Here is a 70793-nt window from a genome sequence, read left to right on the forward strand (position 1 = left end):
TTCAACTTCAACTTACTTTAATGCTTGTCAATGAACTGTCACAACAATTTTCAAGTATACTACTTTAAGCATTAAAGTGTTTTTTGGTACGGAAGTGGTTCGTTTTGGGTTGTGAATCTAAACCTTTTGCCTTGCTGTTAAAGATGTGCCTACAAACCTACAGCCGTTGTCATCCAACTAGTGCCAGGAAAGCAGATCAACAAAAAAAAAAAGACTGTGAAACTATTTGAACAGAATCTCTCACACCGTGGGGTTTCTAAAGCTTGTGCCAAGTATAAACTGAGGGTCATACTGTCTAAATTGGAGGATTATTTTCTCAGTGTGACGGAAATGATGCATAATTCATTTACTTCTCTTTGTTGCAGCTGAACAACAGGAAGGTCACCGGTTCCTTTGGTTGTACTGAAGGCCTCATTGACTGGAAACCCTCTGTGAGCTCAAGAATAAGACGCTTGTGTGTGTGTGTGCACGTACGTGTGTGTGTTTGCGTGTGTGTGTGTATGTATGTGCATCCAAACCCAAACACTGTGGTTTGCTCCACTTTAGATCTCAACAGAGGCAGGCAGGGAAGGTCCCCTGAGGTACTCCTGCCTGCTGGCCAAAAATCATGTCGCTGGAACAAAAGTCCTGTCAAACTCATCCAAACACGAGGAGCTCACCACATCTGAGAGAGACTAGTGCCCCAAACAAACACCAGAGTCCAGAGTCAGGCAGAGTCTGGATTTGCCCACCTTCACTGTTCATGTGACACACAGGCCTCATGTCAGCACATCCTGCACAGCCTGAAAAGGAAGATAAAACAAACCGTGTTTATGAGATTTTATCTCTGAGTGTCTCAATAACAAGGAGAAGCTGGGAAAAGATCAGAAAAACACGTCCAGAAGCTGTTTTCATGCCTATCCTGTGTTCAGACTGTTAAAAGAACATGTTCTCAATGCTGGGCACATTTATTCAGATATGCGTGGATAAACGTCCTCAGAACAGCCATAATGACTACAATAAAAGCTGTAGGAGTCAGCAACCACATCCACATAGTGCCTCTCAATCCTATTAACACTGACTGGACCAAAAATAGAAAGTATGTCTGAGAACATTTCGTCTATAACTATGAAACCACCAGAGCCCACAAGCTACCACTGCATGTAGTTGTTTCACTGTCAGTCAAAGGAGCTCATAAATAAACTGTGGTATCTATGGGAACACATCAATCAACAAATTTCCATATAAACCCATAGTACATTCCAGGGCTGAGGTCAACAATGAGGTTTTTACGACTCCATTTAATCTTCATCTCTCCCATCCTCATAGCGCTTAAACTGGCAACACTGATGGCATTTTCTTCTGTCAATACTTTTCTCTCTCTCTGTCTTTCCCGTTTCTTTTGAAGTATGTTATTCATTCTTATTTGTTCTTTTCCTTTCTTTTTGTTCAAATGTAAATGCTAAGCAGATAATTGCAAGGCGAGTGTTGGCAAAGCAAAAAATAGAGCCACCACTGAATGCGAAAGGCCTCCGGGGGCTTGGGACTCCTGCAGAGCCAGAGAGCAACCTTACCTTTCATTCCCCTCCATCTTTGTCATGGCCATCTGATTGGTGTTTACAGTGCAGGTTACCCCCACCCTCCCCCCTCCCACACACACACACACACACACACACCCTTCAGCTGTGCTGTGTCACAGGACACGGCTGTTTGTAGTGACAGTGCCAGGACAAGACAAATGGACAAGGTCTTCTTATTTACTGAGGCTTCAAAGTCAACTGTCAGATCCTATCTCTACCTGAAACAGCAGCCATCTGGTTTGACCCAGCCCCTAAAATAATCTCTCTCTCTCTTTTAAACATGTCTATTTTTTCTGTTATGACTCTGCAATACCATATATAGAATTAAACATGTAATGTATGTTTTTTTTTTTTTTTTACCAAATGAGCACCAAACTGCTCATCAAGCCTAATTTTTCCCACAATATTTTATTCACTTAATTTTCACAAATGTGAAGGTACTAACTGTGTATTGAGGCCTTTTTCCTAACACAATCCCACTTAAGCGCTGAAAGCATTTAGAACCCTATTTTCATAACTACGGAGAAACCTCTCAATCTAGTTCTGCCCCTGTTTACTTTGTTTTCATAAGAAGAAGAGAACACCAGTGCACCAGAATGGGCGAGGAGGTGCTGGCTCACACATCAGGAGGAGCAGAGGGAGGGCACACACTCATAAACTCCAGTGCAATGTTATTTATGAAGAAGACATTACGTGCAGAAACGCTGACATGTGATAAACTAAATAATATTGCACTGAAGTTATGAGTGTGCATCTTCCCTCTCCTCCTACTTTGTTCTCATAATCCCGGCCAGTTGAGATGGTGTGTGCAGCACTTCAGCTGTGACAGGGACACAGTAGCACAGTTTCAGTGGATTTAGATAAGGAGAGGATGTTTCTACACATTTCAAGACATTTGAAGACATAAACTCCACAGGTGTGTTGTTGTTACACTGGACAAAGGAACACTGTGTTGCCGTCAGCGGTTCATTCAGAGCACAAGAGGCACTTTCTCTCTTGTTGACCATAATCACAGCAACTGAGGATTCCTGTTTTTGAAGTCGCTATTATATCTGCATCCTGTTGAGGCCACGCTGTCCTGTTCAAGTATCAAACTTCTGGGGGAAAAAAAGACAAAACACTTTGACCGACAAGTGTTGAGGAACTGAACAGGCAACTCGGAATGTTTCTGACCATCCTCTTTTACAGGAAGCTGAACTTCTCACCTTGATTTGAAGGTACAGGACCCTCAGAGTGAGATGCAAAAGGTACAACATTTCCTTCATTCCATGTGCAGTACATAAGCTTATTGCACCTTCTACACCATTGCACTTCCATCAGTTTTCATACTTTGCTCATACTTTACTATTAACCACCTGTACAGTCTTCATATGGATTTTTTTTTTTTTTTTTTTTTTTTTTTTTTTTTTTTTTTTTGCTTCAGTGTGTTTTTATTGTTTAATTGACTTTACCTTAATGTTGTTAATTTTAGTTGTATTTATTTATTTTATTTTTGTCTGTTTTACTGTTTTTGGTCTTGCTGTGTTTTTTAAAAGTTGTCATACAGTTGGGTAGCAACATTTTTTTTATTATTATTATTTATATTTACAAATGGGTACTAAGTAATACCAGTTTTGCTCAAGGTTAGCTGATCCAGAGAAGGACACAAAAAATTCAACTCTCATTGTGCATCTTTTCGACGGTGAAAAGCACAAAACAATATCCCTTTAAATCCGTTCTGGTGTTAAACTACAACTCCCTAAAACCATTCCTTCATGTAGTCGCTGCTGATTGGCTGCCTCTCAGCTAAGCTTCGCCGTCCACGTCTATGTATGGCCTTTCCTCTCCGTCAATCAAACGGAGAAACTCTGAACCAATCAGAGCTGCCGTTTCGCTCCGGTGGGCGGGACGCTACGTTTCCTCACGTAGCAGGTTTGTTTTGTAATCATTGCTAACAACCTGCTGTAACTTCGTGTGTCCACCATCCACTCATGCATCTAGTGCTTTCAGCGGTGTAATATTCGCGATGTGTGCAAGAATGAAGTGATCCGGGCGCCGAGTGCAGTTTGCTGTGAACCCGTGCTGGCTGCATGGTGCTCGGTCTCTCCTGTCGAGACGCTGCCTTGCTTTTTGACGCCTGGGGTTGCAGTCTGGCCTCTAGCCGCGGCTGCGAATTAACTTCACCTCTCAGCATTGCCTTGCTCTGAAATCATGTTTGTTTTATAAAGATGCCGGTGAGGGGGACACTGTAAACTAAATGACTGTCAGAAATATCGCCTCCATTTGTAATATGGTAAGTAGCCTGCCTGGTTAGCCGTTTCACTGTCGCTTGGTGCTGGAGCGTGTCTGTGGTGATGTGCACGGCTGTGTGGGAGCAGCTCTGTGCAGAGGATGCAGGGCTCCGTATCCTCGCTGTGGTCTGTCTGGGAGCTCTCGGTGCCCCGGCAGGCCACTGACACTGAGGCCTGCATCTGAAACCGAGAGATGTGCCAGCGCTTGACGCGCTGCCGCTTGCAAACAGCGCTGCTATCTCCTGTTTGTGGCGACGACACTGCGTGCGGTCTGTGTAGCTGTCACCGGTGATAGACAGGTGAACCGAGCGCTGCCTTTCACAGACGGCTTGTTTTGGTTGCATAACCTGGTCCTCAAGTGGGACGGCTGCATCCTCACTGCGCTGCGCAGGAGCTGAACTAATCTGTGTTTGCATTGTCTGAGCGGTGGTGAGGAGGGGTCAAGAGCAGACTTAAATGTCTGAGGTTGATTCTGCAGGCCAGTCTTTTGTTTGACATGTCAAAAGGTGGCCGCCAGCCTCCTTTTTCCTGCCCCTGGCCTGCACAACTAAGCAGTGACTGTTGAATTGCATAACATATAAATGTAGGCATGATGACCAGGCTATGATGGTGACATTTAAGTTGATATTGTGTCCAATCTTAAAAAGCAGGGAAGGGGATTTTCAGCCCTTGATATGTTTTTTTTTTCCCCCTAAACCATGGCACCTACACTGCTTCTCAAAAGTATTTCCATGGATTCTATGTCATTTTTATTAATTTTTGGGATAAATATTGGTTGAGTGGTATATCAATCATGCAGACTGGTCCTAAGTCGGGTCTTGTGGATAGGACCGTGTCTCTGTGTAGGTCAGTGTCTGCTACCTGAGTTGATTTATCTATGTGGAGTTGAGAATGATGTATGCCACTGGAATAAATTAAATGTAAAAATGTAGCCTAAGTGTTATCTTCAGTGGTCTTTCTTGCTGTGAGTGTGAGTCGTCTGTGATTTGCTTTTCAAATTTATCTGTGGGAGTGTTAACACACCTAGAAACAATTTAAACCACAGCACTGTTAAAGCCACGTGGAGGTAAAGACAGAGACAGGTTAGACTAGACTAGCCCTCGATGAAGCTCTTTTGACAGTCATAGTATAGAGGAGCATTCATTTGTCATTTGGTGGCCAGGTGGCTTGTCAGTCAGAGAGGGTCCATTACCTGTTGTTCAGTCTCCTGCGATGGCTGATGTTCATCTCTGCTGAAGTGCTCTTGAGCTAGACAGTCGGCCTCCTCTATGAGCACTACATATTGCAAAACATATAAGACCCCCTCTGTGACACACAGCCTCATAAGATGATGTTCATTTCTTTTCAGGGGGTTGAAGAATCTAAAGGGAGACATGTCTTATTTCATTGCTTGTCATTAATAATAGATTCTTAACCAGCCAAATCAAGTCAAATTTAGATTTATGATATGACTTCGTGTTGTGTGTTAAAGTGGATTATATAGTGGATATAGTAGATATAGTGGATTGTTTGAGATGTATCAATCTAGAACTAGGTTAATTTTTTATTATAATAAACAGTGAATTCAAGAGCCTTTTTTGTATTATATTCTTTGACATGATCGTATAGTGAAATCACAATAATATATTTTTTTTAAATAACTGTATTTATAATAAGGTAATGGGATGTTTTCAATGTCACATTGCAACCCTATGGTTGCATTTTAGGCCTAAGTCTATAATGGATGTTTCTATGTTGTGGCACTATTGTTTACTACCGCTTTCAAATCCACTGTAATAGCACAGTTTCACTGAGGACTTGATGAGCTATGATTTGTTGCATTAAAAAGACATTCGGCAATCTAGCTCCTATGATGGAAAAATTGCTGTGTGTGTATTTATGTGTGTATATGCGCGTACATGGACGTGTGTCTGCATATGTGTAGCAGCTTCTCAGACTCAAAGCGGAAATTGGACAAAGAGGTATTCACAATTTGCTTTGACTGAGAGAAATGACAGTCATTGAAAGTCAAAGCCATCCCCTGCTGAACCGTCTCCTGTGTTCTCTCCACAAAGCCATGATTCATTTGGGAAAGCTTTGAGCTCTGAAAAATAAAAAAGGGCTCTGTCAAGAGATAAGTGGTATACCTCAGCAATCACCATTGTAAAATACTCCTGACTTTATACATTGTTGTGCGCTATTTATGGTGTAGGCTATCTCCTTTTTCTGAGTTGACACTGACGGGGCGGATTTATTTTTACTGCTATGGAGCCTGAGAAATCAAGCCACAGCATTCTGTGGAAAAATAAGACCTTCAGGAAATGTGACAGACTAGGATGTCTTTTCAGTAATTCACTGAAATAGGACTTACCAATTGTAGCGTGTGAGAAAGGCTTACAGCAAGGTTCCTCTCCTAGATAGGCTTTTAAATCTTCAGTGGCCTGTGGGTAGTTGTTGATAGTGCAGAATTTCCATATTAATTTGGCTATGTGTACACAGAATAGGCACAACAAATTGGGGTTTCATTTTAGCATTGTAACTAATTCTCCATAGGCATGAATGAGCACTGCCAGTGGTGGTGGGTTACTCTGGATGGTGATGATGATGATAACAGCCAAATGTTTCTGTTGAATGTTCATAATGTCTTGACAAGCATAGAATTTCATGTTTTTGTCTCTGGTCTTTTCAGGGCACCAATGCCTCTGCTCTGGAGAAAGACATCGGTCCGGAGCAATTCCCAATCAATGAACACTACTTTGGATTGGTCAATGTGAGTATCGCTTAATCCTCTCATACATTAACAAAGGTCACGGCCATAAACACCGGTGTCTTTTTTCATAACAAACTGTTAGAATCGGGCCCACATGAGCCGTAGTGAGTCACGTCCACTTCTGGACAGCTGGTATTATTGAAGCTGACAGGTTATGTTGTTTGTGGACTGGACTGCCAATTCACTTGTTTTTTGAATATGGAAATTATGTCTCATCACCAGTTGCAGTGTTTGCCAAATACATGAAAATGTGCGGTGTGCACATCAGTGTGTAAAGTTTTGCTGTAGCCAGCTAATTTACCAGATGGAGATGGAGTGTCGATAAGAAACTATGTGAGAGTTCATTTTCATCCATCTACCTGATAGATGCAGACTGGCACGGCTACAGTACCTCTCTCTGTTTAGGTGTGAAGAGCCTGAGCATTTCGCCTTATTTAGAAAGTCCTCACACTCTTTGTTTAAGAGAACGCCACGAGGCCTTGTTACATGTTTACAGAATTAAAGTCTGTTTCCCCACTGAGACGATAACCCACTTTTGTTCTCTTCTTTGTTTTTGTGTCCCTATTCCTTCCTGCCCCTCAGTTTGGAAACACGTGTTACTGTAACTCAGTGCTCCAGGCCTTATACTTCTGCCGGCCCTTCCGGGAGAATGTGCTGGCCTACAAGGCCCAGCAAAAGAAGAAGGAGAACCTGCTCACATGTCTGGCTGACCTCTTCCACAGCATCGCCACGCAGAAGAAGAAGGTGGGCGTCATCCCGCCCAAGAAGTTCATCTCCCGTCTACGGAAGGAGAATGGTGAGGGCCCTAGCTCCTTCTGCCAGCTTAGTTTAAGTCTGCTTAAACTGGGTCAGCACCCTGAGAGCTGCATTGAATACTGTGATTTTATTATGAACATATGAGCTATGCAGATTAACTGCATATGTTTTCCACCGGAAAGTCAAGATTTGTGGAATTTGCATTGTTCAGTGATTTTAAAAAAGCTGGCCTTAATGTAGTCTGGTGAATGTTTGAGGTGAAGGGCAGGTGCATGTTGGTGGTAAGGTCAGTGAGAGCGTGGAACAGAGAGAGAGGCAGATTGTTCTCTGTTGTCCAACTTGAGGAAGCTCTTTATGTGAATGAACAATGCAATCTCTGTTTAGACCAAGCTCTGCTTAGCAGCCTCCTCTCTTACTCTCTTCCCCATTTTCTCTCCCTGCCTGCCTTTCTTTTTCTCAGGTTTCACTTTTCACATGCAGAATTGACAAAATAGGAGTGTGATGGACATTCGTATTATAAGTGTAGGCCGCTGATTTTAGTATTACATTTACCTGTCAAGCAATCCCCCAGTATTATCCCTCCGTTTACTGAAGGGCCATTGTGATCTCTGAATCCCCCCTCCAGACCTGTTTGACAACTACATGCAGCAGGACGCCCATGAATTCCTCAACTACCTGCTGAACACGGTGGCTGACATCCTGCAGGAGGAGAAGAAGCAGGAAAAACAGAACGGACGCCTCAAGAACAACGGCACCGCTGTAACCACAGAGAACGAGACAGAGAACAAAACTGAGCCCACCTGGGTTCACGATATCTTCCAGGGTACACTGACCAACGAGACCCGCTGCCTCAACTGTGAGACGGTGTGTGGCTTTTCTATATTGTGTACTCTTCAGTGTGTAGTGGATGTTATGCTCTGTGCTCTCTCTCCTTTCATTATTTCTAATGAGGTTTACTTGCAGTGTAAAAAATACTTTTGTGAGTACAGTTCCAAAGATGATCCCTCGGCTCCCTCCCTTCTCCGAGCGTCTCTTTAAGGCCTCTGCCAGTCCCTGTGTGGCCCTGAATGACAGATCCCTCCTGAATAAGTCTGAAAAAGAGATTAGCCCTTTGCAGAGAGGAAATGCTGAGAGATGCCATGATGGGCTGTGGCCACCCACTTTACCTCAGTGATGCCAGAGGCTTTGTCCTCAAAATGGCGAGGCTGAGGAAAGAGAGAGCAAAGAGGAGTGTAGCCCTGAACAACCCCTGTGAAAATGCCAAGGTCCTGCGCTGTGCAGAGACAAAGGCCACACAGCAACATCAGCACTTTAGAGACTCTCCTTGTCTTATTTGTGTGAATAGGAGAGGGTGGGTGGGTGTTCAGTCGCACCATAGCAGGTTTATCCTCAGTGACTCAGTCAAAGAAAGTGGAAACTTACTTACCTTGGTTGTCGCGCCTTCTCTTTGGCAGGTTAGCAGCAAAGATGAGGATTTTCTGGATCTTTCTGTGGATGTGGAGCAGAATACATCAATAACGCACTGTCTCAGGTAGTATTGACCCATTATACAACCAGCCGCCCCTAGCAATCTGACAAAAGCTTCTCTTCCCTGAGTGAGATAAACTAACCAAGACTCTCGTCGGCTTGCTCTCCCCTCCAGGGACTTCAGCAACACAGAGACCTTGTGCAGTGAATACAAATACTACTGCGAGACATGCTGCAGCAAGCAGGAAGCACAGAAACGGTCAGTCATGCATTGAGCTACGTAATAATAGGGACATGATCGCATAAGCGGTCACCACCAACCTAAGATTTACACAGTGGTCTAATATTTAATTGTCAATTAAACCTTTATTTAAGGAGGTTACCCAGGTTACAGCTTACCCACAAACCATACAAGTAAAAACATGAGGGGCAAGATTAAAACAGATTTATAGTTTGAGAGTCAGCCATGTCACTAACTTACAAAAAACATGAACACCTGCCAACAGAGTCAGCCTCTAATTGCTTTAGAAGAGTTTTAAATTCACCTAGAGTAATAAGGTCCTTAAGTTTCAGTTTATTTTGGAGCATCTTCCAGTTAAAAGGGGCACAGAACCTAAAAGCTCTCTTACCCACCTCGATTTGTACCTTAAATAAGTTGAGTAAAAGTAAGCTTTTCAAATGTAGCCTGTAGTTGAGGCGCTTATCTCTGAAATGCAAGAGATCAAATAGAGTGTAAGCAGAACATAAGAGAGTCTTCTTATAGACAATGCAGGCCAACCAGCACAGGCATGAAGGGAGCTATAATCGGTATTGGTTTTATAAATTAAAATAAACCTCAGGCCCCTGTGATTGATTGTGTCTGAAGACTGTCAGCTTTGTGCTGACGCATGCATCCACAAAACGTCACCATTATCAAGGACATGCAAAGACGTTGCTGCAGCCCAATCACATCTAGCCTTAAAAGAGAAACAAGTTAAAAACCAGCTTGAGCTTGAATTTGGACACCAGCTGCTGAACAGGTGGTTTAAAAGAGAGACTCTCATCATGTAAAATACCTAAACATTTGTGAGATGACACTACTTCAGTGTCTTTGTCATGGACAGACAATTGGTCTGAGACTGTGTGGCCTGTTTTTGGTTTAGATGAACAACATAACCTTAGTTTTTTTTTTTTTTTTTTTTTTTTTTTAAATCAGTCTTCAGTACTAGTTTCAGGTGACAAATTTGACTGTCCAATATTAAAAAACAGTATTTTTTTTCTGTTAGTGCAGTAAAGTGACATCAATGCAAGTTTAAAACAATACCAGGTAACAGAGTCACAAACTAATTAGACATCATCTTGACAGAACAAGACAGGACAAAAAAAAAAAAAAGAAAAATAGCAAGAAAGACAAACAAAACAAACAGGAGTGGCAAGTATAGCTGGTGTGTCTTTAAGGGGAAGAAAGTTCATATGAGGGGTGTTAATGAATCTAAATACATATCTAAATATCTAAATATATAGGCGTGATGTGGGAAAATGTGTGTATTGGAAGGGGCAGCCAGAGGAAGAGGGGTTGGGCTGAGGTTGGGGATGGGAGTGGGATGGATGGGGTGAGCAGAGATCGTCCGAGGGTTGGAGTGGGAGGAGGAGTGGGATGGGTGGGATGAGTGGGGTGATGGGATAGGGGAGATTGTAGTTTATCAAAAGCAAATGACAGCATCATCAGCATAAATAGCAGTGTGATGTGTTACTGTGCAAATTGTGCGTATAGTGCCCTGCAGTGTCCTGACTGTGTGTGTCTGTGCAGGATGCGTGTCAAGAAGCTGCCTATGATCCTGGCTCTGCACCTGAAGAGGTTTAAATACATGGAGCAGCTGCACCGCTACACCAAGCTGTCCTATCGCGTGGTCTTCCCCTTAGAGCTGCGTCTCTTCAACACGTCCGGGGACGCAGTCAACCTGGATCGCATGTATGATCTAGTGGCCGTCGTCGTTCACTGTGGCAGGTATAGTAGTACCTATAGTTTTGATTACCGCTTCAAAATAAAAGACTGCTAAATTGGCGGGAGAATATTTGTGGATCATGAGTTCTTTGTAAACAGCTGCTGCTTATAGTGTGTGTCTGTCTATCTATCAATCACAGAATTATGACACATTCTGCATGAAGTGATGACTCATCGTTTTTATTTACTTTTTATTCTTTGCGGTTACTAAACTTCACAGCGTATAACAAATAGATGTAGCACAGAAAAAAAAGTAATCAAGTGAAAATGATCTAAAATATGTGTAAAAAGTATCATACAAATCCAAAATAATATGCAGGAACAGTACATGTGCAGGCTGAAGCAGTAAAACGTTTTTGTGCCGACTGTTTTCGCCATAAAAGAAAATGTTTCAGTGCACTATTCAGTCTCTCAGGAGTAATAACTATTACTCATTTTTATACATGTGAGCCTTATACTTGAATTTTCTACTTGGAATAACATTTCAGAAAAAAGATGTCACCAAATATTCACAACATTGTTTTGCACATGAGCCCACCTGCATAAAGATACACAGACACACATCAACACACCCTTCATCTGTGCTGCATGATGAACTGCAGCAGCCCCAGTCATCCACGTGCCAATTTTGTTTGGCCATTAGACTTTTTTTTTTTTTTTTTTGTACTGTATGATTGCTGAAAATATTTTTTAAAAATGGGTTCAAATTTTTCTCTCATAAGTTGTGCAACAGAGCAGTAGCAGCTTGTAGGGGATTGTAATGTCTGTGTATTAGAGATTCACTGCTCGTCTGTGTGTGCTCAGTGGTCCAAACAGAGGTCATTACATCACCATAGTGAAGAGTCACGGCTTCTGGTTGCTGTTTGATGATGACATTGTGGAGGTACGTCACTCTCAGTCTCAGTCTCTGTCTGAAATGGCCTGGTTGTCGTTCCATGACTCACCTGTTTGTACATCTGTTGTTGTTGTTGTGTCTTTTCATTAAGTAGTGTCTCACCGTTCTCCTTTGTGCAGAAAATTGATGCCCAGGCCATTGAGGAGTTTTACGGGCTTACCTCAGACATCTCAAAGAACTCCGAGTCTGGATACATCCTCTTCTACCAGTCCAGGGAGTGACTGGACCGGGATCTGTGACGCGGGAGAGGACAGGACAGGATGAGACCTTTTTAACTTTTAGCCTAACTGACCTGGACTCTTGCCACCTCCATTGCCCCTTCCCCCGTCCCCTTCCCATCCTGTCGCCCTCCTCCACATCAAAAAAACCTCTCTGAGACATGTGCCAAGACCATCCTCTGTCCCACGGCTAGTCGCTGGGTTTACCTGCACTTCATCTCCCTGTTGTCCTTTTCCTCGCGGCCCCTCCCTCGGCCTGCTGGGAAGTCTGTAATTTGCTTCTTGCCCTTCAGTCACCTGCATCTGGACTGCACTTTAGAACAAAAGCAACAAATGCTCACACGACGATGAGGAAGAAACACAAAGGAGTCCGCATCCACAATGAGTGCCCTTGATGTGGGCCCTCTGGCTAGCCAATGCTCCTCTCCGGGTTTCCAGGAACACACTGTGGCAAAGGGACTGGTGCACAGACTGTTGTCACTAATGGTATTGTATCATTCATGTGTATATAAGGTCTGCTTCCACAATGTGTCACACACTCATAATTCCTCTCATTAGGGCTGTCCCATGACTTTTTGCTAACACTGTCTAGTTTTTTGTCTTAAACCCTGGTGGATGCATGAGCTTGAAGCAAATGAAGTTGGAGACAAACACTGTATAATACGCATAGAGAGGTTTCATACATTTCCAGTAGCTTTGAAGTATCTGAGCATTTATTTGGGATGTCTCGACAAAATCTGTCAATTATTGGACAATTGGGTAAAGTTGCTTGATGACAGTATGGAGGTTGTCTAAGTCCCATGGAGTATCACACGCAGCAGCTGCTCTGTTTGTCTAAGCAAATGGTGATCCAGCACTTCTTAACACTTTATCCAAGTGAACCACATGCTCTAACACTAGACAAGTAAGGAGGTTCTTCTGTGTGTAATAGAAGCTGACCTTTCTCTGTCACATCCAATATAGATCGCCAGTCAGACCAGTTGAATCCTTAGACCTTTTATCTTGATATAAATTCCCTATTTATTGAACTTATTTATTACTGTTTGGTATTTGTAATGTTGACTGCTGGTTAATGGAGGTATGTGTGTAGTACGGCTCCATCGAGAGCTTTGTATGTTAGACTCCCGTCTTTTGTCGAGGCTCTCTCAGTGTGAAGGACGAGTTTTGCGTGGTACACAATTTGTGTAGGCCTGATTTGTCTCGGTTTGGGTCGGGCTGAAACACGACTTTATATTTTGTGTGTACGTTTTGCGTGCGTGTGCTGAAGACGGATTCAGATGGAATACGAGAAACAAAACTCATCTGCCTAAGCATTCGATTGATGTGAAAAAGTGAAGATAGTGCAATAGGACTTGAAGTTATCCAATGTCGAATTTCCCAGTGAGGCTAGTATATATGTGTCGGTGTACGGTGTGTTACATGTGTTTTATTACCAGCTGGTCTCTTCTCTGTGCTGTGTGTTTGTGTGCTCATGATATCAAACAGCCCCTCCTTCACCACATGCAATGTAGAGAGCTGGTGTCAGCTTGTAACATTAGCTGGGATGTTGTTTACGACGTTCCTTCGCCCATCTTTTTCTTAAACCTACAGTGATGACCCTTTTTGATAAGTGATATTTTTCATTCCTATGTTGAACTACAGTATGTGTAAATTTCTTTACCTCTTGGTTTGTTTCCATTAGACATTTGACTTGGATGATGTAAATTGTGTGTCCACTATGTAGCACATTGGAACATCTAATTTCCATTGTAAAAGTCCAGTTTACATGCTCTGTATCGCTTCATCCAGTGCTGATGTTGTTGAACTCCCTGCTAGATTTTTTTCCCTCCAGTCCCCAGGGTTTGTTGCCATGCACTGTAGAAGAGAGCGACATCAAAAAGCTGGTTTTTCATGTGAATGACATTCCAGTTTGCTGCACATCAGAGGAAATTACCATTTCAAATGCATCTCATTATAAATAAGGGGTAGTCATAGGATTGATTTGCTTGCTTAGTGTCTGTGTATATGAAAGAGACAGACTTTAAGAAGAAGGAAGCTGGAGTAGTCCCCTCTTGGATATTGAATGAACTTGTCTCTGCCGTCTCTTCTGTCTGGTCTATGTAAATGGGTCAAGTCACATGGAATACGTGCCAAACTGGAGATGCTAATGATTTTGCAAAACTGGAACAGTCTTTAACAGAACATTATTTTCTTTGTAAAGATACAACTGTACATATATATTATGTAGAAAAAAAAAACACTCCTGAAAATAGGAACATATTTTTTTAAATTCAAGAAGCTTAAAATGTAAAGATGAATACTCTCATGGCAAAGATTTTAGCTTAATCTTGACCATCGACGAAATCCTGTAAGAAGTACTGTGCTGTTTTACAATCAGTTAATTACATAATCAGTCACCGAATTAAAGTCACAATCTGTCGTATTGGGATGCTCTTTGTGTCAGGTTGAACTGAGCCATGGTAGGAAAAAGAAAAACAGTAGCCAGAAATAGTCTGAGACGTTTTAGACCTGGGTGGGAAGAGAGACTCTCTCGATGTGCTGATCTTCCATTAACACTTATGCACATGCCCTCACTGAGATGCTCAGTCATTGCACTTCTGACGTGGTCTTATTCTATATCTATTACTGTGATAGTGTTCTACCTAGGAGACCTCAGGTGCAGTGTCTTGTGTGGAGAAGGACTGTACCGGGTACAATCTGATGATGGAGGTCGTGGGAGAGAAAAGGGAGATCAGAAGAACTCTCCCTCTCTCTCTGCTTTGTGTAAACTGAAAGTGCACTTTATTAGTGATGAGCTTAAATGCTTTAACATGAAGAACCACAGTCTAACACGGTAATTTTGAGTTTTTCTTCTGTTCAATAAAATGATTTTATCAACTAACTTTTGTTGCGGGGTTGTCAGTCATTGCTGAATTTTTCAGTGTTTATTTCCACTTTGCAAGAATGGGACGATAAACCTCTTGCACCTTTGTTGCTTTTCTCACCTAACTGCTGCTTCCAGAGTTATTCGCTGTGCTGCACACAATCATCTCATAATCTCTCACTGCTTTTTTAGGTATCCTGTCTGTATGTACGCATGCCAGCTAAGAGAACATGCTGTGATAACAACCTTTGTGGAAAAACAAGGCTGTTCTCAGGGCAAGCTACGAAGAAAAAAATATTGAGAAAGGTAAACATAAATGATGGGAAGCCCCTTCGCTGCCAGACAGCTTATTTTGCCTCCCATCCCGTGCCTCTCCTCTTCCTGTCTACATTTCAGAAAAACGTCCAAGTCGGTGCAGATGATGTCTTAATCTACTAGATATTGGCTGTTTGGTTAGTTTTTCATTGTAAATTACATTGTGTCCTCACAGCGATTAATTTCTCGTTCTCTAAGTCACCCTTAAACCTCGGCTAATCCTGCGGGAGAAAAATACTGAAACTCCCAAGAGTCTGACACAGCCTTTTTTTTTCTGTGTTGATACCTCCGCTTCTTCCCTCTCCTCCTTAAGCCCTCGACCTGCTCTCACTCTCTCACCAATGCCACCGCTAATACCCCTCAACAGGCAGTGATGCATGTCGCCTGGTAGCAGACTGCATGCAGCACTGAGGCACAAGGGACATTTCAATATCCCCAAACCAACTAAACAGTCTAACACCTTTGAGCAATAGTTCAAATTCATAACTTTCTCGCTGAAAAAGATCCCAAACTCATATTAATACATTGTCTAAGGCAGGGGTGTCAAACTCGTGCCATGGAGGGCCAAGAGGCTGCAGGTTTTCATTCCAACCAACAACTCCACCAGGTGATTTCACTGATTAGTCCCGCCTCTCTGTTTCGAGGTAGGGTGATCAGTGAAATCACCTGGTGGAGTTGTTGGTTGGAATGAAAACCTGCAGCCTCTTGGCCCTCCATGGCACGAGTTTGACACCCCTGGTCTAAGGGTTTCATTGCATCCATAGTGGGCATATGAATTGGTTTCATATTTTCTATGTCATCTAAACACAGCCCTAAAAGTTCACTACATAAAATTGTACTTAAAAGGATGGTAGACCTAAATCCAGTTAAAAATGGGAAATTTCTTCAGTATTATTCTTAGTACTATTCTTCTTAGTGCTGTCTTCATCATTCACTGAGATTTGAGCATTCCTAAAAGTCAGTAAGTGTATGAAATTGAGTTTTAGGGGCTGCATTTTCAACAGGAACACATTTCAGCAGGGCTGTTGGGCTTTCGTTCCCCTTGTAGGGTAATGATGCTGTCCGAACACTGGTAAGACCAACCAACTGTCCAGCAAAGTGAAAATATCCTGTTTGTTGAACTGAGAGAGCTATGGGTCTTGGAAGTGCTGCAACAATATGTTAGATAATGTGTTCATAGTTAACATTGCTAATATCTTGTGGAAGCCAATAGAGCTGATGTGAGAAAGTTGACACCTGACACCATCAGTAACTAAATCTCCATATTAGAAGCACGTTGTTAGACCTGGCCACTTCACTGCAGATTGTAAAAACAATCCTGCAGAGATGACAAAATACGTCTTGCAAGTAGGCATCTCTGAAGTCGTACACAACTCGCAAGATGCCTGGTTACTGCACATTCCTTAGCCCAAGGGGGTGAAGTTTTACCCTCCTTAAAAGCAAAGTACTGTGTGATGTAGGTTGCAAAAAATTGCATGGGATTAGCATAAGGTGGGCATGTCTGTAAAGGAGATACCCATGGGTACCCATAGAACCCAGTTTCATTCAGATATCATGAGGTCAGAGGTCAAGGGCCCCTTTGAAAATAGCCATCCCACTTTATTCCTCAGCAAAATTTAGCCTAAATTTTGAACGATCGACAACCTAGCCTGACATGCTTGGTGGCAATGAATTCCTCAGGTTGTCAAGTTTAGCATCCATTTTTAAAACTCACTACAGCCTCTAAAAGACAACATAACGGCCAAGGTTACTGGCAGTGTTGGCAGAGTTTAAGAGATTAATTCATTGGGGGTCACCAGAAACATTTACGAGAATGCCTCCTGTAGGCTCAAGCGACAAAAATAATAATAATGAAATAAAGTTGAAAATGCATCAGCATTTATAGTTGAGAGTACATAGTGCCCATTATCAGCCTTATTCCACACTTTTTGTCAGTTGAATCTAAATGGTCCTCTCTTCAGTCAACCCTCAGTTTTGCAGCTTTGCCTTTAAGTCACTGGCTGAGTAACATTTGCTGATCTGATGGATGAGATGGCTTCATCTTATCAAGCCAGGTCTGCGTCCAAGATGAGTTACAGAGCTCTATAGTAACTCTATAGTTCTCCTCCATCAAAGGACAACCTGGAATTATTTTGATTACACAAAATTATAGCAATCATCTGCATAATTACCTCACCAACATTAACAGCGAGCATTTTACATAGACTGGGAAATACTGAATTAAATGTAAAATTGCATGGACTCTCATGTGGGTCAGGTTTCTGTGGGCCATTAATGTGCACAGCCACATCTCTATTGCTCTCGTTATTCAATCAGTTCAGGGGGACAGATCTCTGCGATGTGGATCATGCCTCGCCCTGTATGCTGTAACAGATCTTTACTTTGACCTGAGACCGGACAAGACAATGGGTGACTGAGGCTAGGGTGTTTATTTTTTCTGATAATTCGCTGTTACAATTAGGACATGAAGTCACACTGAAAACAGCAGGTGGTCTTAGTCATGATGCCGACTCTTCATTCTGTTTCTATGAAAAGGCCCTGGACTCTTCTCAGAAACACTTCACCTCCTGCAGAGAGTTGTTCAAAAGGATAAACACACATGCAACACACACACACAGTTTGGACCAGAAAGTTACAGTTCCGTGCTTATCAGCCCACTCGGAGACCTTCAGCTTCCTCCCACAAACAAAAGATAAGATAAATGTCACTAAAGTGAAAGCACAGTAATGCAGAGAAGACTTATGTTTGTGAACATTGAAACAAAGCATCATTATTTGAAATGTTAGTCCTATTTCTGAACAAGAATGATGTTGAGAAACAAAGTAACTGTCAAGCACCTTTATTATTACTTTCTCCGTGGCTGAGAAGTGTTCCTGTTTCTGTAAAGAAGGATGTGTTCCAGGCCAAAGGTGTTCCAGGAAATATCACTCAGATATTTCAGGTTTTTGAAGCTTATTTAATTTATCATGGTCTGGAAGTTCAGTTCAGTTAATCCAAACATTTTTCCCTCAGTGTATTTTTGACCAACTAAAGACAAATGTTGTAGCCTTCATCAGCAATAGCAGTGGAAGTAAACTGAGACAAAAAAAAAAAAAAAAAAAAAAAAACATTACGCTGATAAATGACTTTTCCAAATAATTCACAATATAGTTACTATGATTAAGAGCCTCCAGTACAGGATAAAAACAATTTTCACGTCATTCCAGTGAAACATATTAGCAAGAAGCAGTAATAACATGAGAAAATCACAGTAAGCATGCTTATTGCCTTTCAGTGCCAACCAAATATAGACCATATGCAAAACATTTTTGCCATGTTACACTTTACGCAATTCTAGGACATTAGTCAGAGTTATTTTTGGGATGGTCACATCAGAACAGGCCAAATAAATCCATTGTTTCTCACTAATTCTTGGAACGAAGCTCTAAAAATAGCGTTTTGATGTAAATTCCTTTGCAAAGCCCACAGAAAGAGGAGGGGTTGGTAACTTCCAGTTAGTCCTCCCTGGATTCCTCTCTGCCAAGTAGACTGCCAACTTTGCTGTTATCAATATGAGGCCATCTCCTAGTCACAGGCCCTGGTCACCCTTCAGCTCAGAAGACACTAAACCTATTATAATACTTCTCAATGGCTCTCAATATTGCATTATGCACACAGCTTATGCTTTTACCAAATACCAGAATATCTAATCAATGATGCCAATATGATGATGCCAAGATAAAGTAAGTGAATAGCAATGACACTCCAAAAGATCCTGAAACTTGTTTCACATTATAATGACTATAAAATTACAATGTGCAGTATACGTGTGATTCTAAAAACACTTGTCTAATACTGAAATAGTAAAATAAAGATCTCTGACTGCTGTACACTTTTAACCAGGGCTATAATCTAATCTCTCTATTAATGACAAAGTGCCCTGCTCACCTACACACACCTGCTTAGTCATTCTCCATTGTCTCTTTTCAAACACTTGTCTCTTTTGTCCCCTGATCTAGTTTTCCGACTGCTTCTTTTTTGACTCGGTGTTGCTCTAAGTGTGTCAGCCGCAGACTAAAAAGCTCTCCGTCTCTCTCTGTGAGCCCAGCAACATGACAGCAGTGCTCGCTATAGAGGAAAAAAAAAAAAAGTATATAAGAAGATGTTACACAAAAGGTTTCACAGCACATTTATCATCAAGGACATGTGTCTGATGCATTCATATGTCCAATTTCACCATAACTACCAAACCGATCTTGCTCACTCTCACAGTTTACTGATAAAATCAAATTCAGAGCCCTTTCACCTTTGTTCAGCTCAGCTCAATTCAAAACTAGTTTTAATGCCACTAGTCAAATAGTGTTACTAAAGCAAATTGTGATATAAATCAATCAATAGATAGATACAATGTTTAAAAAAACATTTGCAGTATTATACTTTGCAGTGCTGTAATGACAGCAGATGATACAAAAAAATTCTCTTTGCATTATGCTCATTAAATACAGGACATGAATTCATCATCTGTGTGAGGAACATTATGTGTTTTGGGCGGCATATGTAGGTAATAATTATGTCGGATTTAAAATACCAGATTTGCAATGTGTGGAAGCCTTGCCTACGCCTGTTTTCTAGGATTGACTGCCCCCAGATGGACAGTCTCATTTACAGCTAGAGCTCTGTTCCAGCAACACCACCCATCACTAAACAGAGTCAGGGTTCATACCAAAGCCCACCGTAGACACTGCACAGAGAGCAGGATAACACTACATGGAGAGGTAATTCCAAATGTAATGCAAGTGTCTGTGTAAATTGCAAGCAACAGCATAAGCATTATTTAAGAGGCACGTTTATGAAAGGCGCTGTGTAGCATTTTACATCAATAAATCATTGCCACACATTTTGAAATGTTAAGAGTAAATATCACAACGAAACAACACTGTCAGTGAGAACACACAATCTGCTGAATTGCTCTGTGGCTGAAACAGAAAGAGAGCTTATAGGGCCAGTAAAGCTGCAACTGCTTCCATATAGTATGACTCTTATTTTCAGGGCAGATTAACAATCCAGTGCATAATTTCTGCTGCCTCCTTGCTCCCTCTTCATCATCACACTCCCTCAGTTACAGAAATTTTCCAGAACTGACAAGGCAGTTAGCGCTCATCCAACCACGATTCTTCATTGAAACGGAAATCTCCAAGGTTGTGTAACTTGATTAAAAGAGTGGAATCCTCAGTCGTCATACTGAAGCTATTGTAACTGGTGTTCATAATAAAGCTTTGAGCGAAACCCACAAGCCTTTAAGTATTATACTAGAGGTTAATGTTGAAATTATTCATCTTGTAGGATAGAAATCACTGGCTAGATGCTATTTATTGTTTAGTGGCTTTTGAGACATTGGGAAATTTTCCAGATTGGCATCACATGTTACTTTGCTCCAGGTGAAATCAACAGGAAGCCAAAGACAGCTCCCAAGTGTTTTTTTGTTTGTTTGTTTGTTTGTTTGTTTGTTTGTTTGTTTTGACTTATCTGGAAATTTCAGTGTTATATACGCTTCAGCATTTGATGATTTTATCTTCCTAATTTTTTATTAAAATAATTCAAGAACCGTATTGGCAATTTGCAGCCACAACGATATTGCAGTTGTCAACCTCAAACGGTGTGTTTACCTTCAAAACTTCCCACATATTTACAGGAAAAAAAGATGAGCATGCAGGTACATATGTTATCTCTTTATGGAGTGTTGTTGATAGTCATAGCCATTTGTTGGATGTGCACTTTGAGAAGTGAGTTTGTACAATGAAATTGTTTCTATGAATTTTTATTTTTGTTATTTATTTTCATTTTATATTCCTTACGTGCCTGTGAGTCAGCTCCTAAAACATTGTACTGCCAGACTGGAATCTGCATCAAACAGTGATGCAGTAGTCCAGATTTAGCCCGTGTTACGTCAGTTCTATATACAAGCTCCATAAATGATTGATGCATTTGTTAGTAAACAAAGAGAAACAATATCACAGGGTTCAGAACGGCAAAGAGACTGCTCACCTTCAAAGCTGCAGTGGGCTAATTTGCACATTGGAAGCTCCTAATGGCAGTGAGCGGAAACTGTTTGTTCACATGAAAAACCGAAACTTCAATACCCAGAAATCATGTGGCATGTTGTCAGCAAAATTCACACAGCACCGACTCAGCCAGCCTGTTATCACTTTACACCAAAGCAAACCACAGGGATGCAAGGAGTGAAAGATCTAATGTTGGTGAATTCAGCCTTTTCTGAGCGAAGAGCTAACTCACCGCTGTTTAGGAGACAGTTTGTATTTCACTCTAAAGTTTCTTAAAGTTCATCTGTGGGCAGAGAAGAGCACATACCTGACAGCAAAGTTTCAGCTGGGCAAATAAATTTAATAAATGAGATCTCAATTAGGTGGGATGGGACACTTTGCTATTGCAGCTGTTCTTTGATGGCTGAATTTTTACATCAGATCTTGCCTAGTGCAACTTTAATGCTGTTCTCTTTTATTCTCTTTTATGTGAGTTGTCCAAGTTCCTTTCCCAGGCTTGTTGTCGAGACAGTCTTGCATCTCCAATGTGCCTTTTAGGAGCAAAGACAAATAGCTGGTTTGACAAAAGTGCCTTTTTTACATTATCCAAGTGTTTTTTTTTTTTTTTAAGTGTTCCACAAACTTGACATGTTTGAGAATTTTCTCAACGAGTAGAAGAGCATGTAATGCTTCAGTTGTGGTGAAAACATGAAAGGTTTTCACACAACAGCAATATGTATTTTAGCAATAGGGTTTTGTATTTGCAGATCAATATACAGAGTCCTCTATCATATTACAAACTATTTAGTTGCACTAACTGATGTTCAGAGAGAACCACAGCTGTACGTGTTTATGTGTTCTGTCTCAGTTTACCAGAAGGTGAATGCATCACTTTTAATTCCTTTGATTTTTTTCGTAAGAGTTTTTCAGCAGTGTTTTAATCTTTTTTAACCTCAAATCCTTAGGTTTTTTTTTTATTCTTTCCCATGATAAAAAAAAAAATTGTTTGTACTTTCGTCTTGTTACATGAATAGATAAATAAAAGAATTAGATCTCCTTACAAAGAATCTTAACAGAAACAATATATATATATATATATATATATATATATATATATATATATATATATATGTGAGCATTAATGTTGAGATGCACATAAGCAAATTTGAGACATGAGTGGATGGACGAATGCAGCGCACATGCACACACATACACACGTGTGCACACAAAAACACAGTTAAGCACACAAACACACACACACATGCACACAAATAGACAGTTAAAGCAAACACACAGTTTGAAAAATTTCAAGTTCAGACACTTGAGCAAACAAATAGCAACACTTCACACACGCACAAAACAGCCACATATTGTCACATGTCTGGAAACACGTTTCACAGCTGAGATCACTAAGACCACCTAGTCTTGCAGAGGTATTTGTCTTACACACTCACTGGTACACAGACAGTAGATTAGAGCTCCAGCTAAGCAAATAGCTGGAGCTATTTGCACACAATGTAATATCATCTTACATCTAAAGCTCTGATTTCAGTAACATGACAATAATATACAGAAATCAAATAGTCTCTTGCAGGCATCTTCCTTACAGGAATACCCTCTTTGTTCCCGTAACTTCTTGCCATATGTTCTTCTTTAGATTGCCCTCCTGGAAATTTCCACCAAAGAGAAACCAGGGTTCTCCTGTGCCCCACACCCTATGACTTTTTCCACACCAACCAAGTCACCAACCCCTTGGTCAGAACAGTTATTGACGGCTGAAGTCATGACCAGTGACCATGACATTTGCCTGGGTCAGTGGAAGCCACTGCAGCCTCCTGCTATTCTTACTCCCCCCACCTCCCCCTGTGTTTCATCTCTCCTTCCTAGAAGAAATATTTATCTTCCTGTGCCTTCTGGGGATGGACTGTAGGGCAAAGGAGAGGGGCAGCTGGTAGGACAAGAGTCCTGAATGTCCCCACACTGCATACCCTGTGCTGGCTCGCGGGAGTCCAGGCAGACAGACGTGCATCCATCATAGGAGATCAGCTGGAACGCGCTCGTCCCAGTGCTGCCATTAGCAAGTTCAAGTTCAACAGAGAGGTTCGCCATAACTGAGAGGATGTGGCCATTTATCAGGCGGTGCTCACTCGAATCACTGCATGCCATTGTTTGCAAAATACCCTCACAATCAGCCGAATTATTAGGTTAACCTGCCATCTAGTGGTGACATTTAGTAAGCGTGGTCTGAAGCTCAAATCTCAACAGTACAAACTTCAAGCTCCTTGATTAATCCATTTTCATGAATCATCATCCAGTAGCACAAATTTGTCCTTAAGGCAAGATATTTATTTTTTATTTTGCCATATCTGATAACCTTAATATCAGATAAAATACAGAGAAAAATGTCCTCATTTTTTCAAGTTTAATTGCATAGTAAATGTTCTTTTGCTTTTATAAAGCCTTCTCATGTCTTTTTTACTTTGAAAAATTGTGTGAGGGGGGGAAAAAAATGATCTTTCATTACTTTTAACTTCCCACAAATGGAGATTAGAAAATCTTATGTTAGAGACAGAAATAGACAAAAGAGAGAGAGAGACAGACAGGAAAAACTGTATGTTTGAGTAAGTATAAGATATTTAACAGCTGCTCAATAGAGCTTTGAAGACTGGCTTGACCTCTGAGGGTCAAGCCACAGCCATGAAAAAGTTTCTATATATTTAACATTTAACATATGACGAGGCCTGTTATACTTACCCCCCCATGAGGCCACTGTTACTCCCAGCTCTCAGATCCACTTGTGACAAACATTTGGTTCCCCTCTCTCTCTCTCTCTCTCTCTCTCTCTCTCTCCCTCTGTCTGTCTGTCTGTCTACAGGGTAAGGGTGTTCAGCACTGGGGCCAGTCGGACACGAGATTGGCGCCGGGTTTGATCGCCTGTTTCCGTGAGAGTATCAAATCATGCTTAGTGCAACAAGTCCCTGTGGAGCAGTAACCTTGTGAAACTCACACCTGCATCAACGGCAGTCTGCCCTGCCAGAGTTGCTCTGCAGTGTAATGGATGGCTGCAATTCTCATTAAACAAATCGCCCAGATGTGTTTTTATATAGAACATTCCAGCATCCAGGCAGGGTTCCCCACTTTAAATTATTGCCCCGGTGATGGACACCAGTTACACAACCAGTAACAGGAGCGCTTCCCTGCAGCATACCTGCAAACTAAGCAGATTCAATCATGTGACAGGAAGTTGGACTGTTGAGTGAGATGAAAGTAAGCCATGCCTGTGTCTTCATTTATTAGACTGACATCTCCATTTAGCAGTGCTGAGGTATGTTTTCATCATTGATGAATATGGATTTTTCTTGCCAAGCAGAGCAAACTGTTCAAAATCCATTGACATTCAGCTGATCCCTCCCGCCCTAAACAAAGAGGAAAGGTCATGACAGCCTCTGAGGCTTTAATGATGTGTTAAAAACTATTCTGTGGAAAAACACAAACCGAATCACCTCACTTAGGGCGCCCATTGTGTGCTGTTGCTCTTTGAAGATGATGAGAGGCAGGGTGAATGATTACCAGGACCACATCCAGACAGCTTGCTGGAGACTGGCTTTACTGACTTCATTAAGAAAAAAAATACTGTTTGAACAAACAAGTAGGCCCACGGTGCTCTCTGTTTTCTGCACTTTTTAATTAATCTTTTTCAAATTCTTAAGAACTGAAACCACTAACCAGTGATACGCTTTTTGAAGACAGCTCAGAAAATCGTTTGACTTCCAAAAACCTTCAATCTGTCATTGCCTGTGACAGCCCAGATGCACAATTGATGAGGGAACAGGAAGGGGAAGCAGCTTAGACAAATGTCCGTATTGGGAAATAGGGTGTCCAAAGATGAAGTACTATTTTTTAGATGTGATAGTCATTGGAGAGAGAGGAAGGAAGTGTTTAGCTGCGGTATCTCTGGCAGAATATGACCATTTGACATCTGACATCACTTGAACTAAAATGTTGTGCTGTCACGCCTGTTTGTACTTTGGTCCCCAGGATCCATCAGGGCCTTAACCAGGGCCAGTATGGAGCTGATGCCTTTCTCCCAGCCCCGCCATGACCTCACAAACTAGGCAGTGCCAAGGGAGGGCCCTTGGGCTTTCTGTCAATTAAAAGACTGAAGAGGGTGGGGTTGACTTGTCAATGTGTTAAACTTATAATATCCACACGCTACAATGCACTGATGCATGAAGCTACAGTCACATGGGTTCTGTCTTTCTCCCTCCTTCTGGCTTCTCTGTCCTGTCATAAATTGTGCATCCTCCTGTATAGGAGTTAGTCCTGCTCTATTCCAGATGTGTTGAACAGTCTGGCAGGGCCACGACAGCCTACCTCTCTCAGAGATACAGGGGTCTGACAAGCAGCAGTGGTTCAGTGACTCCTCCACTGAAGGCTGATGCTGTCAGAGAAAAGAGCACAGCACTCTCACCCAGTGGTTTTCAAAGAGGGGCTCAGCGACACCCCAAGGGTTCCTTGAGGGGCCCTCAGAGGGCCTGCAAAATGCTGAATTATTTAATGTCGCTATAATTTAAATAACAAGAAATTGTTATAATACCATGTATCATTTTAATATTCTATTTTAATATCAGTACTTTGAATGTATTTGTCAGTGTTCAAGTATGACATCTGAACAGTTTAATTCTCTTTATTTTTATAACATTTTTTCTCAGCATTTCTGTAAAAATATCAGGGCCCCTAGGGAAGAATCATCTCTAAGTGAAAGCTTTGCAAAAAAAAAAAAAAATTAAAAATTTAAAAAAAGTCAATACAAATTTACTACTTTTCTAATTAAATAGTTTGAGTTCCTGATTTATTATATAATTTGTTTTATATAGGTTATAATTTAAGTTCTATGTGTACATGTTCGGTCAGTGCTGAAGAATATTGCAAAGTATCATGATACAAATTGTATCATGACCCATGTATTGTGGTATATTTTGTATTGTGAAGACCTTGCCAATACCCAACCCTACTTCAAACTGGGATCCATGGCTTAATGAAAGTCCACTTGGGGGTCTGGAACATGAAAATGTCTGAAAAGCCCTCTTTACCAGTCACCAACACCTCAGCCCTAAACCTTTGCTGCTGTTTCTGTGGAATGAGATGCCAGACAAAATACAATAAAACATCCACAACACAAATGTTTATGTTTACTGGTTGCCAGCAAAAGAATGATTTGTTAGGTCTCTGACTACTGCTCCTCTCTTGTTCCCTCTGTGTTTTCGTATTCCCCATCCTTTACATTATACTTTCTGTCTATCCTTCGTTCTTTTTAATATGGTCTTTGATTTATGCACTGTAGTCTGGTCACCCATAACCATGTCATCATGTGTGGTGATATACAGCCCCGTTAATGTTGCTGCCTGTGGGATCAGGGTGGCTGCTCATGCTCAAGCTCCAGAAACTCAAGGCTGGCCAGAGCTGAGCGCATTAGGGAAGGCCCTGAGCATTTCAAAGGAAAACATCGCACGGTCTAGCGGTGCTGAATCAGGGTTCTGAGACCAAATTGGAAACTTTGGTTGGACTTGTAGCTCTGAGTCTGTATGGAGCGAGTTTCCTCTACAACTGCCTCTCCAGTTTGGACCATGGATTAATTTTTCACCTCTAGCATCTGCAGAGTTGTTGTCACCCAGGTCACAGGGGAAACATTAATTTCACTGTTTTTGCTACCAGAATGTGGCTAAATCCAGATTTGGAGGCTTCATTCCCTCTCTCCCTCTCTGTCCTTTCATATTTGTATGTGTGAAAGAACAAATAAGGGGGGAAAAAATCAAATGTGTATCTGGCATAAAAGTACTTGAACACAATTTCCCACAATTTGAGAATTTGTCCTTGCACAAAAATTGAAGCCTTTTAAGACAGAACTGTTAAAAAAAAAACCACCAGTATGTATTCACTGTAAAAATAGTAGATCTTAAGGACATTTCATTGGATGTTATTTAGTCAGAGATGGTATGTTTGAGGGGCTTTTTCACATGTGCAGCCACCTGACACAGTGAAGGAACCCACAACCTGCCTGTAGGTTCCTTCCTACCTGGTAGAGGATTACATCTCTTGATTTGTCCTCCGTGCATCATGTTTTCGTATCTTGAACGCTTTTTGTAGATCAAGCTCCAGTAGAGACCAAGCAGAACCAGTTAAGAGCTTCTCTCCCATCTCCATCCATCCATCCATCCATCCAGTATTTCCAGGGTCTGCGGTTACACCCTCCATGACCGCAGCTGGCCACAACACACCTGAGTAAACATTCTGCTGGCTCACAGAGGGACAACTGGGCCAGGACAGGCTCTACGGGCTCACTCCCATATACAGTATATCATGATAGTAGGGCTGGACCTGGTCCCAGGAGCCAGGACCTCTCTGAGCCACTGTGGATCAGACGAGACACTCTTCATGTGGGAATGTGTTGAGGAGCAATGGCGAAAGTTTCCATGACATGGGTTTCTGCATATTCTACACATTTTTTTTGTCCTTTACATATTCCCCAAGTCTCTAAACACCCATTAGCTCATAAATGCAAGGGTTAAATAAGGACACTTTGCATTTTAGTGAGGATATGCTTGAGTGTGGTTGATTGTCTCCAGAGAGCTGACATATAAGTCAGTGTAGAATTTATGTTTACAGTGGAATGACACTGAAACCGCAACATATATTTTGCTCTCTTTCTGTGAGGCTTCAGCCATAAGCTTATATCATGGGGAATACTAAGCTCTCTTCTACATGATTTTTTTTTCAAGCAGCTACATAAGTATTTTATTCCAGACACAGACACAAGCAACACACATCCTCTGATGTGGGTTGCTAATCACTGTGGTTACAAGGCCTCCATGTAATCTGTAATCAGTATCTAAACTGCACAAAGATAAACGCTGCTCATTGAATTGCAATCAGCATTACATTAACAAGCTTTCGATCTGATCAACAAAACAAAGGAACTCTTTTTTGCTCTAATCAACGTTACAGAATAGCAGCCAATTAACAAATGAGCACTAGGCTTCTGTATCTCATCAACAAACTAGAGCAGTGGTCACTGAATGAACCCAGTGGTTTTAATCATTCGCATCCCTGGAGGTGGTGCGGCATGTTACAGCTCAGTTTCTGCTCTGTGAAGCAAACGCCTCGATTTGGATGTTGAATATGGTTGAGGAGCCAACAGTGTCATGGGTTTGTGTGGTGAGAAGGGTTGGTGCAGGACAGGGCATGGCCTGGAGAGAGCAAGGGCTAATTAGACCGTGTCAAGAACTTGGCTGAGAATGCTAGATCACAATATGAATCACCACTGGGCTGCTAGGTTCATTCAGATTACACACATGCACACACACACACACACACACACACACACACACACACACACACACACACACACACACACACATTTACTGTTGTGCTAAAGTTTTGCCCACTGTTTCTCTTTTCTGAGAGTTGATGAGGTCGATGCCGAGGCCCTAATTAAACACTTGTACATGGATTAGCTAAAATATGCAGATCAGCAGAAACTCGGAGAGTCCAAGGACAGCTTCAAACTTTGCTTTTTAAGAAACCTTGTTGCAGAGAAACTTTGCTGCAACCACTGCAACAACTTCACAGCTTGAGTTGACCTTAAGGATGGAGCAACAGCGACATCTATTGTTCAAATGAAGCATATTGCTGAGAGAAGTGACAGGGCCCGCCACTGGGACTGACACATTATATGCACAAACGTATTGGGCCACCTTCACATCACGTCTACAGGAGCTTTTATGACCTCCCATTCTAAATCCATAGGCATTAATATGGAATTGGTCCCCCCTTTGAAACTATAACAGCTTCCACTCTTCTGGGAAGGCTTTCTAAAAGATTTTGGAGAATGGTTGGGGTTGAGGTCAGGGCTCTGTATGGGCCAGTCAAATTCTTCCACACCAAATTCACCTAACCATGCTTTTATGGAGCTGGGGCACAGTCATGCTGAAACAGAAAAGAGCCTTCCCCAAACTGGTCCCACAAAGTTGGAAGTAGAAAATTGTCCAAAATGTCTTGGTAAGATGAAGGATTAAGATTTCCCTTCACTGGAACTAAGGAGCCAAGGCCGACCCCAGAAAAACAAGCCCATAGCATTATCCCTTCTCCACCAAACTTTACAGTTGGCACAATGCAGTCAGGCTGGTAACGCTCTCCTGGCATTCACCAAACCCAGACTCATCTATCAGACCGCCAGATAGAGAGGCGTGAATCCTCACTCCACAGGGGCCCAATACTTTTGTCCATATACTGTATCAGTCCTGTGGCAGATAACTCTCACTCTGCTTGTATAAACATGGGGAACAGATTTTCACTTCCTCTTTGGTAGTCATATCATATCAAGTGATTCCAAAATGAAAATGTCACAGCATCAGCATCATATGAATTTAAAATCTGCAATCAGTTAAACAAAAACAAAAACAAACAAACAAAAAAAACAATAAAAGACAATGGAATATCTTCAGTAAAGTCCCAGGCATTTCAAGGTGGTAGGTAATGAAATGTTTTCTGTTTTTATTCCTCTTTAAAAAAAAAAAAAAAAAAAAAAAGTCATAATTAAAGGCACATTCAAAAATATTTTCAGCACTCAGACACCCAACAAATTAAATCAATATGAATTTATCTTCCTCACTCATATTTGGTGAGTTCAAGCCAGTCAAGGCTAAATTATGTATAGTACTATAGCATATTATGATTTCTGTGGCGATTTACAGTACATGTAACTCAAAACAAAACTGTAAATTAGAAAAACAACAACAGCTTTTTCAAGATATTGAATTTGTTGCTGCAAAATAAGTAGTTACTCACCCAACTTGTGTATACTATCTACACTATTATTTGGAAAATTAAAATATAAAAATGTATCTTCTCCAGCTACTCATTTCATTACTATCCATTACCTACTATTCTACCATGTTAACATAAAACGTATGAAAACACACAAGGTACCACTTGCATCTCAGAACAATTATCAAAATATGAAACCAAAGCACCAAAAAGAAAAAAAAAATCACATCAAAAACCACAGCAACCAGTAACACTTGGACTTGCTGTAGCCAATATCAGTCACTCAAGTATTTTTGGAGTTGGAGTTGTTGCTGACCTTTAGCACCATATGTTCTACAGAAAGTTGACATAGGAGAAGTGAACATTACTTTTGGTGATATATAAAGAGAGGAAAAAAGTCAATAAGGGACAAAGATCCAATATGGTTCCTATAGTGATACCTACCAGACTAAGAAAGTGCTACCGTGCAGGTCTAGTTTTCCTCTGACAAATCACTTGACATTTCTGTTGATCATGTAAATACTTATACTAAAACTAACCCAAATCAAGTTTCACACTAAATACGGTAAACTAAGAGACCAGTACAGTTAGCTGCCAGATTACTACACTTTATCAGAGATGGACTAACCTCTAGCTAATCAGGATCATATAAAACTGAGCTCCCACGATGTAAACTCTGAACAGCCTGTAGTGCTGTTGGGGTCTTGGGTTTTAAATGCTTTATTTAGTGGAAACAAACAAGGAAAGCTGTAATCCAGTAGATAAACAAGACTTGAACCAGATGTTGTTTCCCTAACATGAAACAGGAGTGTAGATTTTTGTCCTGCTGTGCCTTGGCTTACAGTCGGCTGGCTGTGAGGCGTCCAGGAGACAGGCTTCTGCTGTTGTTAAATGCCTGAAAACACAAGACAGAAAAAAGAAAAGAAAACAGAAAAAAAGAGAAGATGTAGGAAAATTTCCAGAAATTTAGGAGTAAATTAAAATGCACTTTCAGTCAAAAAAGCTGATGTGTTAATGTACTTACCCTTGAAGCCATGGGTGTGAATGCATGTTATTTGGTAGAAAGAGTGATACGATTTTTAATTTTATATTTTATGAGTAGTGCATCAACATTAAACCAAACAAAAACATGCAATCAGTTTTGCTACCAAATACTACAACGCACCTCTACCTACTGTCGCTGTCTGGGTGGTTTGAGTGTCAAATATCACAGATACTTACCAGGCTGCGAGTTGGGCTGACAGAGCGAGAGCGCATAGGGCTGGCACTCCTGCTTCGGCTTCTACTCCTCCACTAGAAAACACAGATATCCATGTATACATAACTCTCCCCATCTGACAGTCGTACATTATTTCATGGATGAATTGTATTTTGGAAAAGGCAGCGTTGTCTGTACCAGAGCGCCTCTTCTGGTCACTGCCTCTCCCTTCACCATCACAGTGTCTCCCTCCATCAGAGCTGGCCACACATGGTATGCCACCAGAGGGGCAGTAAACTCAGAGTCATAGCTACGACGATACCTGTCAGAGAGAGAGGGAGGCAGGAGGTGATGACAATGAGGGAGAAAAGTCATGCTAGCAATGTGACCAAGTGCCATCTATATGTTAAGCATGACATCAAGTCATCAGGATAGCAAATGATCAGTTAAAGCAGGAGCACTAATTTGGGAAATTTGACCTGAGTGACAGGCTACAGTGCTGCAGTACACTGATTGTTGTACACTCTCTGGAGCCTTATGGGAGGGACAAAACCACTTGTGAAGGGCTAAATTCAGCCTGACGCACGGTTGGCACATGGGTGCACAGACACACAGGACTGACTTGTTATCATTGTGGAGTTCTCCATTGTTGGCAAAGGCCAGGTCAAGAGGGGGGTCCAGAGTCTGCATGGCGAAGGCCACCCTGCATGTCTCCCTGATCAAATTACTGATGAGGACAAAGTCCACCTCTGGTGGGAAGGAGATCCGCGGGTTAACATTCATGGCATTGATAACTTCCTAGGGAGATAAAATAATACACAGTCAGATGCACTCCCTTGTTGAACTAACAACCAAATTACATCATTTCGGACATAATTTTTTATAATAGTCAAAAGTCCTCATATTTGTTATATACATCAGAGCAGATATGAGACCTACATTGACGCTGGCCTGAACATCATAAAGGTCCAGGTTTCTGACGATGTAGTCCACAGCTGCATCCTCCAGACTCTCTGGTCCATGATGGGATGGGGACAACGTCTTCCTCACACGCAGCTTGAACTGACGGTAAGCTAGCTTCGCTGCCTGAAAGGATTCCTGAGAAATGCAAATATACTTAACAGTGGTGGAGCCACATTCAGACAAGCCTGCAGTAGGTACTGCAAGACTGCAGTCATCCTACAACATGTACATCCCACCAGTTTAACTACAGTCATACCATGACAGCAATGAAGATGATTTTCTGAACCATCTCTAAGTCATCAATGTAGCGTCGCAGCAAGCTCTGGGCCTCCAGACGTTCAACAGCGTACAGGTCACTGAAGCGAGACACAAGGCGTGCGTGGCGGGAGGAGTTAGTGAGCTGGGCTCTGGTGGGGGACTCACTCCTGAGGGGGCTGTAGGAGCGGCTGCGCCTGGGCAAGGGGCTCGGAGAACGACTTCTCACCAACCTGGTAGAGGCGGAAATAAATCCCAAAAAAGCACATCCATTGATCGAAAAATCATTCTATATTGTGGTGTGTCTGTGTGAGTGTGCATGAGTGTGTGTGTGTATGTGTGTGTGTGTGTGTGCGTGCATACATGCACTCACCTCTCCTGCAGCATAGCCTTCTCTGTGGTCAAGAAGGATACTTCCTCTCTCAGCAAACGAATCTGCCGCTCATAGTCATCAAGAGTGTCCAGCTTCCTCCTATAACTCTCCGCTTTCTCATGTGCGGCACGCAAACTGAAATATATATTAACATACACACACACACACAAGTAACAGAGAAGGATATACAATGTATAAAGCATCTTGCAAAAATGCATTATGGCAGCCTTTCACTGTATCACTCACTCTGCTTTTAGCTGTAATATTTCATCTTCCGTGGCCAGCAGAGTGGTTGCTGACTTGTTCTTTGTCTCATCCAGTTCCATGTGAGCATCAGCCAATCTGTTATAAAAGTATTAAGATTTAAAGAATCATGTTACAGGTGGCAAGTACTGTATTTCAAATCACATAAATGGATCCTCCTGTGCATCACGTTCCATCCATACCGAGCATTATTCCATCATCTGAACTTAATCTGAACAAATGAGCCATGCAGGTTCGGTCCGTTTGTCTGCTTCTGCCTGTTACAATCTCACACAATCTCAAACAACTGGGCAGTCTATTTAAAAACTGTGCTGGTACTCACACCGTCTAATTGGCAGCGGTGGTTTGCTGTGTGCCAAGAAAATTCTCCTGCATTTGTCCACACATTACCTCCCCCAGCTGTCAGCTGCTTAAATTTGATTTTTTTTTTTTTTTTTAAGAGAATGCTATGAAATCCTTGAATGAGAACTATATTCTAGTTCAATAAACTGTTAAAACCAAATTCAGGGGTTGTTCTGACTGAGCAGTTTTACATTTTTTAATCTAAACATTAGACATGTAGACTTATCTATAGCAGACTCACTCTGCTTTGACGGAGTCCAACTGGAGGCGAGTGGAGCACAGCTGAGTCTCCATCTTCTGCATGTCGCTGTCATGGCAGACCGAGAGCTCCCTGATCTTCCTGTCCTTTTCCACTGATTCCTGAAAATAAAATGTTTCAGCCACATTACCACTGTTAACAGTCTGAAAACCCTTTATAGCTTTATTTATAGTTATAGTTATTTAGAGCTTTAAGCTTTATCTATAGACAGTTTATAGAAAACAAAATGGCACCTTCTGACCTGAACCCTCAGAAGAGAAAAGAATAGAATAGAAATGAACTGACCTGAACTCAATCAGATTGACTATTTTGGGCAATTTTGCTGGATGTGGATGAGGCTTCAAGCCAAGCCCTACACTACATGCATATACTTCAGTGCATGTATTCATGGAACATTTAATCAACAAATCTGTCCACTGAATGATGTGAGTGTGACTGTATGTGCACAAACAGATGAAGTCACCTGGATGAGCTGTAGGCTGGTGTCATCAGTGACTGAGGGCCTCGCCATGGAGAAGCACGTTCCGAGCCACGGCAGCAGGCGTGTTTTGAGAGTGTCCACTCCAGCATAGTGTCCACCTGAGCCATGTCAAGCCAGACATTACACAGGGTTTGTGGTGAATAATGTAAGTGAGAGATTGTCCTTCTTGTTTATAAGGTCTATGAGAAACAGCTGTAGTGTAAAAATATACCTTCAGTGGCAGTGTGGTTGAGGATGGTGAACAGCTCACCCTGGATCTTGGCGGTGAGCTCAATCAACTCACAGCATCGATTCAGATTCTGGTCACATGAAATCACCTGAGAGGGTGAAAAATGAAAAGCAATAATGGGCACACAAAATTTGTGTTCTACTGTGTACCAAATCAAAAACTTAACACCCCAGTTTGTTTGAGTCTCCTTTACTCTACTGTCTTTGTTTACATAACAATTTAAGACCTTTTCACTCTTTAATGTGTTGTTGGACATGTGACATTTCAAATGTGATAGGTAAACATGAGTTGTAGCCTGCATTTATTTGCAACCTGTAAAGGGTTTGTTCACACATTGAAAAAGATCCTTTAAAAAGTTGAAAATAATAATACAGTCCAATAGTTGGATGATGTAAAGTCTTGAATGTAGTCTATCTTTAAAATTCTAGTTGCGCTGCAGATTATATTTCATGGTATGCACAGGAAAAAGAGGTTTTGTGGAGAGGTGCAGCAGACAGATGGGGGCAGACTTACAATTCAAAGACCAAATCATTAGTCAGAGAGTAGCTGCACAAATCAAGAGGTCTCACTTCTCCCTACTTTCGTCAACAGGAAATCCCGCTAGACTATCTCCACTTTAGTCTCAATATCTATATTGAGACCATAGCCATATAACTTTCTGCTTAATGTCTTTTAAAACTGCTAACTTAACATATAAGAATAGATAGATAACTATATGAGACATATATCTAAATACCATGTGAAGTATGGGTTTCTATTTTTCATATGTTGTGTTTCTATTCCTTTTTCTACTATAGTGAGGTCTGGTGTCAGTAATAAAATATGCAGTACAAATAGCCTGTCATATATATTTTCTAGTTAACCTGCTGTTTGATTTTATTATGATTTTAGCCAGATAATTTCTGCTCCCCGTGTTATGACGGTGCAGCCATGGCGCACAAGGTCTACGGACTGGGATGTGAACTATCTTGCTGTTAACTGCTGGATCTTTAGTCGAATCGTAACCATGGCGACTGGCGTCCATAGCAACCAAACTCTGCCGGAAAATCAATGTAATTTAAACAAGTGCGTTCCTTTACTGTGGTGTTTTAAATTATGTTTTCGTTATTTCAGATATTCCAATTGTTGCACCAATTGCATGCAGTCATACCCTAAACAATAAACTCAAAATAAAAAAAAAGCAGCGAGAACCAGATTAAAAAAAAAAAAAAAAAAAAAAAAAAAAAAAAACTATACCAAGTCAGGAAAAGTGAGCAGAACAATTTTTAATTTGGGGGTTGGGGGTGATCTGTACACTGAAATTGTTTAGGTTTAAAGTGTGGATGCAAAGTTCAGTTTAGGCTACTATTTTAATCGCTAATTCTGACAGAACATCAGGTTGGCCAGGACCGATGATAAGTGGTTTGGTCAGATTTCGGTCAGGGATGACTTATTGATGAACTTACATGATAGTCTTGGTGCCAGCTCTCCAGTTTGTCCTGCAAAACGCTGAAGGAAGATGTGTTCACCAGTCTCCTTAAGGTGTCAGCCATGTCCGTCCCCTCTGGCTAATCCTGTAAGGTTTAAAAAAGCTCCAGGGACAACAGTGCGGGCTTTAATCTTGGAGAGTGCAGTAAAAATTCCTGTCCGTGACGCTTTTTTTTACACCTTCGACGCAGATGCCAGGCACCGCCTCAGTTGTAGCAACCAGTGGCAACCAAATCTGCTGGAAATGATCAGCGGTGGGGAAAAAACTACAGACACACTTCAGTCCTATCCAGGCAGTCCATCTTCTGCAGGTTTCTCCCCTATGATGTGAATGCGATTGTAATGTCATACCGTCAAACGACACCAGGCTTGCAGCGTCAACCCGAGTGACTGGGTCAGTAACAGGTTCATGTTGTTTCCGGCCGGCAAATCGTCTTACATGATAGCTACAGCCCGGCCAATCAATAAAGTGCTTGGTTAAGGCAATTAAAAAAGATCTCTAAAAAGAATGCAATACAGAATACAAACTTTTAAAACTGTAGGAATATGCAAACAGAAATACAAACAAGTTCCTATAGAAACACCTTATGACAGGATCGTTATAGCCTTTAAGGATACCTCGAGGGGGGAAATTAAAGAAAAGGTCACAATACATTTTGAGAATCCAAGCATCACAAAAACAAACGTCCCAATGGGAAATTTGCACGAATATTATTGATTTCCTAATTTCCATTCGAAACCATACTGTGAGGATGATCTTCAGTGGCTACATGCCATTGTGTGTATGGCAATGCACACACAGTCGTGTCTGCAATTGCCACAGTGTTTAAATAAAATCCCAAATTCATCTAAAGAGGGAACAATCCTGACCTTTTTAGCGCTAACACTTAGATTGCCATTCTATGCGTTTTTATGTGACTTATTTTGACCTCTCCATTTTGGCTGCTGTTAACAATCATAAATCTAGATCATGGTATGGATAAAAGAACCAAGTCCTCCCTTACACCCCGCCTGCACGTTTATCTATGGAAAATATGAATGGACATGTGTGTTTTTCTATTTTGGGATCTTTCCGTCATTGGCCAGTTGAACTTGGAATGGACCATCTTACATTACATTAAGGCTACATGGGAATGTAACTTATTTAAGCCATCTTAGCGTAAAGAAACACCCTTAAATACAAGTCTGTCTCATATTTTACGTACTTATTTTCTACAGGAAAGTATCGTTCATATACTTGGTCCAAAAACCTTTTTTTCGCTCTGTGACAAAGCTGAGAAGTGGTCTGACCCGCTGTCATTCCCCTAGTGGACAAACACAGGAGGAGAGGGAGGGCCAACATGGCGTCTGAACAGGTCCGTTATGCACAATATTTGTTGTTATTTTTGCTTATCACTGCTTTCTGCCTCTCTGCTGTTTGACAAGTCGGCTTGCGCTGGTCTCGATACTTAATTGAAAAACGAAAAGTCAACTACTTGTGTCTTTTCTTGGCTGTATAATAGAGTAATGCTTGCAATGCTGGCCCTGGCACTCTCCAGTTTCACCAAAATGGGCACAGTGGCGTTAGCTTAATTTCAGCGGATGGGCTAACGTTGTTTGACAGCGCAGTGATTTTTGTATAAACAACAGGCCATATTAGCGATGCAGTGTGATAGCGTTATTGTCGAGTTGAGTGTGTTGAGTGCTGCTGAAATTAGTGCCATTTATTTTTAGTAAATACTCACAGACAGGACGACGCGGGCATTTAATTGGGCGCATTCCTCCGCGGAGGCACAGAGAGACGTTAGGAACAGCTAAAGGCTAAGAATGAGTTTTATTTTGAAAAGAGTGTCGAGTCTGTGTGAGTCTCCTCAAGCAGAAGTAGTCACTACGCATTACTCATTTTAAAGTAAGCTAATGTTTTACTTACTGTTTTCGTTGCTTGCACTCTTAAGTCAATGGCTGCATCCTCACCTTCAGACATCTAGGGCTGCTGATGGGAGATGGATTTAGGAAAATTCATTGGATGATTACAAAAGCAGTGATTTTTTTTAAGCCACTGTCAAGACCAAAACTGAAGTAGTAATAATTTTGCTACCTTATAGGGCTGAGATGATATGTTTATCTCCCGATTCAATACTATCACAATATTTGGGTGCTGATTCAATATGTATTGCCATCTGTAAGTGTTGTGATTCTCCAAGTATTGCAATTCGATATCCCATTTACCGGGTATTGTAATTTTTTTTTTATTTTTTTTTTTATTTTTTTTTTTTTGCATCTACAAGCTAGAGTTATCCTCTAGCTTGTAGATGCAAAGTTTCATAAAGCTGTGAGTAATCTAAAGGTCACAGTAGGTTTATACATTGATGTCAAAAAGCGGTCACTACACTACAGTCAAATGGTGACTGTGACGGCTAACATCATCACACATGAATAAAATTGGGCTCGCTGAATCCACAATCCTCAGGTTTCTGGTCAAACCCAATTAATCCAACTCCAAGACTGTTTAGGCCACAGTAGTTGCAAATACATTTTACAATAGGACACAATAACACATTTGTACCACATGCAAAAACTTGCATGGTTTTTGCCCAAAACTGCATGGGATTAGCCTAAGGTCTGCATGTCTGCACATGGGAGATCTGTGGGTGCCCATAGAGCCCATTTTCATCCAGATATCTTGAAGTCAGAGGTCAAGGGACCCCTTTGAAAATGGCCATACCAAGATTTTCCCTCACCAAAATTTAGCCTAACTTTGGAGCAATATTTAGTCCCTTTGGCAACAACACTAATTTACCTGCATGACATTCTTGGTACTAATGGATACCTTAGGTCACCTAGTTTCTTATGATACCAATATCTTTACTGCATCAATTAAGCAATAAAATCAGTTAAAAATATTATAAAAAGAATTGTGATACTTAAGGGATTTTTTTCCCCACCCCTAGCAAATACACTAAATTAGTAATATTAATGTAGTGTATCAGTGAGTGGTGGTCTTGCATTTTAGAGATTATTTTGCTTTCTAGGAGAGCTCCAATGGGCCAGTGAAGAAGTCTATGCGGGAGAAGGCTATCGAAAGGCGCAACATCAACAAGGAACACAACAGTAACTTCAAAGCCGGCTATGTACCCATAGAGGAGGAGCGTCTTCATAAGACTGGGCTGAGAGGTCGCAAGGGAAACATGGCCGTTTGTATCATCGTCCTCCTCTTCCTCCTTGCCCTCATTAACCTCATTGTGAGTACTGCAAGCCAGAATGCACTTATCTGTCCAGACACACAGCTAAAACAGCTGAAAATTCCATTACAGAGTTGATAAATAAAATTAATTTATTGTGTCATAAATGAGGAATTTTATTGTCCTGAAAAAAACTAACAGATTCACCATTTCTCAGATCACCCTGGTAATATGGACAGTAATCCGAATTGGCCCAAATGGCTGTGACAGTATGGAGTTCCATGAGACTGGGCTACTGCGGTTCAAGCAGAAGGCGGATATGGGCATCGTTCACCCTCTGCATAAGAGCACAGTAGGAGGCCGGAAAGACCAGGACCTAGTCATTACTGGCAACAATAATCCAGTGAGAAACAACACAAAACACTTACCAAGCAAACTGAAAACATGCAAGCCAGAACTGAAACATTGATAGTAAAACACTTTTCTAAAGTTGCTCTGCTCTTTTTTTTTTTTACTGTGTTTTTGTTCCAGGTTGTTTTCCAGCAAGGCACCACTAAGCTGAGTGTAGAGAAGGACAAGACCTCAATCGTCAGTGACATCGGCATATCTTTCACTGACCCCCGTACACAGACCACTTTCTTCAGCACAGACTTTGAAAACCACGAGTTCCATCTGCCCAAAGGAGTCAAAGTGCTCAGCGTGAAAAAGGCTTCCACAGAGAGGGTGTGTGTCTCGCTCATAAGTGCTTCATGGTCAAGACAAAATGGTTATTCTTGAACTGTTTGTGTTTGACAACGAATGCGCAAAATTGCCATGTATATTATTTGATGAGATGGCACATCCCATAACTCTCTCTGTTTTCAGATCACCAGCAGTGCATCAAATGACCTGAATATCAAAGGGGACAGCAAGGCTATCATTCGTGGCAATGAGGGGGTTAACATCATGGGTCGGACTGTGGAGTTCAAAATGGGTGGAGGCATTGAGCTTAGGGCTGTAAGTATTGATTGTAGAGAATATGCCCAGTTGACACTGTGATTTGATGTATTCTAGTAGGTTCACATTATGATGGGCTACTTGAGTAATTAAATGGAGGAGGACATTTCTTGGTACTTCTGTATAAAGTTGGGACAGCGGCTTTTAATTGTTCCTGTGTTATATATCTGTGCACACTAGCCTGATTGTGTAAAGCTGATTAAGATGAAAAATATTACAAATGATGGATGAAGAATTTTTCTTTCTGCAGGAGAACAGCATTATCCTGAATGGGTCAGTTATGTTCAATGCTACCCGCATCCCCAACTCCTCAGGTGATGTGTATTTTGACGAGGGGCTGGAGAGGTACAAGCTGTGCATGTGTGCAGACGGGACTCTGTTCCGTGTCCAGGTGAAGTATCCCAACATGGGCTGCCAGACGTCAGACAACCCATGTGGAACAGCTCACTAAGAGACTGGAATAGGATCTGCTGTATAATCGCCCAGAGATCAGCCACCACCGACATCAGATGAACCACTTGCAAATTAAAACCACAGGATGCCCTTCACAACTCACATGTAATGATGCCTCCCTGTAAAACCTCTTGTTCCTTGTTTTGTTTTGTTCATTTTTTGCCAAACAGAGATTGTGTTACTCTATGAATCATCCACTTGGCCAAAGATATATATACTGTATGTAAGCGCTGAAGTATTTTAATTGCTCTGTAGGTTTTGCTGACTGCATCTAAAATACATGTTACAATGGCAGCACTTTACACTCCTTTATTTCGTATTTTACTGTGGTTTACATCGCCAGCTGTTTTGGATTACAAGCTATAGCAGTTACCATTTTGCATCTTCATACAGTATTATTGATACCCAAACCCTGCAGGGCAAGTTGCTTGGAATTTTATTTGCTGGTGTTCATTGTTTCTGGCAGCTCTTTCCCCATTATCAAGCACTGACACAAGTGTTACACTACACTACAATTATTATTATTTAATAATAGTTAATGAACTGCAGATTTGTGACAAATTGTGACTAAAAGGAAACATTTTAAGCCATCAGTTATTGGTAATGGCAGGTCAAATGTAGATCTCTTTAAACACATTTTTGCCTTTGCATAATGCACATGTGCACTAAGGGATTATACTGAAATGTAAAAAAAAAAAATTGTTCCAAAAATACGTTTTGTACATTTAATTAGTATAATATTAAACATTATTTGACAAACAAATAAGTTACACTTCAAATTAATATTAATAATGATTAAATTACACTACAGATCTTAAATGTTAATGAAGGTCATGTGCCAGTTTGAATCATACAGTTACCTTGGTTTGAAATCTGTATTACTGAGTGGTATGAATTTTGTGCAATATAGTGTAGAAGTTTGAGATTTGATTTATTTTGCCTTGGATTGTCTTGTCTGTTTTTTTAACATTCATTACTTATGTTGAAAGCTTGCAAACAATGTCCTGAAATGAAGTGATTATTCTCAAAGCATTACAGTCTAAATGCCTGTTGTGAAGGAACTTTCTGAGTGTCTTTGCTTTTACTAAGTGGAAATTTTGTTGTCAAAAAGAGAAAATGGCAATGACCCTTATTTAAAAAACCTGTCCAGGATTTCATTGCCAAATTTGTTTCAATAAAGAATTATATGTTTGAATGTCTGTGTTACAATCAAGTTTTCTACTACCACTTTGTGAGTAAAGGTCTCTAGTGTTTGTCTATGTTAACTATATTAAATAGTATCTGCAGAATTATCTAATTATAAGTGAGGGCATGGTTCTCTTTGTCATCAGCTTTTTTTCTGGAAAGCCAGTTATCTAAGAAGTATGAGGAAAACAATGACAGTAAGACATTAACCAGCCATGTGAATGATTGAAGGAATCACCATAACAGTTAATGACATCTTTGGGTATGTGCATGTATGACCGGACATAGTTATATACACTCCAGACTTTGATCAGGTGCTGCAGGAGACAAAGTCAAAGTTGTTAGGTTATGAGTGAACCAGGGTGGAGAACGGACAGTCACAAGTTTTTGCTTCAGCTCAACTGAGTGCGGACACACAGGTAAATGAATTTTTTATGAAATTATTATTATTATTTCTTCTTTTTTTTTTGTAGTATTGTACTTAATGATTTGCTTGGACTTTAATGAGAATAGAGTGTCATGTGATTAAGAGTAATACTGAATGCGTTTTTTTCATTCTCTAGCATATGTTTTATATTACACATAGTCTGTCTTTCTTAAACTATTTTTCTAAAGGTCTCTTAACTGTGGCTTGTTGTGCAGAACTCTTAAGTCTCATTCCTGATCTATCTGTGCCCACCAGGCAGGTTGTGATGGCAGTGACACCAGGGCCATTCTTGGCTCTTGTGTTGCTCCTTGTTTCCCATGGGCTCCGGTGCTCCCCTCCCCTCCCTGCCTGTCCTGCACCCTGCCTCTGTCAGAGAGCTCCCCTGTTGAACTGCTCCTCTTCTGGCCTTTCTTTGGCCCCACAACTCATCCAGGCCACCATCACAGAGCTAGACCTGTCTCATAACCTCCTAAACTCTGTAACACTCCACCACCCGCATCTCAACCTCACGAAGGTATGGTTGGGAAACAACAGTATCACACACCTGTCCCTCTGTGTAGCGAGAACCATGGGAAGCCACCATGTCAGTGGGAGACGTCCATATCGCTGGAGACCAGAGAGCAGCCAGGGATGTGTATCTTGGGCCCCCGCCCTGCAGCTGCTATCTGTTGAGAGGAATCAGCTAGTTCAACTCCCTGAGGGTAAGTCTGTCATACACCCACAAATAAAACACTGTCCTAGTACACACAGGCATGCTGAAATGCAACGTTGCTCTAAATGGTTGGTGAACTTGACATTGTGAGTTTTGTGACTTCATTGACATAAGCTTGCACAGTATATAAAGTGGATCAGAAGCTGTTGGTATGGGTGGGGTTAATCACCTTGAACAAAGACACAGTCTGGTAGGTAATGCAGCATCTTGACACATTTACATTAGCAGTCAGCTCACACTCAAACACTTCCAGATCAGCTGTCGGTATGTCCAAGAGTCAGTGTAAAACAAATCCAGTTCACAAGCTTCATGGTGAAGCCAAGACATCACATTTCCCCCTCAACCTAACCTCTAAAAAGAGATAAATTATTAATTTTCTATGACAGAAGAACACCTCAATGGGCTTTGTGTATTTCACTTGTTATGTTTTCATATCAAACTCATCAAATAAACAAACACTGAGTAATAGATACCCTTTATCTTTGGTACTTTGCTCTATTTGTAAATGATTAAACTCTCCACAGATAATGACACAATGCATTTAACAAATTACTGTACGACCTACAGCCAGTCACAGAGAGGTTTTATTGACACTGACATTCCAATGGCCCATAAGTAGGCGTAAACATCCAATGATTGTACCTCTAAGGAGTCATTTCCGTACATCATTTTATTGAATAGAATGCCCACTGACAGGTTGAAAATATGGATGCTTCAAGGAACTGTATTCACCAGGTTCTTTTAAAAGTGTGGACAGCCCATTTGCTTAGCAAGAGCTCTGTTGACAGTCATAGACTTCTTTCCTGTTTGGTATTCAGCTCACAGAGCCCTCAGCGCCTCTCTAATGAAGCACAGACCCACAGTGCCTTATTTCAGCCCAGCAGTCTTAGTGAGATTGTCTCAGACTAGAGAAAAGGAGGAGACAGCAGGAGAGACTGAGCAGCAAGAAAAAAATTCTTAGCCTTTAATTAGTCATACCGTGTGCATATTGAAAACAGCTCAGGAGAAATGTGAAGTCATATTATAGGGATTGATTGTTGAATGATTTTAATTGGAAAAAAACATTTTTTTAACCTAGCATTGAGAGTGTAGAGTTTTTATGTTTTTAAGACTTAGAAAGAATCTGGAAGCAACAATTACAGTAGTGCAAACAAAGTGGCTTTATAGGTACACTCAAATACAGATCAATTTCATCTTGTAAAACCCAGTAAGGTTGGGTCACGTAGTAAGGGACAAAGGTGAGTAGGAAACCACTGTCATCATCATCACAAACCTGCCACTTTCATCCCTTGCTCTCTTCACAGGAGCCACACTGTCTTCTCTGCTGTCAAGTTCTTATTAAAGCTCTTGTTTTCCGTCAACCAGGGCTTGGAGGTAGCAAGTCTTTACAGGTTCTGCAGCTCTCCTTCAACAGGATCTCAACTGTGCAACTGGGAGACTTGAACCACCTTGAACAGCTGAAAGAGCTACACCTACAACATAACCTGATTACCAGCCTCCATTCACAGGCATTCAGGGATTTAGCCCAGCTCAGGGTAATACTGCTAATATCTTGTCATCAAAATACCTGAATCACTAGACTTTAGTACTATGACCCTTTGTTGTTTCAGATTTGATGTATTATAATAGGCATAGACGTCAGGACAGCACTCCAATAATAATATCTTTATTGCCGCAGAGACATTTCAGCCAAGATGCCCTTTCTCAGTGTGCAGTGGTAATCAAACCCTGCACACTGAGGAAGGGTCTTACCCGTGCTGCCCTGACCTCTATTTGTTTTGCATATTTTGAGGATTCAGCACGTAGTATTCAAGAGATGTGTGGGTTGGGTGTGTTTTTGACTTGTCTATGAATTTCATGTATTATAAGCAGCATATTATCTTCCTGCTATAAATTAATTTTGTCACTGCATCAGATAACCCATATAACAATCACGCTACACTCAGTATTTCAACACAAACTAAATAGCACAGTACATTCTTTCGACAGTCATTCGCAGACAAGTGTTATCTGAATCGAAGAAAATGGAGTTGATTTCTACTGTCATGCTGATACATCATTATGATTTAATTTGAATTATTCATTGAAATTATGTAATGGCATATGTTGGAATGACATATTTTAACATCCATCTTCATACTGTGTCCACCTCCAAGGTCCTTGATTTGCGCTTCAACTTGCTGACCAGCCTCTATCCCTTGATGTACCTCTACCTGCATAAGATTGGGGCAGATGTTAGGCTGAGTGGGAACAGGTGGCAATGTGACTGCAGTGTGCACACTCTAAGAAGATGGATGGCCTATGATAGCGAGAAAGGGCAACAGACCTGGAGCATGGTGTGCGCTTCCCCCTCTTCCCTCTCAGGCAGAGACCTGCTACAGTTGGAGGAGGATGACCTCACCTGTTTTAATGCTGAGAACAGACCAGGGTCTCATCAAGATGTTACAGTGAACAGGGGGTCTGAGATACTGCTGTCTTGCTCTACACAACAAGGTAACTTAGTTAGACAATATATATTTAAAAAATACAGCTGTCCCTCGCTATAACGCGGTTCACCTTTCGCAGCCGCGCAGTTTCACGGATTTTTTGTAGTGCAATTTTGCTTGCTTTTTTTTTTTTTTTTTTTTTTTTACAGCGCATTGTGTTTTGCGTCCTGATTGGCTAAGGGACTGTAGACCATTGTCAATCAATCTCCTCCGTGCCGTGTCTCCTGTACAGTACAGAATGCGTTCAGCTTGCCTAAAGTGTGTAGTGAGGGGTTTTACAGCCTTAAAACATCTATAATAATTGTAAAAAAATAAAGCTGACTACTTTGCGGATTTTGCCTATTGCGGGTTATTTTTAGAACGTAACTCCCGCGATTAACGAGGGACCACTGTAATGCCTCTTAATACTAGAAGTTGCTTATGTCCATAAAACATAAAATGTGATATGTAAAACTATGTAGGCAACTTTAACTGCACATTTATTTTGTTGTGTCTGTTGTAGATTCAACTTGGTGGACACCCAGTGGCCAAGTGTCTGTGATCCAACCTCAGGCTGGTTTGCTGATCAGTGAAATCACAGAAAGGGATGCGGGACTTTATGTATGTGTGTCTGAATCTGAGCAAGAAATTGTTTCTGTTTTTAACTTGCATGTCAGAAAGATAGGAGAGACAAAGAGGAAAAACAGGATCCCCAGGACATTGCCCAAGAAAAGCCAATATATAATCCCACAGGGCATCCCTGATAGAATGGGTCATGTAAGGAATCAGACATCTACACAGTCTGACTTGACCCTGGCTGTGTGTCTATCTGTTTTCATCACCTTCCTGGTAGCCTTTATTCTCGGAGTCCTGGCCAGACCCCTTATTAATATTCTTTGCAGAAGGGTCTGCAACAAGGAAAGCTCCTCTCCAAAATGCTCTGTCTCATATGCAGAACGGAGACCATATGACAATGAGGCCTATGCGAGTGGTGAGGAGCCAGAGGAGATAGGAATTCAGAGAGAAAGGAGAGTGACATTTAGCACTGTAGACTTGGAGGAACACAATAATGTGCCATATTATGATGCTGTCGCCAGTGGCAATCAGGAAAGCATCAATGAAAATGCAGTGACGGAATATGACGAAGTTAACCACCAGTCTGAGACGGACAAGCCTACAGCTGGAGATTCAGACAGTACAGAAGACATTGAGGATAGAAGTAAAAACCTCTCAGGTGTTAGTAGCTCAGGACCCAGCCACAGCATGCAGTTTGAACGCATCCCAGACCCTGGTGAGCTGGAGAGGAGGAATAGCTCGTCTTCACACTCAGACACTTCACAAGGTGACAACCTTCAAAAAGAAGAGCAAAGAACACAGAAAGACCCCTGGAACCCTGAGTTTCCTCAGATGTTGGAGGACCCTTTTCAGACAAGGTCCATATCTCCTGCAACCGAATTGGCACCAGTGCCACAAATTTCCATAGATGGCAGAAATGAAATCCCTGGATTTTCTTGTGAGCCATTTGCAGATTGGTCACCAAATATAAATGACAAAAGCCTAATGGACCCTGATCTATGGCATGAGAGTGGAGAAAATTTTGAGTTCAGTGATTCTTCTCACCCTCCCTCAGCCAGATCCAATAGTCTTGCTGGTTCGTTTGAAAATTCAAATCGGATAGTTTTTTCCACACCAAATAATTGCAAGAGGTCTGATAGCTCAAGCTCCAGTTCATGTATCAGTGGGAATGAGATTACAGAATACACAGTGAACCCAGGCAGTCTGGAAGAAGAAAAAACAGAAATGACCCCAAAAGGCCTGCTTACTCAAGACACTAAACCCAAGATTGTTAAACGGGATGTTTGTTTTGAACAGCAGATGCATGATATAGATCCAATCGGATCATCACTGCAGGGGGAGGGATTTAATCAGGGTGACTATAAGTATGACACATGGGGGCCTTCAGTGGGATCAGAGCACTCTGATTCATCCCATTCGAGCGTCAGTGATGATGAACCCACACAGTACACATTCAAACAAGAAACAGATGAAGAAAATGAGAGGGAAAAGAAGGTCAGTAAGTCTGATAAGACGGCCAGCAACATAGTAACAGCGGGGAGGGACAGAAGTGAGGAAGTCAACCTCATGCCATGGACAGATCGAGAGCCTGAAGCAAAGTGGCCTGACCTCAGCCTGGGTGTCCCCCATATTCAAAACCATCTAGATATTAAAGCACCATCACAACCAGATGATTCCTCCTCTTCCTCTAGTGACAATGAAAGCAAGATGACAAGCCACACAGGGAAACAAGAAAAACACAGAGCTGATTTAAGGATCACAAGTAATCAGCCAAAGACAATGTTGCCTGACCTGAGTCTTGGTGTCCCTCGCATCCAAAGGCGCCTGGACATCAAAGCACCATCACAACCAAATGATTCCAGCTCTTCCTCCAGTGACACTGAAAGTAAAATGACAAGCCACACAGTGAGACAAGAAAGAGACAGAGCTGATGTGGGGATCACAACTAATCAAGCAAAGACAAAACTGCCTGACCTGAGTCTGGGTGTCCCTCACACGGAGACACGGTTGGACATCAAAGCACCATCACAATCAGATGATTCTAGCTCTTCTTCCAGTGACAATGAAAGCAAAATGACAAGCCACATAGTGAAACAAGAAAGAGACAGAGCTCATGTGGGGATCACAAGTAATCAGCCAAAGACAATGTTGCCTGACCTGAGTCTGGGTGTCCCTCGCATCCAAAGGCGCCTGGACATCAAAGCACCATCACATCTAGATGATTCCAGCTCTTCTTCCAATAACAATGAAAGTAAAATCACAAGCCACATAGTGAAACAAGAAAGACACAGAGCTGATGTGGGGATCACAAGTAATCAGCCAAAGACGATGTTGCCTGACCTGAGTCTTGGTGTCCCTCGCATCCAAAGGCGCCTGGACATCAAAGCACCATCACAACCAGATGATTCCAGCTCTTCCTCCAGTGACAGTGAGAGCAAAATGACAAGCCACACAGTGAAACAAGAAAGAGACAGAGCTGATGTAAGGATCACAACTAATCAAGCAAAGATAAAACTGCCTGACCTAAGCCTGGGTATCCCTCACATGGAGACACGGTTAGACATCAAAGCACCATCACAACCAGATGATTCCAGCTCTTCTTCCAGTGACAATGAAAGCAAAATGACAAGCCACATAGTGAAACAAGAAAGACACAAAGCTGATGTGGGGCTCACAAGTAATCAGCCAAAGACAATGTTGCCTGACCTGAGTCATGGTGTCCCTCGCATCAAAAGGCGCCTGGACATCAAAGCACCATCACACCCAGATGATTCCAGCTCTTCTTCCAGTGACGGTGAAAGCAAAATGACAAGCCACACAGTGAAACAAGAAAGAGACGGAGCTGATTTAAGGATCACAAGTAATCAAGCAAAGACAAAACTGCCTGACCTAAGCCTGGGTATCCCTCACATGGAGACACGCTTAGACATCAAAGCACCATCACAACCAGATGATTCCAGCTCTTCTTCCAGTGACAATGAAAGCAAAATGACAAGTCACAGAGTGAAACAAGAAAGAGACAGAGCTGATGTGGGGCTCACAAGTAATCAGCCAAAGACAATGTTGCCTGACCTGAGTCATGGTGTCCCTCGCATCAAAAGGCGCCTGGACATCAAAGCACCATCACAACCAGATGATTCCAGCTCTTCCCCCAGTGGCAGTGAAAGAAAAATGACAAGCCACACAGTGAAACAAGAAAGAGACAGAGCTGATGTGGGGATCACAAGCAATCAAGCAAAGACAATGTTGCCTGATCTGAGTCTGGGTGTCCCTCACATGGAGACACGTTTGGATATCAAAGCACCATCACAACCAGATGATTCCAGCACTTCTTCCAGTGACAATGAAAGTAAAATGACAAGCCCCACAGTGAAACAAGAAAGAGACAGAGCTGATGTGGGGATCACAAGTAATCAGCCAAAGACAATGTTGCCTGACCTGAGTCTTGGTGTCCCTCGCATCCAAAGGCGCCTGGACATCAAAGCACCATCACAACCAGATGATTCCAGCTCTTCCTCCAGTGACAGTGAAAGAAAAATGTCAAGCCACACAGTGAAACAAGAAAGAGACAGAGCTGATGTAAGGATCACAACTAATCAAGCAAAGACAATGTTGCCTGACCTGAGTCTTGGTGTCCCTCACATGGAAACACGTTTGGATATCAAAGCACCATCACAACCAGATGATTCCAGCTCTTCTTCCAGTGACAATGAAAGTAAAATGACAAGCCCCTCAGTGAAACAAGAAAGAGACAGAGCTGATGTGGTGATCACAAGTAATCAGCCAAAGACAATGTTGCCTGACCTGAGTCTTGGTGTCCCTCGCATCCAAAGGCGCCTGGACATCAAAGCACCATCACACCCAGATGATTCCAGCTCTTCTTCCAGTGACAGTGAAAGCAAAATGACAAGCCACACAGTGAAACAAGAAAGACACAGAGCTGATTTAAGGATCACAAGTAATCAAGCAAAGACAGTGTTGCCTGATCTGAGTCTGGGTGTCCCTCGCATCAAAAGACGCATGGACATCAAAGCACCATCACAACCAGATGATTCCAGCTCTTCCTCCAGTGACAGTGAAAGCAAAATGACAAGCCACACAGTGAAACAAGAAAGAGACAGAGCTGATGTGGGGATCACAAGTAATCAAGCAAAGACAATGTTGCCTGATCTGAGTCTGGGTGTCCCTCACATGGAGACACGTTTGGATATCAAAGCACCATCACAACCAGATGATTCCAGCTCTTCTTCCAGTGACAATGAAAGTAAAATAACAAGCCCCACAGTGAAACAAGAAAGACACAGAGCTGATGTGGGGATCACAACTAATCAGCCAAAGACAATGTTGCCTGACCTGAGTCTGGGTGTCCCTCGCATCCAAAGGCGCCTGGACATCAAAGCACCATCACAACCAGATGATTCCAGCTCTTCTTCCAGTGACAATGAAAGTAAAATAACAAGCCCCACAGTGAAACAAGAAAGACACAGAGCTGATGTGGGGATCACAAGTAATCAGCCAAAGACAATGTTGCCTGACCCGAGTCTTGGTGTCCCTCGCATCAAAAGGCGCCTTGACATCAAAGCACCATCACCGGAGCCAAGTTCAGTTCCCAGCAGTGTATCTCCATGTCCTTTACCAGCTGAGTCAAACTCTTCCAGAAGTGAGAGTGAGGATGAAAACTGCAACCAAACAGCTAAATTAGAAGTGGACGTACCTATTATGTTGAGGGACACAGACAAGGAGTCCATTTTGAGCCTAAAAGTCAAACAGATGGGCCTTAATCACACTCCTAAAAAAGCTCACAATATCAAATTAGAAAAGTATGCTGTTTTGACAGAGGAGTTGGGGGATAAAGCCACAACTGAAAGTATCAGTGCACCATCTAAGGTAAACCCAGAGCTGGAGTCACAGTGGGCAGGGATGAATCTTGGTATATCCCGCTTCCGAAAGCGTCTAGACATCACATCGCCCAGGAATAAAACATCCAAGGTGTTATCATCACCTTCACATGAGTCTTTTTCTTCCAATAGTGAAAGTGAGGATGGCAGTAAGGACAGCAGAGGAAGGCGAAAGAGAGGGGGATTTGGGATTAAACTGAAGAGCAATTTAAAGAATGTTGATAGTATTACCCCTGACAACTCAGCTGATATGGGTAGAAAAGAATACAACTTCCCCACAACTGAACAGCAGTTTGATCCAGACGCTGCAAGGGCCGGTCTGACTGTTCCCCATGTTAAGAGGTACCTGGATATCAAGATCACTGACAAGGATCCATCTGCACCATCATTACCACAACTGTCTCATTCTTCCTCTAGCAGTGAGAGCGAGGATGAGTCAACAGACCTTGCAGGTAAAGGATGGAGGGCAAAATCTCAGCTTCCAGGTGTAATGAAGTCACCCCAGAGTCCCCTCTCTATGTATCCTTCCAAAGTTGTCAATATTAATATCAATCAATTAGACAGCAGTACCCATAAAATGGAAACGAAGGACTGGCAAGGTTTCAAAAGCCAAACATCAAAGGTAGCAGAGGACACTGAGCCAACATGGCCTCATCTAAATCTCGGCAATGTTCCCCCCATCAAGAGACGTGTGGATATCAAAGCACCATCGCCATCACCAAGTGAATCTTCCTCCAGCAGCAAGAGTGTAGATGAGACAATGGACCACACCATGCAACTAGAGACAGACAGTGCTGATGTGAGGATGACAAGTCATGTATGTGAGACAAAGTTGCCTGACTTGAGTCTGGGTATCCCTCGTATTAAGAGGTATCTGAACATCAAGGCACCATCACCACAACCGACTGATTCCCCCTCTTTCAGTGCAGGGCACACTGCAAAACAAAACACAGACAGAATGGATCTGCCTGGAATGGCATACAGACAATCACAATTAACAACCTACAAGAATTTAAATATCAAAGGACCATCACCAGCTGGTGATTCTTCCCTATCAAGTAGTGAGGATGAGACAAACAAACAAAAGACAAAACAGGCTGAAAGGTTAATTGTCACACAAGAAGACTCACCCCATAAAATGGGAATAATAAATGCTTCTCTAGCCCCAAGAAGAGTTCCCAGTATGACCTTTGATGATGTAATAAAGAGAAGGATTGAGCAGGCTAAGCACACTCCACATGTGGACCTGCCATCTAAGTTATTTTTGACTGATGTTGATCGTCAATCGTCTGACCACCCCATCTCCAGCCGGAGACGTAACGATGTAAGCATTCAGCCTTCACAGGTAGCTCCGCCTACAGTGCAAGGAAGCCCTCTGCCTGACTCCTCCTCCTCCTCCTCCTCCAGCAGTGAGAGTGGCGATGAGATGAAACGAAAGGGAGAGAAAGCAGAGATCACACCGTTGCATAAACACTCATCTCTTAGCTCTGTCAGTGTTTCTCCTGCGCTCTCCAGAGCTCTGGACATGTTTGACAGCTCATCTAGTAGCACAAATGAGATGATGCGGAAGGCTACACCTGAGGACATCAGGCAGAGGAAGGGCTTGAGTGCTCTGAAAGCTTTATCATCAGAGAGGAAAAAGTGGGACTCAGGACAAGGAGCGACAGATAGAAGTAGCCCCCCTCTGTGGAGTGATTTGCGGTCATCCCTCCAAGATGCCACTACTCATCCCAGCTCTGAAAAGAGCAATAAGCCCCTCACCAAACTGTCACTACCAGAATTACTCCTTTCTGCTGCATCAAAAAATGAGAGAACAGCTAGAGGTTTGCAACATCCAGTCCCCTACCAGAGGAGGCATGTAGCTGGTGAGATTCCACCACCTCAGGAGGCTCCACCCCCTGTACCAGAGACACCACTACCAGAGGAGCAGGAGGAAGCAGGGCCCAAGTGGAGATCTCCACTGAGTGGTGAGAAACAAGAGTGGAAAAGCATGAGTTCCTATCTTCAACATGAGAGAGGCATGGACGGATCTGGCCCATCTTCACCATCTTCCATCTCTCAGGCAGATGACGGACAAATGAGTCCAGGTCTTGCAGGACTAGGTCTGGGTGCAACTCCATATCACAAAGCACGACAGTATCAGTGTTTTTCTACCACTACCACACATCACTATGAGGAGAGTAATGCAACCTCCACCAGCAGCTCAAAAAGCTTTACGCTCCAGTTTGACTCCTCAAGCATGAATATTAGTGACGTGTGATAAGCTGCTATTCCATCCTGAACACTGACAAATCAAGCAAATTATATGCATTGCTTTTCCTCAATTTGGTCACTGAATGATACATTGCTGATAAATGTTCTAAATTATTTGCTGTATTCCTGTAAGTTCTGACCCGGAATTGAATTGTGTTATATAATTTAAGTCTGAGGGATTAATGTGAAATCATACCATATATACAATATATTTCACATTCAGTCTCTAACATTTACATGTTTTTAAAATCATGTATCTATTATGTGTCCACCTTAAATCTATTTTATAATGAAAATCCATGATGTACCATAACAAACTCATAATAATTAGAGAACACAAGCTGTAATCAGCCTGGTGGTGATAGTATAAGGAACATACCGCTGTATAGGTATGGATCATCCGTCTTAATTTAACAACCCAAATATCAAACATTAAGTTAATAAACCCCTTTATTTACGTATATAGACATAGGTTATAGTGAAAACAGACATATAGACACGTACATACATAGTTTACATACATATATACAGTTAGGACAAGGTTGTTCATCCTCCTGCATTATGGAAGAAAACTAAATGAATTAGCTCTGACACAAATATTTAGTGAGCAATCTAAGGTCCATCTCTTGAATTTTTATATGCTGATGATCAATGCATTGTAACATTTGGTAACAGAAGCTTTTACATAGTTTACACTGCAATGGATTTTACTGACATGAGAACTTATAATAAATGCTTGATATCAACCTTCAAAACTAACCTTAATGTCAATTTTTACATACACAATGATAAGGTGGTTGCAACATAGGTTATGTCCAATAAATAAAATTAGACCCTGTAGACTTGAGGCCACTTTCTAAAGCTTTACAGCATACGTGAGGATGTGTAATATGGGGTAAACGCAGGAGGGAACTCCTGTTCCACCGTGAGGTTACAGGTGTGTTCCAGGTCTTAACAGACACAATCATGATTTTCATAAGAGTTAAGATAACATGATCATGAATATCAAATGAAGCACAAAACACTTGCACAAATTCCTGTACAAAATAAAACAAACAAAAAAAACATTTTCAAAAAACTCATCCATTCACAAAAGGCTCTGATGGAGCATGCATGCAAATATTAAATCTTCTGACGATTCAGCATCACACCACAGCCAGAGACAAAAGTTTATACATGTGTTACAAGAACATTATACTAGGAGAAAAGAAAAGCATAGCATCATTACACAGCTCCAAACTGTCAGTGTCCATCATTATGATTAGACCCTAGGGGTGATACAAAGCAATGCATTCAGCAAACCTACTTTTCTACTTAAGCCTAAAGGACCTCATCCTGAGAGGGTCACTGGTCTTCCACTGTAGATCTACTAACGCTGTCAGTGTTGAAGAGAGATGCTACCAGTAATAGGAGACCTGAAACTATCAATGGACTGAGGAAGACACAACAGATGCCACATATCAAGACAAAATGGACACCAACTAGCTCTATTTCAACTCAAAACACAGCCCCAACAGTCTGAATTCATCCTGAAATAATCCCTGACCACTTGCTGTGTTCCTGTGTGTGCGTGTGTGTATATATATATTATATATATATACACACACACACACACACATACATGTGGGTTTGTTGGTATGTGTGTGTGAGACACACAAAGTGAATTCCATGTTTTGAGGCACAAAAATACTCTTACCAACACAGCATAGATGCATAAATTGGCCATTAGACCAATAAATGCAGATCAGAACGCCAGTGACTAACCGCTGTACTGTAGTAAGAGTTAGTAAGCAGCAATGCTGATTCGTTTAGTGTTGTGAGGTCTGAAGCCTTCGCATGGCAGGGGTTTAGCAAAATGTAGCATAAGCTGGAGCAACAGAATAAGAGGGGATGAAAAAAACAAAACAAACACTGGCACAAATCAATAGTAAACTGTGCAGGCATCAGAAACCTGCATTCAACCATTTGACACAGTGTGCTTCTATAAGAATTCCAATCTAACTCAAATAAAACATACAATGGTTTCTGTCATTTGTCAATAATGGTTACTGTCATCTGTCAATACTAGCACAAGTTCAAGTTCAATGCACGGATATACAATATTCAAATGTGCCCAGGTCAAAGTGACCGTATTTAAGACTCAAGACAAAATGCATGAATGGTCACATCTGTTGGTTTCTCTGTGCTGCAGACAAGGGGTGAGGAGTGGTTCTCCCACACAATACCATTTTGCTTACATCATCATCCATTTATGATACCATGTTATCCTAACACAGACAGCAATATGACATGTCACAGTGAGGGAGAGCAATGCCACAGGGGCTTGCTGCAAGCTTACCCACTATGCAATACCGGTAGGGAACATGACTCCACATTGACAGCTCTCAGCCTTAATACGCTGGGCTGCATGCACCCAGGCTGAAACACGGCCCCCCGACCCTAACCCACCCACAGCCCAATCCCCTCTGTTGTCAAGAAGCACCCACTGTCATTGCTGACATTGACCATTACCATTTTTATATTGTTGACTTATTAGTTAATGATTCTCATAGCCGTTGTTGTCATAGATGTCTTTTTTTTTTCCACAAGTCTTCTAGTTGGCCATTTTTGCACTGCAGCTATGACATCTCTCTCTCCTTGTACCATTCCACAAATTCATCCAACAAAACTGGCCCTGATAAAGGAAGGAGATTTGAGAGGTTATGTAAACAACAGTCTTGAAATGCTATTGTCACATATGTCACATAGCAATATGAATGGCATTCAGAGTGCTCACTCACAGGCACCGTCCTCATCATAGTTACTGAGGTCCAGGTTGATTGTCCTGCTGAACTCTAAAACATTGCACCATTGGTCTTTGTTGATGACTTTGTACTTGGATTGCTGAGAAACACATACAGGCCTCAGGTTAATACAGCACAGCACCCTTTTAAGTTAAAACAACCCTATCCAAGGTCAACTTGGTACTGTAACAATCTGAGATATAGCTATGCGATATGCTTTGATCTACACTGCTGTAATGGCAGCAATTTCTAGACCAGGCGCTTACCTCTAGAAACTGATTAAACACAGGAAACAGAGGCCATGTCTTTCCAAGAAGAAGCCCAAGCATACACTTGGCTGTGTTCAAGTCCAAACTCCTCTGATCTTTTTCCTGTCCAATCAAAAACATCCAGGAGTTCAAAAGGTCAATGTGAAAAATCTATCAGCCATAGCTGAAACACAGGGACACTCTAGTAATGTCATTATCTGCAACACTAGGCCGCTAACACTACACTCTCAAACTCTCTGCTTAATGATTGTGTTAATCAAGTATGGCACTGTTGTCACAGTCACTACATCATTGTTTCATTCACTTTTAAATATGTTTTCATTCTCTATAACCTCTGACTGAGTTGCTTTCCTGAAAGCATGCTTGGTGTCAACTTGAGCCAAAAGTCAAGCTCTGTAAATAGATCCAGCAACATGTTTAGTAAGAGCTTTTTCACTGAGAAGCAGCAAACTGTACAGTGATCGTGGCACACTCATAATATAAAGACTGATCCAAACATTGGTTTAGCAAGGACCTTCAGAGGCTTTAAATAGGTTTACTTGGCACAGAAGTTTCACAACTGAAATGAATGCTGTTCAAAGAATGTGGTGTATGCACGCATCTTTATTGAACAGACTTAACTTGACTCACCCGAGCAAAATCAAAGGCATATCTGTAGATGAGCTTAAAACTGGTGGTGTCATTTAGGACAGATCTCAGGTAGTCAAGGGAGTTCCTCAGCCTCTCTGTGGAGTCACACCTGACAACAACAGAAAACCACATTAGTCAACTCTACGCTGCACTATCTGCTCTATGGAGCACTGAAGCCCCACTGTGAGACATGACTGGAGAAACACAGTAAGACAAGAATTGATCTTGAGTACAACATGCTGAAAGTAGGACTAAAATTATGAGAGTGACTTACTGCAGCGAGCCCATGCCTCTCAGCCATTCCTGCAGAGTGAAATAACCCATACTCTGGGCATCCAGCTTCCATGCCAGAACCAGCATCACCACCTGGGCACAAATACATCCACAGATATCCTTTAGTGTGATATAATGTTATCAATTCTGCATATTAATGTAACAAATAAATTCGCAAAGTCCATTACATGTTAAACACACTTGACCTCAAAAACAAGAAATGAATGTGAAAAGGTAGGGTGCTACAGAAAACGAAGCCAGACAACTGCAACAAAAACCGAGCAAGTAGTCTGACAATATAAAAACACCAAAATAACCAAATAACACCCTTACATTCTCTGGTTCCACTCCAATATCCTCACAGAACTTCTCCATGCCCTCCGGACCCACCACATCATCACAGCCTGTTATGACAAACAAGTATGAAGCCATTATCCACCCATAACATCAGTGTAACCAGCTGAGACAAGACACCTATGGCACTGACCAGTATTTTTTTTAATGATACCACACATGTCATTCAGCTGTAAAAAGTAAAAGAATGACTGATCGTTTGAATGTAGCAGCTGATTGCTGCTAACACCTCACCTGCATACTCATAAAACCACTCTAAGCATCTTTTACTGGAAAATGTCTCCTCCTCACGGATTTGTGATGTCTCATGTTTTCTGAATACACTGCAGATGAAAGACGACAATTTTAGTCACAAGCTGAGCAGCGCTACAACAAGCAAACTTGACAATGTGATTTAAAAATGGCTATCACTAACAAGTCTCTCTAGTATAGGGTGTGCTCAGCGTTCTGCCTCCTCAATACTTGATGCTCAAGCCTGGCCAGAGAGGACCACGAGTTATCTTTGTGATATCAGACCTATATATTTTACTATGTTATACCTGTCTTGGCGACTTTTCTTGGCTGACATGTCATCTCCAGCAGAGGGTCTCCTCTTTTTCCTAGGAGGCATGGCTCTGGAGCAACAAGCTGGCGGATAGAAATGACAAACAAAACCAAAAGTACATATTAAGAGCCATTCATAGATAATGCATATTTACTCACACACAACTGTTACTGGCATTCATACTCAGAACAGCCAGTCCATCAGGGAAGGAGTTTTGTCACCACTGTCAAAGCTATTCTGGCAGCATTTTAAGTTGCAAGCTACAGGAAATGCACACAAGGACCGGCAGAATTAGTACCTGAGGGGTGACTATCCTGTCCAACGTCTTCTGTCAGGTTCTGTCAAGCCAGATACATAAAAATGTTAGCCACGTGCTTGTTGGCAGGCACACATGATCACAGTGCATGCTGACATTCATGCTACACTCACTCACACACACACACACACACACACACACACACACAGCTAAAATGTATAAAATATACAAGCTGCCAATACATATTTACCAGCCTGTGCAGGGTGTGGTAGATCTTGTGGATGCTGGCCAGTGTAGTCAAGTGGGAATTCAGCTGAAAGTCTTACCACAAAAAAGACAACTTCATCAAAATGCATGCCTCACCAGTGGACATGACCTTCAGCACATAACAAACTAAACTAAAAAGAAAGATACAAGTAAAAGCACATATTTCACACTGTACTGCATATTGAGAGACAAATTCGTTCATGACAGTATAAAAGCAGTTGTGGTGACTTGAAGGTGACATCATTATGGCACTAACCGTATATAATCTGAACTCCAGCTGGTTTCCTCAATAATCAAGATACATCCTATAACGCTACGATTACTCTTATCTCCCCTCCAGGAGAAGATTTTAGGTTTAAAATGTGTAAACCGGTGGGAAAATTATCATGCACGCATGAGGGAGTCTCTGTCTGCCCTCATCGAAATGCATGCAAACACCAAAGTATCTTTTATCATGCCAGCTACCTTGTCGACAACTGTCATCTAGTCATTTGCGTCCAAAAGCTGTCATCCAATATCGCTGCTTTCAATTGTTTCCAGAGGCCAAACGAGATAAATCAACACACTGTCGATCAGATAGCACTAGCTGCATACCTAAAATAGCAGTGCAGACGCACAACTTGCACAGAGTTTACAAAGTATCTAGAGACTTGGGTACATGGGCGTTGTAGTCCATTTCCTTAAAAGGGGCCATAGGAACCTCGGGTCTGGTTGGAAATCAAACTACAATTCCCACGCCTTAAAAAACAATTATTTCATTCAGACCCATCTCCCCCCAACATTCACCCCAGCAGATTGACTGCATTTTACATTGTTTCAGAAAATGTAACATTAAATGATTACTAGCACATGGGCATTGCGCAGATCTTTTTGCAGCGGCTAGTATAGGTGCCGTAGGTGCCGACGGCACTACTGCAGCAGGCAATGAAAGATGTTTTACAAGAACTGCGTCACAATTTTCTTTCTCTGTAATTGTCCGCACTTGGCTGGAAAATGACCGATTTACAATGGCATTATATTGTACCCAAGTTTGAGCAGACACACGGAGCACAACGTCTGTAATAATCCACATAAAGACCCCAATGCATCAATTATGGCCGAAAATCTTGTCAATTTTAACTCACGTAGGCTACATTTACCCGAACAATGCTAACGTTACACGAAAAACACGACTTTAGGAGGACTGCCGTGCCAAAAGTACCCTTCTGGTATATCCACAGCAACTGAAATTACACTATTCTTCCTTTGTTGTCGCCCCAAGACAGCACTGGAAAATACAAAGAGACCAGCAGTAGCACGAATTCATGCGTTATCAGCTTCAGCAGAACCACGGGCTAAAAAGCAGGCGCAGACACGCAAAGCATGTGGCAGCTTGTCTCCGATGGACGCCACATAACCGATGGATATTAAACGATCGAGAAAAGCCTCTGTAACGTTACTACTTACTTGCCGCATCAGAGTGCATTTTTATGAAACATACAACTGTCTGTGGGAAGTCCGCAGACCGGCCAATAGGCGGGACTTGTCACCGTAAGCCACGCCCCGCGGGTGATTTAGATCGCAGCGAGCCTGTTGGCCGCGCCCTCTCTCGTTTTTAATTGGCTGTTGGAAGTGTCATGTCACAAGGGGGTAGACAAAGAAATAGGTCCCTCCCACAGGCGGTTGTGATTGGCTAGCGTTCCCAAACAGGCTGTCCTACGGCAGCGGCTCATTGGCTTGAAAATGTCCTTATGCACGACAATCACCAGAATTTCCTCGTGCAAGAATGAAAACCAGCCCACGATGGAGTCTGATTGGTCAATTCAGTCGTAAGGGCCCTCCCCCGTAGCCGCTTTTTTGAGTTTGTTCGTGCAGTGTCACTCCGGGTGAATTTGCTGTGTTGGTCAGTGTGAGCCTTTGTCGGTAAACGCATGTCTTCCCTGCCCTCGGTAAAGACCATAGTTACGGTCAGCAGTGGCGACCTGAGTTACTTTTAATAGCTCGCTAGTTTTAAGTTAATTATAGCACGGAACAACACCGACAAGCTTGGTCAGATATTTGTTAATCATCTATTCAACAAAGAAACTGAACGTGTCTAGTGTCTCCACTGAATATCTGGCCAACAAGGGTAATTATCTGTTGTTGGGCTCCATACTTGTTTTTCAGTGAATTACACGTTATGTCTCTAGGTGTACTGTGAGTAGTTACCACTACTGCACATTTTGTGATGGTGGCCCTATGCATAGTTTTGGGCCCTTTGAATCTCACCCCTTGACCTTTTCAGTCTATCCCAGGGCTAGGCAACCATGTGCCATGGAGAGCCAAGAGTCTGCAGGTTTTAATTATAACCAAAAACCTGGTTGCAATGAAAACCTGCAGACTCTTGGCTCTCCGTGGCACGTGGTTGCCCACCCCTGGTCCAGGTTTTCCAAACTTTTCATGTCCTGGACCCCCAAGTTGACTTTTATCAAGCTGAGGACCCCATTTAAAGTGATTTTGCCTTTGGGATCTCAATATGAAAAGATACTCAGGTTTGTGTTGTGTTGTGTTTAGATGTCAACACTGACAAATAGATCCTAAGTGTTTAGATTAAAAACATAATGTTAAAAATAATCACTCATGCATTTTTGTGGTTAAACAATATCTGGTGAAGTAAATTACAAAATAACAAACCCAGCGATTAGGTAATTCAGAATCATGTTGAGACTTCTTGGACCTACATTTTATAAATGCATTGTTTATGGAGAAAATGTAATGTACAACCTTAGCTTTCCATGGTTATGACATGCCGCTAAGATTAAACCTAAGTAGAGGAACGGCAGCTCCATTTCCATTTACAGCTTGATTGTGCAGGAAAAAGGAGGTCCTATTTTTAACAGCATTTAAATAAAACCACACAAATGCTGAACTTATAACTGATCTTAGTTGAACTCTACTGAACTCTATTTCCCTACAGAAATAAAACAATATAGTTAGTACATATTTTTTTAATTGAGGAAAATTAAAAGGGAAAAGGTTTGGGGGACTGTGATGGTGGTCTTTGTCCTCCATTCCCTGCCAAGTCTCATCTTTGGCCTTGAGGAGACAAGTCGTCTCTTCCTGTGGATGTGTTCGCTCTCCAGCTGTGTTTCAGCCTCACCCAGGTTGGCCATCGTCTTGATTTCTCCATCAGTGTTCTCCTGCTGAGATTGCTGGTAGTACTGTAACTTCAGCAAATTCTGGTCGTCCTCTTCCTCCTTTTGGAGTGTCCTCCTCCAGCTTATTTCCTTTGCGTACCGAAGCTACTGAGGTCCTTCTTCGTCACTTGAAGCTTCAGGTCCTGGATGGCTGCCTCAGATTTGTTTGCAGCTGTGGCATTCTGGCCCATCTCCTTCAGCTCCTTCATTTCTTAGTGAAGGGCTCCCTTCTCCTCCAAGGCCTTGATCTTGACGGACTGCTGCCCTACATCATCTAGAGCAGGGGTGGGCAATCATGTGCCATGGAGGGCCGAGAGGGTGCAGGTTTTCTTTCCAACCAAAAACTACACCAGCTGATTTCACTGATTAGTTCCTGCTCTCTGCTTGAAGGTGAGGTAATCAGTGAAATCACCTGGTGGAGTTTTTGGTTGGAAAGAAAACCTGCAGCCTCTCGGCCCTCCGTGGCACATGATTGCCCACCCCTGATCTAGAGCATTCTGGAGCTGGAGCTCTGAAATCTGTTTGCAGATGATTTCCCCTCGCCTCCGTAAGTCTTGAGCTTCTCTACATCATTTTTAGCTTTTTCCACTTGCTTCTCTATCTCTGCAACATTTTTCATTATAGCCATGGCAGTCCAGATGTACTTAGAAAAATCCTTCTTTAGATAAAGGATGATGAGCTTCATTGCCTGCTGCAGGTGTGACATCTGGATATTCTGCAGGTGGAGGTCTTCCATGGCCTCTTCTGCAGACTGGGCAGCAGGGCTGAGGGCACTCTCTGCAGAATCACCATTCCTTTATTTATTTACTCAACACCTTCAGTATGTAAAACCTATAACAAAACCTGCCGTAACTGTGCAAGGACAATGTCTAACAAATGCTAAAAATGAATATTCATAATCATCTGCATTTAATTAAGCATCTACCTAACAAGACACATGGGGTCAGGCGCCTTTAAAGGCATTAAGGTGGTGCCAGTGAGAAAGAAAAACAGTGAAAACATGATTTTAAAAAAGAGATCTCTTTGGTGAGAGAACATATCATCCACGAGGTTCTCAGAAAACAACATACACAGTTGTAGCTCTCATGAGCATTTAGCCTACCTTCAATTTGGGGCTGAACAAATATGCTTTCAACGTCCATGCCCAGTGCTGCTGTTTGACGAACAAACTGTAACTGATCTCTCCTGACTGAGAAAGCGATGCTGCATGTGTGGGGTCGGCAATTCATTTATCATCATTAAGGACTCCTCATAAATACGGCTTTGTTGATGTGAGCAAAAATTGAACCAGCACCAGATGATGGGTTGGTTACAGCTCTTACAATTAAGTGAGTATATTTCAGAAACAGTTGTTCCAGTAAAAATCATTGTCCTGTAAACAAAATAGTGCATTTCATAAAAGATCACAATAGATAAAATATCTCTTGCTGAAAGAATAGCATTGTTCTGAGAACAGTGGCAATAAGTTTGTAAGTTTGGCAATAAGTTTGCTATGATGACAGGGTAATTACTCTGCAGCTTTATGAGTAGGTTTCAGGGCAGCCTATGATGTATCTATGTGGCCTACATGCACTCCCTTCCTCCCTCTGTCTCTCTCTGTCATACACACACATGCACCCACAGTCCAGTGAGATTAGACCTACTATTTGTTTTTTATGTAGCAGTGAGCAATTTCTTTACAACAGTGACTCTCTCTATCCTCTTAACCCTAGTAACAAAAGAATAATTCATTTCAATATAAATACTGAGTTTCTGAGAAATGATGTAGGCCTAATGTTAAGATCATTTATTCATAGCATTTACACCCATCCATCGGAAATAATAATAATAATTATTTATGTATCATTTTCCATGTGCAAATTATAAGGATTTAAAGAATTTAGCCTAAATTTATTTTTGCTAAACAGTCATGTAAAAGAAACCACAGGTTATTTATCCAAATCTTACTTGGAGCTACAGATTGCAGTAAACTTGAACACACTAAAGGCCACAAGATGGCCACAAGTGCCTTTCACAGCCCTTTTTTTTGTTGTTGTTTAAACAAGGTTTCCCATCATGCGATACAAAACTGTTAAAGTCAGACAACTTCAATAGTTCTGTATCACAGTGCTATCCGCAGTGCCTAAATAAATTGAGAAACCACTGTATAGAGGTACAATCCTGAGGGGTTAGGTCCTCTTGTTTATTTACTGAACAGGGGTGGAGTTAAAACTGTATAAAGGGAGGAGTGATTACATTTAGAGTAGGCTGCAGAGGCTGAGAAACGAAAGGATATTTGCACCTGAAAAAGTTTTGCAATACAGATCTGTAAAGGATTACTGAAAGTAGAGAGGATAGCACTGCAATATTTTGTTTGTGACCACTTACATCAAGAAATCGGAGACAACAATGGAGCAGAAAGACGGAGCTGCTCATGGTTCAGCTGCACTGGAGGGGGAAAGGAAAGTAAGAGGCAAGGAAGTAATTTGTAGACGACAGTGTGGGCCAAGGTAGGCCAAATATGACATCTGACATGTTTTGTGTGTCTTGCAGTGTCCCCTTGGTGATCGTCACATCCATAGAGATGACGTGAGACAGGTTTGGAAAGAATGCCAGAATGAAAGCTTCTGGTACAGAGGTATTGTCGTTTTGACATACAATAGATACACATGAAGACATATTTTACTATTTTCTCACTATAGCAAATGATGTACTAACAAATCAGTCAAATAAATCTCAAGTGTGAAACCACTGTGCGTAGTTAGCCATTCTTAGGTGTGTGTATCATACAATAGAAGCAGTAAGGTGTGAGTCAACTATTAACACCCTATTTAGTAAACTCTGAGTGTTTACATTCTGCTGGGTGAAATCCCCTCTGCGGACTCTGAATACAGCACCATCTGTTGGGGCAGACTAATGTTTGAAACGGCAACATTACGTTTTCATTATTTTGCAATAACCTCACTAATGATTTATGTAAAGGTTAGTTTCATTTACTTGTACTTTTCACATATACGCTTACTTATTTACATACTTATTACATACGTAGTATTACTTATTACATTTACATACGTATTTACCTTACCTTACCTACCTACTTATTACCACCTAGTCTCTGTAGTGAATACAATGGATGATTCATTTATCACCACCAATGATTAGTGATCAGTAATTAAGAATCAATTTCTCAGGCCTCTAAAAGTGTTTTTTTTTTTTTTTAAGAGTGAGCAATGAGGTAAACTTTTATTTTATTTCCTGCCCTTTTGTGTAATTTCAAAGTAACTTTACTTAATACATTCATCACTGTTCCCTTACATTATTTGTTTTATAATTTTTGAAAAAATGTAACAAAAGAAGGACAAAAATGGAACAGAGAAATAAAGGCAGAATAGAGGCGAAGTAACTTCCCTCATTGTACTTTGTACTTTGCACTGTACTTTGCTTTTGTCGCATCAAACTTTGAAGTAAATTACCGCACTACTGCATTGTTTGGCTACTCTCAGAGTAATCTTTATGATGTGATTGTGTAATAAATATCAGAAGAGGTTCTTTTATAACACAGAGAAATTAAAGTAGCAGTTTAGCAGTTACTGCCTTTTCCTTTGGTATTACTCTTCTTTTTGTGTTGATCATACCATGGCAGACCACAGTAATTTAGATATAAGAGGTAGAGATTAAGCCTGAAGTTAGAGTCAACAATACTGGTTAACGACTTCTTACAAACAAATCACCATATTTTCAAAGATCTTCCTACTAGTCACCTTCTTTAAATCTATAAAGGTGTTTTTCCCAGCTTAATACATTGAGCAGACTTTTCATTTGTAGGGAAGCAGACTGAAGGATGAGATAAACACTATATGGACCAAAGTATTGGGCCACCTACACATTACGCCTACAGGAGGTTTTACGACATCCCATTCTAAATCCATAAGTATTAATATAGAGTTGATCCCCCCTTTGCAGCTAGAACAAATTCCGCTTTCTGGGAAGGCTTTCTAGAAGATTTTGGAATGTGTCTGTGGGAATTTTCACCCATTCATCCCAAAGAGCATTTGTGAGGTCAGACACTGATGTTGGACGAGAGGGCCTGGTTCACAAGCTCCGTTCTAGTTCATCCCAAAGGTGTTGGGATGAGATCAGGGCTCTGTGTGGGCCAGTCAAGTTCCTCCATACCAAACTCACCCAACCACACCTTTATGTACTTTGCTTTGTGCACTGGGGCACGGTCATGTTGGAACAGAAAAGGGCCTTCCCCAAACTGTTTCCACAAAGTTGGAGGCAGAGAATTGTCCAAAATGTCTTGGTGAGCTGAAGCAGTATGATTTCCCTTCATTGGAACTAAGGGGTTTAGGCCAACCCCAGAAAAACAAGCCAGTAGCATTATCCCTCCACCAAACTTTACAGTTGGCACAATGTAGTCAGGCAGGAAATGTTCTCCTGGCATTCGCCAAACCCAGACTCGTCCGTCAGACCGCCAGATAGAGAAGGATGATTTGTCAATCCACAGATCATGTTTCTATCGCTCCAGAGTCCAGTGGCAGCATGCTTTACACCGCTACATCCAACCCTTGGCTTGTATGCAGCTGCTTGGCCATGGAAACCCATGCCATAAAGCTCCCGGTGCACAGTTTTTGTGCTGATGTTAATGCCAGAGGAGGTTTGGGGCTCTGCAGTTACTGAGTCAGGAGAGCATTGGTGACTTGTACGCACTATGTGCCTCAGCGCTCTGTGATCCCACTCTGTAACTTTATGTGGTCTGCCACTTGGTGGCTGAGTTGCTGTGCTTCCTAAACTCTTCTGCTGTGCAATAATATCACTTACAGTTGAAAGTGGAATATCTAGGAAGGAAGAAATTTCACAAACTGACCTGTAATGACGGTGGTATCCTATTCCATTACTATTACAGCACCACACTGGAATTCAGTGAGCTCTTTAGAACGAGCCATTCTTTCACAAATGTTTGTAAAGGCAGACTGCATGGCTAAGTGCTTGATTTTATACACCTGTGGCAATGGGACTAAATGAAACACTTGAATTCAATGATTAAGAGGTGTGTCTCAATACCTCTGTCCATATAGTGCATCAAACTTTGCTCTGATTCTCACAGGAGTTCCTGACATCATCAGACTGTAAAGCTTTGATCAGTTTCTAGGCAGGTGACTTAATTGATTCAGCCCACTGACTTCTGTGTACGTATTCCCTTAGCTCTTCCCCTCTCTGTGGGTAGCATGGCTGTCACATGGGGTCTCATCTACAATGGTAAGGCACTGACATTCAAACCTCATTCTGTCAACACTTTATGAAGAGATCAATATTGAAATTATTTATGTAATTACCAAATGTATTCCCTTTCAATGCAGGCATCTGGAAGGCATCAAAGCGATTTGGTCCCTTTCCGAAAATGGCAGGTTTGTCTGTTGGACTTATGTTTGTAGGTAGTAATGCTTATCACTATCAGTCAGCTATCAGTGGTATATGATTTTGTCTTTTTTCTTCAGTGGCTGGGATCCTTGGTTATGCAGTAGGGAAGGCATCCTATGTCAGAACTTGCCAAAGCAAATTCCAGGCACTTGGTCTGGGGTTTGGACCAGGATTTGGACCTGGCCCCAGGCGTTTTGGACCAGTTCACAGCAATGGCTCTGGACACAGGTGAGAAAAATGCAGCCAATTTACAGGTTTGACAAACTTGTTTTGATAGGGATCACAGTTAGCTTGTTAATCTGGTTTCTGTTCACTGTTGGTGGAATTAAAACACAAGCCAGCATGAGCTTGCCATTGACGGAAGTGAGATGCTGTGTTATAGTGACATTACACGCACTAACATGCACAGATTCTTTCCAGGAGTGAAAATCTGACAATGAGAAAGCATATAAGATTTTAGGGGAGTATCCCTGTCGTGGAAAATCAAATCAAAGCATTTTTCATTGCGCAAATGGAAAAAAATCAGATCTTAATTTCATATGTTCTTGACACAAGAATTTTTCTATTCTTAGAGTATAACACATGCAATTTTGAATATTAAACATTTAAATTGCTTTTGCGTTTTTGTTATGCTATTGTTTTTATTTTTGAAACCTATTTTATGAAACAGTGGCAAAAAAAAAACTTTTTTTTTTTCTTTTTTACAACCATTAGTCATATACTTTGAAAATATTAAAGTGAATAAAATCTGTAGGTTCGAGATATAAAGGTTACATTTTGACTGTGATGCTATACCTTTACTCAGATGTGACCATTGTGGTCCAGGTTTGAATAAAAACAGGCTAGTCCCAGCAAGGTGGTAACAAAAAAAAAAAAAAAAAAAAAAAAGTAGTTATGCTTTCTTCAGTTGTGTGATGTTTTTACACATCACTGTTTCAGTGCTTGGTATTAAAAAATGAAAGCTTTTCATTTTTTTACTAAAACCTCGGTGGTCTAAAACATTAGTGAGCTTCTTGGTGACTTAGTGTGCCAGACCACATACCATGTAACTGTGACAAATGACAAAAAAGGCAGAATAAGCTCAAAAACTGGTGATAACATCTACATGGTTCAGTGAGTCAGGCCAATCCTCAGTTTGAATTTTATTTGTATGCTTTAAAGGTGAACTATGCACAACTGAGGGTCGATTAGACAGGTGTATGGATTGCTGCTCGCCTGTTTGCCTTTTCCTTAAAGTTCTAGTGCAGTGATTTTAACGCAGGGAAAGTTTATTGATTTCCAACACAGGGTTAAAAAATAAATCAACAGTAAATACAAAGTTTGTAGGACTGATTGAAAGCCTAACGTTTTCTAGTAGTGTGCATTCCACTACGTACAAATATTTCCATTTTCCATATTCCACAGAGATCTTTGCTAGTTTGCCAAGTAGCTGGCTGTCTACTGTCTCATTAACTACACATACAGACCAATCAGAACAATCCAAACCCAATACAAACTGCATCTGTGTGATGCAATCTATACTAAGAGGTGGCCTGGAATTCTGATTGACTGTTGAAAACTACAGAACCCCCTCAGGGTCAGCTGAGAAAAAAAAAAAAAAAAAAACATTTTTCTTAGCATTCTGTATTTCCTTGGGGCAATAATAACAACAATCAATGTTGATTTTTTTTTAAGTATACATAGCTCTCTACCAAATCGTTGTAACATCAAAATAATAATAAAAAAAATGCATTTGCAAATAGCAAAAATTTAGCCATTTAATGTTTTGCTTGACTGTGTGTTAGAGCATATTAACCCCAATCTTAACCCTATCTATAACCATAACTCTAAATTATACCATGGAATTGTGATAAGAAATGTAATTGTCATTACACTGGACCATTAAGATGAATGATAAAATCTGTGTGTGTACTTGTTGTACCTCTCTACATGTAATTAAACATATTCTTATCCCCACAGATTCTGCCCACATGTGTGTGATGAGTGTAAGAAAGAGGATCAAACTGCACCTGCAGAAAAAGTGCAAAACTAATGGTAAATGTCTCATGTACACAAAGAACTACATACAGAGCCACACATGCATGAACAAAAAAATACACTGCTTAATTTGTTCCTTTACATTTTTTCAGCCTGGACTGACTCACCGCTGGAGATAACTTGCAGCTTGTTATGTCTGAACATTGTAATAAACACTGCATATCATTTGCCCAAAGATTTATATTTTTGATCTGATACCTTACTTTGTGACACACCATAAACATTCGGGTGAGGTCGTGCAAGGCGCTACCACAAGGGAGAGCCACCAGTCTTTCACAGTGACAGCTCTGTCCAGATTTAAGTATTGTAGAAAGACATGGAGTGTGTTTCCAGTTTTGTCTGTGGGAGTGTGAGGCCACATTTCCAAGCTGCGAATGTAATTACCAAATCATTAGGTTTAATTATCAGCTACATTGTACTTTTGCAGGGCAGTCTAATTAAATGTAATGACATGAAATATTGAATGTCTATTGCTGGTTACAGTATATGTTGTTTTCAGCAATAAAACCCTCTTCATACAACTGAGCAAACAAGAATATTGAGACATTGAATAAACCCATGGTTATATATGATCTACCAACATTAGAGAAAAGCATTTTTTCTAATTAAATTCGAGGTAGCAAGTGTAACATTGGGAAGACACAGACCGATACTGTAGCCACTGGTTTATCTCTCTTGTTTGATGTCATCCAGCACTCTTAAATCGATTTTCAGATTCGGCATTTCTCAGTTTAATATTAAGTCAAAGATTCAAAGTTCAAAATCACTGCTGATAGGGAAGGCCTCAACTTTGTGCTTACATCCAACACGTTTTGTGATATGTTTTGTTCTTTAGGACTTATATATGTGCTCTGTTGAAGTGTTGCCTCTGACACAGATCCTTTAATAACTTCACTCTTCCCACATATCTCCATATTTGCTTGTGTTGACTATGAGGAGAAAAGTCGACAACAGCAAATCAGACACAAATCAGACCACTGTGTGTGCAATGGGAAGTTTGTTGTCTCACACAACAGTGTTTGCTGTGTTCAACAAAGATTTCCTATTTATTGTGCAGGAGCTGCTCATCATCTTTTTAAAGCATGAAGGAGGAGGAGGACAGTTTGTCAGTGCAGCTTTACTGTAATGCATAAACTGTTTATGATCCCACAAGAATTGCCAAGTTTGTTTACATTGTGGATCATGTTCAGCTGCTAGCTGGAGTCTGAATCACTGATGGACAGCGTGAATGGAGCTGATTGATGTTCTGTGTGGGAGGGCTCATTGTAAAAGTACTGGAGAAACTTGAAGAGCCTGCAGGGCGAGCAAACAAATCTCTGCTGCTGAATGGAGGGCTGGTTCATGCACATCTGGTCAGCTTTACCCAGGTACCTGATTTTGATGGGTCTACATGGGAAGTGTAAGGAATGTAGTAGGTTCATATCATAATTTAGAGAGAGATGTTTTCAAAGGTAATGCTGATTGCCAACAAAGACCTAGATTGTCAATCTTCTCCTGATAGATATTTGTGAATATCTTGTGAACATCTAGACCAGCCACTAAAACAAAGACAAGTTTGAATTTTATTTGACTGGTTAACTAATTATTGGGATAAAAGTTATATGGTAATATTGGCAAGTACTAAAATAGGATTAAAAATAATAATGTGACACATGGTAGGTGGAATAAGTAAAAATAAACAAATAGAGAATGGAGGAAATGGATGTGAGGCAGGGCACCTCAGAATTGGTTTGTCAAAATCAAATATGTTACATGGCCAGAAAACAAACAAACAAACAAACAAACAAACTCAAATAAAAATAAATAGGGCTATCACCCATGAACTTTTAACATGCTGAGACAAGATGCAGCAACAGTTTTAAATACGCTTAGAAAAGAAGAAAATCTGGAACATATATGTATGTATATATATATATATATATATATATATATATTTTTTTTTTTTT

General features: G+C 41.4%; 5 protein-coding genes across 9 annotated transcripts; 3 read left to right on the forward strand and 2 right to left on the reverse strand.

Annotated features, from left to right (window-relative positions):
- The first annotated feature begins 3458 nt into the window (after positions 1–3458).
- usp46 (ubiquitin specific peptidase 46) lies at positions 3459–14779 on the forward strand. Its single transcript, XM_030049923.1, has 9 exons — positions 3459–3831; positions 6498–6578; positions 7161–7374; positions 7960–8198; positions 8789–8865; positions 8977–9060; positions 10591–10788; positions 11590–11668; positions 11800–14779. The coding sequence occupies exons 1-9, from the start codon at positions 3796–3798 to the stop codon at positions 11899–11901; spliced, it is 1110 nt and encodes a 369-aa protein (XP_029905783.1). The 5' UTR covers positions 3459–3795; the 3' UTR covers positions 11902–14779.
- Positions 14780–29699: 14920 nt separating this feature from the next.
- spata18 (spermatogenesis associated 18) lies at positions 29700–37551 on the reverse strand. 2 transcript variants are annotated; one of them, XM_030050191.1, is made up of 13 exons: positions 37478–37551; positions 35732–36073; positions 34269–34374; positions 34040–34155; positions 33559–33677; positions 32958–33053; positions 32712–32846; positions 32340–32571; positions 32060–32218; positions 31743–31918; positions 31319–31442; positions 31144–31215; positions 29700–30817 (listed from the first exon to the last, which is right to left on the reverse strand). In XM_030050191.1, the coding sequence occupies exons 2-13, from the start codon at positions 35816–35818 to the stop codon at positions 30761–30763; spliced, it is 1479 nt and encodes a 492-aa protein (XP_029906051.1). In that variant the 5' UTR covers positions 35819–36073; positions 37478–37551; the 3' UTR covers positions 29700–30760. The 2 variants fall into 2 exon arrangements, with proteins under 2 accessions (XP_029906051.1, XP_029906052.1); XM_030050192.1 differs by having other exon boundaries at positions 35732–35839; positions 37478–37502.
- On the forward strand, positions 37009–41558 carry sgcb (sarcoglycan, beta (dystrophin-associated glycoprotein)). 2 transcript variants are annotated; one of them, XM_030050193.1, is made up of 6 exons: positions 37009–37108; positions 38765–38974; positions 39132–39317; positions 39446–39637; positions 39779–39910; positions 40161–41558. In XM_030050193.1, the coding sequence occupies exons 1-6, from the start codon at positions 37094–37096 to the stop codon at positions 40359–40361; spliced, it is 936 nt and encodes a 311-aa protein (XP_029906053.1). In that variant the 5' UTR covers positions 37009–37093; the 3' UTR covers positions 40362–41558. The 2 variants fall into 2 exon arrangements, with proteins under 2 accessions (XP_029906053.1, XP_029906054.1); XM_030050194.1 differs by lacking the exon at positions 37009–37108 and adding an exon at positions 37490–37641.
- Positions 41559–53311: 11753 nt separating this feature from the next.
- On the reverse strand, positions 53312–59767 carry dcun1d4 (DCN1, defective in cullin neddylation 1, domain containing 4 (S. cerevisiae)). Of its 3 annotated transcripts, none has more exons than XM_030049912.1 (11): positions 59702–59767; positions 58239–58309; positions 58031–58070; positions 57728–57815; positions 57423–57511; positions 57168–57238; positions 56836–56927; positions 56562–56670; positions 55929–56033; positions 55660–55762; positions 53312–55553 (listed from the first exon to the last, which is right to left on the reverse strand). In XM_030049912.1, the coding sequence occupies exons 1-11, from the start codon at positions 59718–59720 to the stop codon at positions 55498–55500; spliced, it is 843 nt and encodes a 280-aa protein (XP_029905772.1). In that variant the 5' UTR covers positions 59721–59767; the 3' UTR covers positions 53312–55497. The 3 variants fall into 3 exon arrangements, with proteins under 3 accessions (XP_029905772.1, XP_029905774.1, XP_029905773.1); XM_030049914.1 differs by lacking the exon at positions 59702–59767 and adding an exon at positions 58721–59694; XM_030049913.1 differs by lacking the exon at positions 59702–59767 and adding an exon at positions 58512–59694.
- Positions 59768–63606: 3839 nt separating this feature from the next.
- On the forward strand, positions 63607–69372 carry ociad2 (OCIA domain containing 2). The gene is made up of 7 exons (XM_030049782.1): positions 63607–63855; positions 63943–64027; positions 66595–66648; positions 66750–66797; positions 66888–67038; positions 68770–68844; positions 68940–69372. The coding sequence occupies exons 1-6, from the start codon at positions 63799–63801 to the stop codon at positions 68840–68842; spliced, it is 468 nt and encodes a 155-aa protein (XP_029905642.1). The 5' UTR covers positions 63607–63798; the 3' UTR covers positions 68843–68844; positions 68940–69372.
- The last annotated feature ends 1421 nt before the right edge of the window (positions 69373–70793 follow it).

The sequence above is a fragment of the Myripristis murdjan genome, chromosome 4, assembly GCF_902150065.1.
Source record: "Myripristis murdjan chromosome 4, fMyrMur1.1, whole genome shotgun sequence".
NCBI classification, from domain to species: domain Eukaryota; kingdom Metazoa; phylum Chordata; class Actinopteri; order Holocentriformes; family Holocentridae; genus Myripristis; species Myripristis murdjan.

Excerpts from the sequence above, each read along its gene's own strand:
- usp46 (XM_030049923.1), top strand. The coding sequence starts at position 3,796 with ATGACTGTCAGAAATATCGCCTCCATTTGTAATATG. Across the intron at positions 6,579-7,160 it reads ACTACTTTGGATTGGTCAAT|TTTGGAAACACGTGTTACTG; the intron begins GTGAGTATCGCT and ends CCTGCCCCTCAG. Across the intron at positions 10,789-11,589 it reads GTCGTCGTTCACTGTGGCAG|TGGTCCAAACAGAGGTCATT; the intron begins GTATAGTAGTAC and ends GTGTGTGCTCAG.
- dcun1d4 (XM_030049912.1), bottom strand. Across the intron at positions 57,512-57,727 it reads AAGAAAAGTCGCCAAGACAG|TGTATTCAGAAAACATGAGA; the intron begins GTATAACATAGT and ends TTTCATCTGCAG. Across the intron at positions 55,554-55,659 it reads CTATGATGAGGACGGTGCCT|GGCCAGTTTTGTTGGATGAA; the intron begins GTGAGTGAGCAC and ends TTCCTTTATCAG.
- ociad2 (XM_030049782.1), top strand. The coding sequence starts at position 63,799 with ATGGAGCAGAAAGACGGAGCTGCTCATGGTTCAGCTGCACTGGAGGGG. Across the intron at positions 64,028-66,594 it reads TGAAAGCTTCTGGTACAGAG|CTCTTCCCCTCTCTGTGGGT; the intron begins GTATTGTCGTTT and ends GTATTCCCTTAG. Across the intron at positions 66,798-66,887 it reads TCCCTTTCCGAAAATGGCAG|TGGCTGGGATCCTTGGTTAT; the intron begins GTTTGTCTGTTG and ends TTTTTTCTTCAG.
- spata18 (XM_030050191.1), bottom strand. The coding sequence starts at position 35,818 with ATGGCTGACACCTTAAGGAGACTGGTGAACACATCTTCCTTCAGCGTT. Across the intron at positions 33,678-34,039 it reads CCAGCCTACAGCTCATCCAG|GAATCAGTGGAAAAGGACAG; the intron begins GTGACTTCATCT and ends TTTTATTTTCAG. Across the intron at positions 30,818-31,143 it reads TCAGCCCAACTCGCAGCCTG|GCATTTAACAACAGCAGAAG; the intron begins GTAAGTATCTGT and ends TTGTGTTTTCAG.
- sgcb (XM_030050193.1), top strand. Across the intron at positions 38,975-39,131 it reads TTGCCCTCATTAACCTCATT|ATCACCCTGGTAATATGGAC; the intron begins GTGAGTACTGCA and ends ACCATTTCTCAG. Across the intron at positions 39,638-39,778 it reads AAAAGGCTTCCACAGAGAGG|ATCACCAGCAGTGCATCAAA; the intron begins GTGTGTGTCTCG and ends CTCTGTTTTCAG.